General features: G+C 32.1%; 2 protein-coding genes across 7 annotated transcripts; both read right to left on the bottom strand.

The window, feature by feature from the left end:
• Positions 1 to 1,529: 1,529 nt before the first annotated feature.
• LOC132738679 (uncharacterized) lies at positions 1,530 to 13,793 on the bottom strand. 6 transcript variants are annotated; one of them, XM_060726255.1, is made up of 11 exons: positions 13,594 to 13,793; positions 12,707 to 12,782; positions 10,737 to 10,868; positions 9,051 to 9,149; positions 8,023 to 8,121; positions 7,124 to 7,231; positions 5,382 to 5,489; positions 4,563 to 4,653; positions 3,469 to 3,743; positions 2,954 to 3,200; positions 1,530 to 2,160 (listed from the first exon to the last, which is right to left on the bottom strand). In XM_060726255.1, exons 1-11 carry the CDS (start codon positions 13,776 to 13,778, stop codon positions 1,883 to 1,885), a joined length of 1,698 nt encoding a protein of 565 aa, XP_060582238.1. In that variant the 5' UTR covers positions 13,779 to 13,793; the 3' UTR covers positions 1,530 to 1,882. The 6 variants fall into 6 exon arrangements, with proteins under 6 accessions (XP_060582238.1, XP_060582237.1, XP_060582243.1 ...); XM_060726254.1 differs by having other exon boundaries at positions 4,563 to 4,656; XM_060726260.1 differs by lacking the exon at positions 7,124 to 7,231.
• Positions 13,794 to 25,888: 12,095 nt separating this feature from the next.
• Positions 25,889 to 49,793, bottom strand: LOC132738680 (alpha-1,6-mannosyl-glycoprotein 2-beta-N-acetylglucosaminyltransferase-like). The gene is made up of 9 exons (XM_060726261.1): positions 49,372 to 49,793; positions 49,105 to 49,198; positions 46,657 to 46,754; positions 39,292 to 39,391; positions 36,586 to 36,716; positions 35,426 to 35,501; positions 29,639 to 29,728; positions 27,520 to 27,644; positions 25,889 to 26,617 (listed from the first exon to the last, which is right to left on the bottom strand). Exons 1-9 carry the CDS (start codon positions 49,656 to 49,658, stop codon positions 26,395 to 26,397), a joined length of 1,224 nt encoding a protein of 407 aa, XP_060582244.1. The 5' UTR covers positions 49,659 to 49,793; the 3' UTR covers positions 25,889 to 26,394.
• Between the last annotated feature and the right edge of the window lie 22,296 nt (positions 49,794 to 72,089).

Below are 72,089 nucleotides of genomic sequence, written 5' to 3' on the forward strand. Positions count from 1 at the left end.
TTCTGTTTATTATGTACATTTTTCTCTTTTTTACGATAAAATTTGAAAAACTTTCCCTTAAATTTTGTGTACTGGTAGAATTTAAAAGAAAGTAGTCCGGCAAGACACCAGTGAAAATACGGAAAATATGTTTCACTGCAGTGAAAAATAAATTTTTACAGTGAAAATACGGAAAATGAAAATACGCATTTTATTTCATCAATATTTCTCAATATTTCATTTATAAGTATATAATAAATGGTTATATTTATAAATAAAAATTTACTTGAAGATTATTTTAACTCTAGCATATTTTTTATCCGAGTGTCAGATTGCAATTGAGGCCAGCTTTAGAACATCACAATGAACGATAGTTGGAAGTCTGGTCAGCCAAAACAACACAAACGGTTTTTGTGGAATTTATCAGTTTTTCCACGAGAGCAAAATTGGAGATGGTTGCTTTCTTTTCAACTTTAGATTACTGTTAGTAGTATTATCGTGTTACCGACTGCTTATGTTACTTTTTACCTATTTTTTATTTTTATTACATGCTTTTCGGGACCGCCTCCGTGGTCGAGGGGTTAGAGTCGATGACTTCTAATCCAGTTACCTCTCTGGCGTGGGTTCGATCCCCGGGAGATGCTTTGGTAGTTTAGCGCGGAGGAAGGTAGTCTAGTACTGGTGTAACTCTCCAGGAACGATGGTTAGGAAACTACCCGCCTATATGACTGAAATACTGTTGAAAAAGGCGTAAAAATGAAGCAAACAAACAAACAAACAAAACATGCTTTTCGGTGGTTTATAGAAATATGTTTGAAACAGTGAAATTACCACTTTGATAATTTCACTGTTTTGAATTTAAGCCCCTTACGTTGTTTCAGTGAAATACCAGCGTGCACAGTACTGGGTACCAACTTAATGACATGCCGTCGTAAATGACGTCACGTTGTATTATTATTTTGCACGCTTTTCATTCAGTATTAGGTTTAATGTCTTTTTAAAACGTTTATTTGCATAAAATAAAAAGAAAATTTGTTTAGTTTAGTGTAAAATCGAAATATATTTCACCTTGTGAACACCAAAAGTTCATATTTCACTCATGGCTTCGCCACTCGTGAAATATACCTTTTGGTGCTCACTCGGTGAAATATATTCCGATCTTACACTGAACTAAACAAATATCCTCTATATATATAGTAACGCAATTTAGGGCAATTCAATGACATTACGGCAAGATCAAGGTCATTATGCAATTTTGGCAGCCTTGCTACTTGGCATTATTGTTCGGGCCTGCATCCCTCAGGTCATAATGTGCATCTTCGGGCCATTGTCGCGTAATGGCGAGCAGCAACCAAAGATTTACTTCTAATTCATAACTAGATTCCTTAATTACAATTTTAATCCGAATGATTACCAGTGTAGCTTTAAATTCAATTTTGGATGCGAACCAAATTTTCTCCCAGGATCACTTTTACGCTTTATTTTTGTAAGAATTTGTTTGGCAAATGACACGTTGCAATATTGGTCAGTTAAAATATAAATGAAGCAAGAATAGTTGTGTATTTAATGTTGCACAATAGTACAAAAAATGTATAAAACATGTTTTTGGGTGTCAAAAATGTAAATTGTGTATATACTAAGAAATTTAAAGCAATGTAAATAAATACGTAAATTTTCAATATAAATGTTTACCTGAACAAATGGTAGACATCTTTACAACATGTCTTTAAGTATTATAAATGGCATACATATCAAAAATAGTACATGCTAGCGATATCAAAATGATGTATAAACAATAAAAAAGACGTTATCAAAAATCACAATCACATCCGGGCTTTTGCTTATTGCATTTATCGCAAATGTCAATCTAAAGAATGTCCACGAGATCCGAACTTGACCCCGGCTAATTTGCGGTGGTATTTACAGACATTGGTTTGCTTAATACCGGATAGGAACTTAAATTAGGCTTTGGGATAGCTCCGGTCGTGACAGGTCTGGGTATTTTTTCCAGTGTTGGTTTCTTTTGCATTGCCGAAAACGATCTGCGAGTCCGTGATCTTTTTAGACGAGGGTCTTGGAAAGTCTCTGTGTAAGTGGTTATCAGCGTCATATCAGTTTGAGTATCTAGTTCACGGTGTTGTGATATTAGACGGCATGGTTTCATTTTGTCTACTTTCTCTCCTAAAGAATTGATAAATGAAGAAGTAGACAAACTTCATAAAAAACTAGCATAGACAGTTTCGGTAGGCTTCATTTAAATAACAATTAATATAGGGACGCACCGTACGTCTGCTTCAAAGTGAATGGCGCCAAAAAGTCTTATCACATTTACAAATTGTCAGTTTCCGTAATCATGCTGATTTTTCTCAGACGTTGAACAATAATCAAGTGTACAACTGAATGATTAAAGCTAGTTGAACACAAAGTATATCAGACAGGAGTTCCAACTGCATACCCATGTACTAGAAAACCCCGTCCTATGTAAGACAAGTTGCGTGCTTTATTGGCGTCACTTCTGCGCGCATTTTATGAAAGACTTACGTGCTCAAACGTTTTAACAAGAAAACGTGCGAATATGAAATATTGTTGTTGTTTCTTGTTGTTATTTTTTTTTTAAAAACTTCTTTCCAAAACATGATCTGTATGTAATATGCAAAAATAGGAATGATAGACGAAAATATCCAGCTTTCGGTTAACAATTGTAGGTTTTCAACCAATATAACATTATATTCTTAGAATGGGAAAATGGCCAATGTCCATGAGGTTGCCAAATTTTTCAAATCAAATATTCCCGACCATATGCGGCATGTCACGCTAAAGAAGTGATTGAAGTCCTTTGAGAAATGTTGTAGGAGTTACGCACAAGAGAAATGTTTAGGCCAAGTCCCCAGCCCGCTGATATTCACCAAAGTAATCATTAGAGTCTTCAGCTGAAAAAAAAAAAACTAACAAAATCTGATAAAGCTTAATGTACCTTTGAAGTCAGCTCTATGGTTGGTTTCCAACATCATCTTCTCTTTAGGGGGCTGGTAAAATTCTATCAGCCGATATGTCTCGCGAGGTATCACATCTGCCCACTTCTGAAAGTCCTGTTTGTATGTACTTAATGACTCACACTTTACTGTATCGATGTCTTTCAGGATGACAACATTTCTTTTTCGTTTCACGCGTGGATGTGCAGGGGATGGGGGCCTAACTACATTTGGAGACTGGAATTCATGCTGAAAATAAAATGTGAGATTAACTAAAAAATTGAGTTTTAACATACAAATTGTATCATAAACGTTTCCTGGTCTGTAGCAAGCATGACTTTGTTCATTTATACAAAACCAAAGCGTAAAAAAACATAAACAGGTGAACTATTTATAGATGGTCCATTTTAAAATTAATTTTTTTATCGTTACAATCAGTCATGTCTGATTTTGTGAAGTTAAACCGAAACATATTGCAATTTATGCAAAATGCATATCCCACAATTATGCCACTTACCATGTAAAGAGTATTCATGCACATGCCTCCTTCAGGCTGTTTGTATTTTGGTTTCTTAGCCCAGATCGGAAGTTCGTAAGGCTTAACCGGAAATGGTTTATACGCCATACTAGATATTGTTTCGTCATCAAACTTTTCAGTACTATAGCGACTTTGGACAGGTGGCTTATATGATACTGGTCTTTCAAAGCCTTCTGGTTTAGTAAAATCAGCCATAACAGTTGAAACTGCGTCAAACGTCATGCTCTGGGGGCTCTTTTCTAATTTCTGTGTGTCTACATTTGATGGGGAAAAATCAAATTTCAATACCAGTTCAAAACGATCAACCAATCTATTTCAGAAGGCCACATTGGAAATAAGATATATATGATTGTTATTGTATGTTCTTAATGTGTAACCTTCTTTAAATAAAGATATTATTATTATTATTATTATTATTATTACTACATAAAATTCACGCATGGTAGGCAAAGGCTTGATGGACCTTTTTTGTGCATTTAAGTATTGGCCCGAACTTCATTTATCTTATATCTCTGCAGTTGTTTGCAACTGGGTAAAAACGGAATGACATGAGCGTGCTGTCATATTCTACATGACGTCACATGCGTTTCACGACATAGCGTAATCCCACGCTGCTCTTAGTGGCCTTTAATATTATTATATATATTCTTAATATTACATAAGTCATTCTATTGAACGAGTTAAATAAAACAATGTCAGTTCTACATTCCAGCTTTACAGAATTTGTCAGAATACCTGAATGTCTTATTGCACGCCAAATATGCTTTGCTATTTATTGCGTGTTAAACGTCATAACTTTTGTGTGCACGGGATAACTTTGGCATCAACAAAAAAATTTGTTATCAAAATTGTACATTTCCTAATGATGAGCAGTTCGTTTAGAAAATGTTAGAAGCATGCTTTATATGAGCACCATGTCCATTCTGTTTTAGATAGAAAAAGATCTATACATTTTATCGTTTTGTTTATGCAATTTGAATAATGTTCAAGTTTTGTTTGCTTTGATTTGGTAATTACCTTAATACCGGTACTATAAATGCCCTGCATTATAATTTATTTCTTAGCATACGTACACATAGACTTGAATCCCTTTTCAAACTCCTCCTGCTCTTCCACAGTGTATAACCTGACTGACTTTTTAACGGGCATAAGTTGCTCCACCTCCTGCTAATGTACAAGATGTTTTATAGACTGATACTCTTCAAAACTACTGCTCGACGATTGGTCGAGTGGTTAACGTTATTGACTTTAAACCTCTTGCCCCCTCACTCACTCTGGGTTCAAATCCCGCAACGGACATAAATTAAATTATTTTAACAGCTAGCTTACAAAGCGTCGTTGGTTCTACTCAGCTGCCCATTCCTGACATAAATAATGCACAGAGGGGCATGCTGAGGTCTTCATATCAGTTTAGCTGGAAAGCCAATATATAACCTGAGAGTTTGTGCGGCCCAGATAAAAACAAAACATTTGACTCACATGGAAAGCTGCATTTTGCATTTCAATATTTAAATGTTTCATAGCTTATGGTTCTTTGAATTTTAATTGCAGAACTATACAGTATGCATATAGAAAATGTCAATGTTAACGCCTAATAAGATACAACCGTTTTAACCAGGTGATGTTCTAATAGAAATCATTATCGGATCGTTTAAAAGGCCAAAGTCCACAACACCCATATCGAACGCATATCGCAATCCATATAGCCGCGTTTTAATTGCCAGGGTCCAAAATATCTATATCAGATGCATAGCACACCACTTACAGCCTCGTTTTCATTTTCAGAGTTCACAACATGTTTATCAAATGCAAATCATACTCCATAATTATCGCCTCAATCAAAATTTATAACTTCATTTTTTTGTGTGTACAGATTAAAGCAAATTATTTACCTCTACGGGTGGATTTTGTTTGGTCGAAATTTCTATGTTATCTTTTCCTTTTATAGGAGATTGCTTTCTTTCAGTCATCGTAGCAATGTCATAGGAAGGATATGCATTCTGAAATGACAATTGTTTAAACGTTAGGAATTAGACTAAAAAAGTGTTTGGAGCACCGCATTAAATTCCGCATTCCGCATTAAATTCCGCATTCCGCTACAAGGCACTTGAATGATTAAATGCTAAAATCTCGTCTTTTCACCCGACGAAATGCACTTTAAGACATCTGATTTATCTTTTCACACCGATTTATATACGAAAGTAAATGAAAACTGTAAGAATCGGCGAAAAATGCAATATGTTTTACTTTTATGATCATGATTTCTGCAAGCGTCTAGAGGGACTGTTCCTACACTGTAGTGAGTTAAATCAAAAAGTAAGGTTTTCTGCTTATTTACTGCTAAGTTTGGTGCCTGTTTAGAACACAAACGTGTACATGTAAGCTTGAAAGTTGCTTTAACATTTGACCCACTTATTTGTTCAATTTCTTAGCCTAAATTTGAAAAAAAAAATCGGATTTTTGTGTTTCTTTCAAATAATTTGTGTTCATCAGCGTTTATTTTACCATTTAACTATTTGAACATCACATCTATTTTTATATTTCTATGATTTATTTTTTGTTTTGTTTATTTCAGCGACTATTTGTTACTTTTATTTCATGCTTTGCAGTAGAAAGTAAAATTATATTTGATAATTTTCACAGTTAAATTATATTTGCAAATTTTCACTGTTACAGTAGGCGGACTATATTTAAATGTGGATGAAATTATATTTCATAACTAAATGGAATTATCAACAGGAATAAATTCCGTCGTATGTAAACTTTGCGCAAGATCCAGAATCTCTCTCAAGAATTAACAACTTATTGTCGCACTCTGTAACATTTCAATTAGATCTAAAGATGTCAATGAACGGCATTGCCACGCAATTCTCTCCCAGACAAAAACAAAACTATTGACTCACTTGGAAAGCTGCATTTTGCATTTCAATATTTAAATGTTTCATAGCTTATAGTTCTTTGAATTTTAATTGCAGAACTATACAGTATGCATATAGAAAATGTGCACGTTAACGCCTATTCTAACACGACCCGCATTTTTCACTAATATTGAATATAGAAGAACCGAAAGTGTGTGTTATTATGCATTCTAACACTATCGGAAATTTTTCTATATAAACAAAGAAGGCCCGAAGCGTGCATTATTCTACAACAATGCAATCGCCGTTCTTATTATCTCCCTGTCTATTTTCACATTGTGGGCGCCATTTTGTTTGAAAAATCAGATAAATAAGAACAATTTTTTGGTTATGGTTCTTTGAAGTTTAATTGCAGAACTATACAGTATGCATATAGAAAATGTGCATGTTAACGCCTAATAAGATATAACCGTTTTAACCAGGTGATGTTCTAATAGAAATCATTATCGGATCGTTTAAAAGGCCAAAGTCCACAACACCCATATCGAACGCATATCGCAATCCATATAGCCGCGTTTTAATTGCAGCCAGGGTCCAAAATATCTATATCAGATGCATAGCACACCACTTACAGCCTCGTTTTCATTTTTAGAGTTCACAACATGTATATCAAATGCAAATCTTACTCCATATCGCCTGATTTCCATTTTCAGGGTCAAAAATTTATACATGGTATAACCTCATTTTGTGTGTACAGATTAAAGCTAATTATTTACCTCTACGGGTGGTTTATGATTGGTCGAAATTTCTATGTTATCTTTTCCTTTTATAGGAGATTGCTTTCTTTCAGTCATCGTAGCAACGTCGTAGGAAGGATATGCATTCTGAAATGACAATGGCTAAATCGAAGCACCACATTAAATTTCGTATTCCGGTATATACCGGACAAGGAGCTTGCATAAATAATGCTAAAATCTCGACGAAATGTTATTCATCTTTTCACGCCGATTTATGTACGGAAGCGAATATAAAACTGTCGGAATTGTAAAACTATAAGAATTGTCTATTGCATAAATCTGTGTTCAACAGCGTTTATTTTACCGTTTAGTCATTTGAACGTCACATCTATTTTTTCTATTTGGAAAACTGTGCGGCATTGTTAACGTAGGGCAATGATTTCAGAAGCCAGGTGGACGCTATTATGAAAAACATCAAGGTGGACGTTAAATATAATCATCAAACGCTTTAAACAGATTCATTCGCATCCCTCTTAGCTGTTTAAAGCATTTTATTTTTTGTTTTGTTTATTTCAGCAGCGCCTAATTGTTACTTTTATTACATGCTATGCAGTAGAAAGTAAAACTATATTTGATAATTTTCACTGTAGGCGGACTATATTTAAATAAAAAAAAAGGAATAAGTTACGTATAAATATTGCACCTTGTGTCCACTCAGTAAATATTTTTCGATCTGACATGCAAAACAAACAAATATCCTCTATTTATTTTTAGTTTTGTTTGTTTCAACTGCAACAACAAAGAAATAGCCTCTATTTATTTTTAGTTTTGTTTGTTTCAACTGCAAAAACAAACAAATATCCTCTACTTATTTTTAGTTTTGTTTGTTTCAACTGCAACAACACTTTAAGCTTGATTTAACAAATAAAGATATTTACATTATAGATGGTGTCAGACTGGAAAGGCGGGCTATCTGAAGGGTGTGTAACTTTGGCGAATTCAACTTTTTCACCGCATAAACTGCTGATCAATGATTTCTGTAAAAAAAAAACAACATTTTTCATTACATGACATATGCAAGTTGACCTTTCAGTTCATCTCTGGCTACAGTAGCTTGTATAATAGTTTTTTGTATTGTGAGTCAATAGTCAACGTTATTTTGTTCAGGTGCTTACTTAACAATAGAATGTAAAATATACGTTTAAGAATACAATAACATGCACACAAATGGCTTAACCCAATACCCGATATACACGCCTTTTAACGCCTTTTTTCACGCCCCCCCCCTTTATTGTTGTCTCAAATGGTGAAAAAAATGCCTTATTTAGGCCCCCAACACTTGTTTTTGTTTGAGAAATGTTGTTTAAAAAAGTGATACATCAAAGGGTTGCCATAAGGGGGATGTGCCCCTGTCTGTTTGGGGGGTTTGAAGGGGGCGGTAGTCCCCCTCATCGCCAAGAAATTTTTTGACTTGTGAGAGGCTAAAAATGACCCTAGATTGATCATAATGTAACGTGTAACCAACGCTGAAAAGCAGTTGACTCTATCTCAATCCATTGAGAAGTTGCAGCACTTTGAAATCAATTTTGATGGAAAAAAATCAAGGCAAAATAGTGATTTTGGCAATTTTGAGATGTTCCCTCGTTGCTATGGTAACAGGAAATTTAAGTCTGGGCATGTTGTTACAAAGGCAATGGTTCAGTCTACATTTGTGCCAAGTTTGATTAGTATTGAGGCAGTTTTTATAGTTTAATAACAATTTGAACTTGTAACGGGAGACTTTTCAATGAAAACAGCCATTTTTCACAAAATGCTCATGAAGTAATGGGTTAATGAATAAAAAGTGAACTTATTAACCGCACGGTGCACGATATATTTACTTATATTTGCTGCGCGTTTGTAAAAAAGAGGGTTGCCTTATAAATTCGTTGTGACATGTTGTATGGCCTTTATGTATACATCTTACCTTCGGGTAATATTCTTGGTAGTCGGTGTTCATTTCAAATTGAGCCAGATGCTTGCTTCTTTTCGTCCTGTAATTCTTTGGGGTTATTTTCTTCGGCAACTTATTTTGAAAGGAATGGAGAAACAAAATGTTGACCGTTATTCTATTTACACATTGTCGGTTTAGGAGTAAATTAATAAAAGCCAAAGAAAAGAAAAGAAAAAAAAAGATGACATAAAACATATTGTGTATAGGTCAATTAATTGTAACCCGGCAACGCATCTGGGGAAGAATAGGGGAAATAAGCCAAGATGGTCATTGCTTACAGTTTCTAAATAAAAATAATGTTTCTCTGAGAAAATCACTTAGTTCGATGAGTACTATTGTTGTTAAAGGCCTTATTATGCCTCAGAAATGCTTCTATTCTTATTCCCCAAAATATTTTTAGTTTTGGTGTTCGTTTATAGTTTCCAAAAAGTTACTTATTTTTTTGTACAGTAATAGTGATTTAGTATTGTGTGTGGAAGTCAAAAAACCTTTTTGTTAACTGTTTGCTACGTTGATGACAAATTATTTTACATAAATCTCTAATTTCTTCAGGTTAAAATCATCTTACATGCTCTAAATGTTATAAATTCATATTGCACGTTCTAAAGAAGATTACTGGTCATCTTATTTTTTCTTGTAATTTTTGGATTAATACGCAATTTATTATTACACACATATGAGCTACGTCATGACAAAACCAACATATTGCGTTTGCGACCAGCATGGATCCAGACCAGCCTGCGCATCCGCGCAGTCTGATCAGGATTCATGCTGTTCGCTTACAAACCATATAACAAGTAGAGATAGCGAACAGCATGGATCCTGATCAGACTGTGCGGATGCGCAGGCTGGACTGGATCCATGCTGGTCGCAAGCCCATTATGTTGGTTTTGTCATGGCGCGGCTCATATTATGGTTAACGAACTTATTTTCTTTAAGCCAACATATATGATTCTCTGTTTTCGGAACAACCCCCCCCCCCCCCCCCCCAAAAAAAAAAAATGTTTTAAAAATTGAGCCAAAATGAATAAAATCTGGCCATGATATAACAACATTTTAAAGTTTAAATAGTCATGTATGATGCAGTAAAACATTAACATATCGGAATCAAATTTCAGGCAGACATATATGTAAAAAAACATAGTATTATATAAAAATACCAAATAGCGGTGCTTTTTAAAAACAAATCAAATAAAGGTATAATGAAAGGACCATAATTGGATAGAGAAGTCATTTACTTTTATGGAGAAAAAAAGTTTTGTCACATTTTTTCTGAACTAGTTTTTTGAAAACTTTACACGAGTCAAGTACGATTTGTCAAACTTGCAACAATTAATCAGACCTCTTTACGTATTGTCATACGCAAGAAAAAGTATCTGCACAAAAGTTAGGGCAGACGATTTCGTTTTTTGTTTTCTAAACCTTTATAAAGAAAAATTTATTTATAAAAATATAACCAGTGAGTTTATACAATAATTCTATTTTTACATAATAATTATTGATTTTGAAGGCAAAATCGAGGGATTTTGAAGGCAAAATCGAGGCTTTTTAAGTTTTTTTGGTGAGATTTATTTTTACAAACAAACTAAAAACACTGTGGTTTAGAGATGTAAATAACAATATTTGCGGCTGGAAGGAAACGAATGAATATACACTTACCTGGTGTTGAACAAAATCTGTACCGTAGATTGTTTTCTTCTGTGTCTGAGATCTGTTTTTGTCATTGGATATTCTTCTCGCTGGAGGTTTCATACTTTGAGTTCTGGGTTGCCACAGATATTCTTTAAAAACCTTAATGTTAATTAAGACAATTATTTAAGCCGTGTCACGACAAACCAAGATAATGGGTTTGCGACCAGCATGGATCCTGATCAGACTGCGCGGATGCGCAGGCTGGTCTGGATCCATGCTGGTCGCAACCCCATTATGTTGGTTTTGTCATGACACGGCTCATTTATACTTGTAAATGTAATATTTTGAACTATTACTGAAATAAAATGCGTATTTTCATTTTCCATATTGTAACTGTAAAAATTTATTTTTCATTGTAGAGAAGCATAATTTACACATTTTCACTGGTGTCTTGTCGGACTACTCTCTTTGAAATTCAGCCAATACACAAAATTTAAACTTTCGAATCATAAGGTTAAAAAGGGAAAAGGTTTTAAAAAAAAACCCCAGAAAATTCAAGTTTTTTTCTTTAAAATAGGTTTTATTTTCACCTTGTGGTTAAAAATAATTATATTTTACTCGTGGCTATTGCCACTAGTGAAATATTTATTTTCATACCACTCCATGAAAATAAATCTTGCATTTATAGAAAATAACGTGGCTTGAATATCCTCTATTTATTTATTTGTTTGCTCGTTTATTTTTGCTTCCGCTCGATCGTTTATTCGTTTATTTATTTGTTTGTTTTTTGTTTAATCGCTCGTTCATCCATTCATTGTTTATCTCTTTTACAATAACCATTCATTGTTTATCTCTTTTACAATGACCGTTCATTGTTTATCTCTTTTACAATAACCATTCATTGTTTATCTCTTTTACAATAACCATTCATTGTTTATCTCTTTTACAATGACCATTCATTGTTTATCTCTTTTACAATGACCATTCATTGTTTATCTCTTTTACAATAACCATTCATTGTTTATCTCTTTTACAATAACCATTCATTGTTTATCTCTTTTACAATAACCATTCATTGTTTATCTCTTTTACAATAACCATTCATTGTTTATCTCTTTTACAATAACCATTCATTGTTTATCTCTTTTACAATGACCATTCATTGTTTATCTCTTTTACAATGACAAGATATTGCACATAAAAACATACGTAAAACAAGAGCAAAATGTAAAAATCCCAGCAAACGCAGAACAAGACCGTTTCTTTGTTCTTCCTTCATTTAAAGTACGATCTGGGCCTTCGTGTTTGATAGTAATTTTAGTTTACACCAAGGTTCAGAAGTTTCAGAAATATCATTATCAATTATAATGTTGATCGTCATTTTATTATTAAATACTTTTTCTTGTTAATTACGTAACATGTGTGGCATATCAGTAAAATGCTGAGTCTAATATAATACATGTTAATCTTCTTTAATATACTGGTAAATATTCAGAAGAAAAATATTTATTATATACTTACAAATGAATTGTTTAGGAATATTGATAGAATAAAATGTATGTTTTGTTTTCATTTTCCGTATTTTCACTGTAAAAATGTATTTTCACTGCGGTGAAATTTTTTTCCACTTGTCTTTCGCCTGACTACATATAGCCAACATACAGAAAAATGATAAGTCTTTCCAGTTGTAGGGTCGAAAAAGAGAAAAAAGTATATAATTTACCCCCAAAAAATCAAGTTTTTTTCTATACATACAAGATTTATTTTTTGGTATGGATTTTTCACATTTTATATCATTTGAAGAAAATAAACCCCGTATCTATAGAAAAAAAACTTGAATATCCTCTATATATTTATAAGGAAGGACATAATTTTTCTACAAATACTGAATACAATGTTCAAAATGTTCACTATTCTGTAGCGAGAAAATTGATACATGATTCTTCACCTTCCAGTTACATATGAATGTTTTCATTGATTATGTTTTAGATATTTACCATTTGATACTCTGTCTTTCTTTTCGCCATAAGCTGGGTCTTTTCCTGCTTGTAGGCCTTCTGACTTTCCCCATAACTACAAATTGTATAAACTCTTCATTTTTTTAAATTAGTTTCCATAAATATTCACAAAAATGTTCATAAATGTGTAAAAAAGTGAGAATGTGGCATCAATTGTGGAAAAAATAATTTTCAAATCCTTCTACGAAACTATACGCCGGAAGTGTCATTTACGGCATAAAGGAATAAAATGTACTATAGCCTAAGGAGAGGGGGGGGGGGGGGGCACAGCCACTAACCAATATTGTTTATCTTCCGGGGTCCGCTAAACTAGATGTGCTCTCCGAAGTGCTGGTATAATTGTTAAGGGATGTAAAAATTGCAATTGATTTAACTGTATTACCATGTACATATTTTCATATGAATGGAGAAAAATGAATCATATATTTTCTTAACTCTTGAACTCATATAATTATGTTTGGTAGAAATCACCACTTATAAACAGTAAAATATAAAAGGTGGCGCGATAGCTCAGTTGGTTAGACCACTGGCTGTCACTCCTGAGGTCCCGGGTTCGATCCCTTGGGCTTTTTTCAGAGACACTTCAGTATTTCCCACCTACCTAGAGGTGTAATGGTAAGAAATCCAGGTAATCGTCGCATGTATCAGTGTTATACACTGGGCATGTAAAAGAACCAATGGGTCTATTCAATAAGAGCAGAGCTAAGGACTGGTTCCTGGATTCCCTTGTATCTCATAGCTTTCTCTGTAGTGACTAATCTAAAGTCATGTCTACGCCCCCGCGAGGGGTTTAACATTAATAGATATACTTTAAATAATAGAACATACTTGTAAACAAATTGATTTGTGCATAGATGTTCACTTACCATCGTTTGCACCTCCCTACAATTTCCAACGCCGTTTCCTTCATGAGGAGGCGAAGAAAATGACAACAGATAAAAGGACCGGAGTTATAACGGCGCCATCTTTTTGTTTGTACGTTGCTACTGACGCCCAACTGTTGGTTAGTGACGTCAACAATAAAATGGCGTCTTACTAAGTGTGACGGCATCTAAAAATAGACACCAATTAATGACGTTCGAATGTTTTTGTGAATAATAATCTTGAATGCATCTGCGGTTGTTTCTAAATTCAAAAGTTTAAGCCGATGCTAGGGGGCGTGGACGATAACTTGCACTTTCCAGTACAGTACCGTCCATGAACAAGGTCAATCAAACCGAGCCTGCAACATTTTCATTTTGGTCGTTTTTTAGTGATTCCGTTTTTTCTCTATTTTAGTCGGGTTGGAGCTGTGAATCAAATTATTTAACAATTTGTTTCTTTAAATAGCCTCTACTTCTCTCGACAACAATAAGACATTCTTAAAGGAACTCCTCTAAGGTCCAAATGCCTATAAAGTTAAAATTTGAATATCTTACCTAGATGAATTGGAACACTTAAATGGGAAACACTTGCAAAAGATAATAAAAAATTAAACTGAAAATCATATCTGTGTGCGATTCTCAAGCCGGTTTGCTTTAAAAGTCTTTTATTTAATTTAAGGTCATTTTTCACAATTAGAATAACTATTCTGAAAAAGCGTAGTGAGCGAATGCTCTGAAATTTTGCACGCAAGTTTTTGGTCCATGCAGATCTTCATCACATGTTATATAAATCCCGATTTATCCACTCCCTTTATGTCAAACATCTTTATGTCGGTTGATTCCCTGTTTTGTTGTTGTTTTTTTCTTCTTTTTGCTTTGTATTTTTTTTTGTTTTTTTGTGTGTGGCTTGAAGAAAGTTTTTATGTACCTTAGAGCGAAGATTATATCTATCATAACGAGAAAAAAACTAGTAGTTCATATATTTTTGTTGGTGTCAGATAACATTCACTAAAAAAAACATACGATGAGCACATGTGGTACCGGTATATGGTAATTGCATCTGTTTTCAAAAGTAAGAAGATCTAGGCTTTTGAATACTCTTTTTATTACATGCTGTTTCATTATTACTCGAAGTGCCATCTTTTGTATGTTATATATTTTTCGGTATCCGATTTGCAGGGTTGTCCGCATATAGAATTGTAGAAGTCAGTTGTTGACACAATATACATGTATATACATGTACATTGCATAACATTTTCATATCAGAACAAAACAGCCTTTATAGGAACAGTAATTTGGACAACAGAAAAAAAGTGCATAACATTCTTGACACTTAGTCAGTCGCTTGGCAATGCATGTTCGGTAAACATTTTTTGATGTCTAAAATCTTATTGTTACACTTGTAAACCGGCATAAAATAGTGAAACCAGCTTTCATCAGCTGGCATATTAGAAAAACGGCGACTGTTTTATTTACGAAACAATTTTTATGATTTTTAACTCGCTCCTTCTTCTGGTCAGATGTTAGTAAATGGGCTATCCATCAGGCATCGTCTAATTTTCAAGTGATTTTTCAGAATCGTTTGAGTTTACCCTTTTGAAATCCCTGATAGGGCTGTCTTGGTAAGTGAAAGTATGGCAGCTTTGTTAATGATAAGCTTGACTTTAAAAATCTTTTTATCAATACTATGGCGCGTTTTCTACCAGACTTACATATTTAATTGACTCGTGTGCCATTTTTTTTTATAAAAAATTATGCATCCACCTCCAACATGTACTTCATTGCTGCCATAAATATTACAAATTCATTTTAAATATTTATAGCATATTTTCCTAGTATTGCTCGAGCTTTTAGCACTTTTTGATGAGAATTTACCAGCTATATTTTACATGAAGTTACTCATGTAGGGTATTTTAAATGTGAAGAAAAATCTAAATCGGTTAATGATGGTATCATTTAAAAGCAGATGCTTTAAAGCAAAGCATAGTTTACACAAAAACAAGAATAACCAGCTAAATTAGAAAATATACTTAACATTACATTACATATTGACCCACCCTCGTACATTGTATTTGACCTGCTTACAATTTGGACCTGGGGGACGCAGTAGTAAAGTGCTCACACTGACTGTAAATCCAAGAATCAAGAGTTCGATACCAACAACTTCAACCAAAATGACTAATAACTGTCGGTTTAGGCCGAGGTTCTGTATAAAGTACCATGTAAATCCAAAATTCAAATTTGTCTACTTTTCTCAAACGCTATGTATTTTTTTTTAGTGTTTAGATATCTACCTGTGGGAGGGGTGCATATATGGTAATTGAAGGTCAATAATTCCTTTGTTAATTGAACCTGTGTCACTGTTACCACCCTTCTGTCATACAACAGTGTCATGCATTTAGAAAATGTGCTGTACATACCATGTCAGCGTATGTGCACGGGGTGATGAATACGCTTTCAATTCCTTACTCTTGGCAGGATATTTCATTGACAAAAAATTCTATTTGAAAGACCCTACTCTAGGTCAGTGACTATGTAAATCTAGTAAAAGAAAAGGAACACAACAGATTTTCAACATTTAATTATTTTCGTATAATTTTCTCAATTGTATAATAATAAGTCTACACAAGTATGACGGACATAACTAAATCAGCTGACTATATATCGAATCACCTTATGTGATTCTATGTACATACCAATGGTTTAGTCAGCAAAAAAAATCATTATATAATTATCACTATACAAATACTCATCAATATTTAAACTTTCTTAAGTCTAAAATTCAGAAATGCGCTTTAAATATTCTATTTACATTTCTTCTTTGTTAATAAATATGATGAAACTTTGCAGAAATATACATCAATCAATTACAAGTATCTCGTAAGTAATTCATTCACAAAGTCAAGAAATAAAGGCAAAACAAGCATTAAGCATTCATTAGTCGAAGTGTCAACATTATTTGTAAGAAATGTCTGAAATTTAAACATGAACATCTGGTACAATGTATTAATTTCAGGTGTTAAAATAGTGATAATTATTGACTATGACCTTGAACATTAAATCATTCATGGTCATTAATTAATACTTCATTTCTTTTCAGTCAAATACTAGTAATAATAATGAGACCTTATAAAACTTAGAAATATGAATATTATGCTAAACTTAAAGCATTTAAAGAGGGGAGGTCAGTAGGACAGTGTGCTCGAGTATTCTCAGTGCTTTATAGTAAAACAAGTGCCTGGATAATGTGGAACTTTGTAAGTTCAAAAAGGGCAATAATTCTGTCAAAATCTGCAAGAGTTATAGACCTTGGTTAGTGACCTTTCTTATTATACTCTCAAATAACTGTGTGCTGTTTATTCAGTAGTTTTGGAGATACAAACTTGCACGCAAAAACTTGACTAAGTGTGACGGCTTTGCCAATGCCTGGGTGAGTACAAAAGTTCTCCCTGTTCTTCCAAAAGTCAAGCTAAAAACAACCAACACTAGAATAAAACATTGTTTAATGTAACACTGATCAACTGCATCTGCAAATGTTAGTAGAAATAAATGATTGAATCAATGCACACAACAGAAGATGTCCGAGTATCAATACTGTCCCTTGTATGTACAGGACAAGAAACTATACATAGACATGATTAATGTACATTTAAAAAAACAAACAAAACAAGACTGTCATGACGGCCCAACATCGCTCACACATGAAGTACATATGAAATGAAATGCTTTTTTAGAAAAATGCTGCTAATGGAAAAAAGGGTAAATCTTTATTTATTTCATCAGGCTTAAGTCTGTTCCAAAACAAAAGTTAACATATAATACATTTGAGCCGCGTCACGACAAAACCAACATAATGGGTTTGCGACCAGCATGGGTCCAGATCAGCCTGCGCATCCAGGATCCATGCAGTTCGCTATCAGTTTCTTTACTTGTTTTAGGGTCTGTAAGCAAACAGCATGGATCCTGATCAGACTGCGCGGATGCGCAGGCTGGTCTGGATCCATGCTGGTCGCAAACCCACTATGTTGGTTTTGTCATGACACGGCTCATTTATTAACTCAGACAACCTGATATCATGAATTACATCCTTCAGACTTTATTATTGATAAAAAAAACTGCAATATTTTTGTCAGGCCAAACTATTCTACCATACCAAGAGAACATCATCAACAGAAAAAAAAGAAGGAAAATACCATTCTAGTCACATTTTACAATAATTTTGTTCTATTTCACATAAAAAGAAAACCCATTCAAAAAAATGTTTGCAAAAAAAAAGTAAAATATATATACACATGTACATGTATAGTATTACTTATCCCTAATTTTAAAGACACAGGTACTGTAAAAACGAGGATCAGTTACATGTACACAGCAGAGTGATCTCTATAGTAGAGTTAAACATGTACATCAAATAAAAATCAATAAATCATCTGCTTTTTAAGAAATAGAAATAAACATTTTTGACTCTTTGTGCCTAATGTTTTAGCCATACAAGATGTTTCAAACAGCCACCAATAAGTTCTTACAGTTACCACAACCATATAACTCACTTTACTTCACTTATTGCTGTTCACAAAGTCTTATTTGTCTAAAATCTTTTGTGAATTTAAATTAGTTCCGCCCATTGTTTTCTTATTTAGAGCAAACAAATTCCTTTACTCAGGGACCATATGGCACTTTTCAAGGAATGGCATGAATGTGTCAAACTGAAGGTTCAAAGAAAAAAAACCCACTGTATGAATACATCTGCAGATGATTCTAAACTTAAAATTATGCCATTTAGTGTCTAAAAGTTGAATATTACTTAAGCCGGTCCAAGGAGTTGTGGACGGTAGCATGTAATCAACTACTGTCCAAACTGAGCCTGCAACATTTATAATTTTGCCATTTTAGTGCTCTTTAGCAATTCAGTTTTTCTCCATTCAAGTATAATTTTAGTAAAGCTGTGAAGGATAAAGCTATAAATATATCTTCAATTTATAAAATAAATACATATCGCTTTGCATACTAGGCCATATAAAGGTTACTTTACTCTGATTAAAAATAAAATCAATACATATATTAGTGTAATAATTAACATCCTACAATAACAAAATAATTATGCTGAAAAAACATAATAAATTATTCTAACAGCTTCACTCTATTCCCCTATCAAACAGGTAGAGTAATTCAGTGCATAATTTAAGAAATAATATATCCCAAACAGTGATTTTATCGCTCAATAACATCACTGTTTGGAGTTCGGATGCAATGAATTATATCACGAGGGTGTAGCCCAAGTGATATAATGATGCGCATCTGAATGACAAACAGTGATGTTATCCAGCGATAAAATCACTAATTTGGATATATTATTTCGATTCTAACACGACATCAACAAATAAATGCTGCCGTACCTCATATTTTAAGCATAATAGCGCCTGATTTGTTTCCCTACTTATTTTCAGCGCGTCACATTTTTAGTGGTTACGTCACGTGTATAATGATTACGTCACATGTCTAAATATAGAACGTCAAACAGTAACTTTATAGCATAATAACACACACTTTCGGTTCTTCTATGTTCAATAGGGAAAAATGCGGGTCGTGTTAGAATACAAGGTATATGCACAGCATTAGAAGAGATGGTTACAGGTCCATATAACGTCAGATATGGCGTCGTCTTTTTTATTAGCATTTAAGAAAGGAAAAAGCTTAATAGTAAAATTATGCATGGTGTATTGTGCAAATGCTTTGTACATATTCACTCAGGCCTATTCGCTTCCGTGATTTTATTCCTGTGTATTTGAATTCGAACCTTGCATTATTCTATAACAATGCACTCAAAATTAATATCAATTTTCTAAATGACACACTGAATTGATATCTAACATACACTAACAGTCTATAGTTTGAAGAATCCTATTTTGTTCCCTAACAAAAAAATATAAGAAATGAAATAAACAAAATTTATAACAACCAATTCTGTACACATGAAATCCTTACAGCAGAATGAAAATAGATAGAAGAACAATTATGATAATCAGAGATCTCTCTGTAGAGATGAAAACAAAATTAAAAATAATTCTGAAAATGGGATAGGAGTTCCCACGATATCAATAAGAACAGAATTAAGAACAATTCTGAAAATGGGAGATCCCTCGATATCAATGAAAACAAAATATGGAACAATTCTGAAAATATGGGAACCCTCAATATCAATGAAAACAGAATTAAGAACAATTTTGAAAATAGGAGAACCCTCGATATCAATGAAAACAGAATTAAGAACAATTCTGAAAATATGAGAACCCTCGATATCAATGAAAACAGAATTAAGAACAATTCTGAAAATAAGGGAACCCTCAATATCAATGAAAACAGAATTAAGAACAATTCTGAAAATAGGAGATCCCTCGAATTCAATGAAAACAGAATGAAGAACAGACAAGTTCCCACAAGAAAAATAAAATACAAGCACAAATAAGTGAAGATCACAGACTTGGTTGAACACTGTTCAAAATCATGTAAAAGATTTCCCTTTTCCCGTTCCGAATTCATCTTTCTTGAATATCACAAAATATTTTAAAAGAATTTAATCTGAATTTTAAGAAAAAACTTTATAGCAACCAAACCAAAAATATTAACCTAACAAAGTAATACATAAAACCAGCTTAATAGCATATGACCCGCAAAATAAATTATATACAGTAAATATAAACCAAGAAAATATATTTTCTAAATCACACTATGATCTTAATTATTATCATATTTACTCGCCTATTAGATTTTTTTTTACTAAACCACAAACTTAAAGTCGGTGAAATACGGTAATCATTAAATCATATTAATAAAGCTTTTTAAAATCATCCATGCGAATATTTCAAGACTTTTTGAGCCAAATAATTAATAAAGAAAAAACATACATGACAACAACATAAAACTGTTTAACATTGGTCCTTAAGACGGTTTTGTTTCACTTTGAAATGGAAGGCCATTTTGTATGAGATTAAAGTCATGGAAGAAGTTTTTTTCTGATTTTACATGAACTTAAGGTCACAGAAGAAGTTTTTTTGACTTTACATGAAATTCAGTTTGTAGAAAAAGTATTTTCTGATTTACATGAAATAAAGGTCATAGATATGACTTGAAGACTTTTTGATTTGTAAATGAAACTAAAATATCATAAAAGCCAACAAATATACAAGCCAACAAAGTATGATTAATATTTTTTGATTTTACATGAAATTAAGGTTAAAGAACATTGTCTTATTTTACATCAAATTAAGGTTAAAGAACATTTTCAGATTTTACATGAGATTAAGGTCCAAGACATGGAAAGACTTTTAAGATTTGTTTTGATTTTACAAGAAATTAATACATGTATAAAAGACATGGTATAATATTCAAAATTTCTGAATTTACATTATCATCAGTAACTGTTTATATTCTATCCAAAACAAAGAATATGAGTTTCATGAATGAAAATTTAATATTAAATAGGATTACATATTACTCCTTGACTATATGTAGTTTTAATGCAAAGAAACTATTTGAAGCAACCTTTTTATAAATTAGTGACCATGTTTAAGTTAAATACTCTAATAAGAATTGAAAACATCACTTAAATATCCGTTTTCTAATCTCTTAAAATTTCAGACAGGAATTTATCAAAATATAATTATGTAATTACTATTTGTTATAGGTCTACATGCATTTTCACATACAATTTAAAACCTATTATCTTAATAAGAGCAAACTGCTTAAGAAAAGCATATTAAAAGATATTTATTATATCATTATTGTTTTAGATTTTTTTTGGTTTGATTTACGTCACAACAATACACTATAGGTCATATGGTGGATTTTAGCTTTACTGGTGGAGGAAAATCTCAAGTGCCCCTCTGTGCATTATTTCAGGCAATTACTGGTACCTGAGTAGAAAAACTGACATTCATTAAGGTAGCTTGATAGCTTTCTTGTATGGTAGAGTCGAAAGACACTTGTGCTGATCGTAACCTACAGAGGTGAAAGACAAGTGGTTTGAAGTCAACAAACTTAACCATTCGACCACAGGTGCCCCCCAAACCCTGTTAAAAGATACAGCCAAAATTAGCATTCATGTAGTAAAAAATATACTCAAATAATATACTCAAAGAAAGTAGCTAAAAGCAAACAAATCTGGCAAGACTAAAAACCAATATTCAGACTGGCCTGCATGTGTATAAGGCTTATACTATAAGAAGCTGTTTTCTAAATTATCATCTCCGTTTATACAATTTTAAAATGAGATTTAATCTGGGACTAAAAATGTGTATCTTTCTGTCCCAGATTAAATCAAGTATTTTTTGACATAAATAACTGTTATTTTCACAAAACTGTGTTATTTTTTTATCTTTTTATCCTAACTATTAAAAGATAACATTCAAGGAATTTAAAATATCATTTTAATCATAGCAGAAATAACCTATTACATTGTATATTTTTGTACTAAATACATATCCACTCTTTGATAAAAAAAATTTTAAAGGCCCATTAAGCCTCAGAAATATTTTATTTTTCAAGTTTTTTTTTGTTTTGTTTTTTTGTGTCCGGCTAAATATTAGGGATTTAGTATTTTGAATTAGAGTCAAAATACTACTTTGTTTACATTTTGCTATTTTTAATGAAGAATACTTTCATATTCAGCACTACTTTCTTCAGGTGATAGGCATCTAACATGCTCTTAAACCATAAACTAAATGTTATTAAACTCATATTTGCCCTTTTCACAGAAGAAAATATGTATTTGTTTGTGATGCACAACATGCCTTTAAAAAACTAGCATTAGTATAATATGAAAAGTTTGATAGATAAAACAACATTACATACATCTTATTCTTTTAATTTACGGCACAATGGTTTTCATAAATGCTGCTAAGGTATTGCACACTGCACTAGAATCACACTTTTTTCTGCTATATCTATACATATTCATGTTTTAACTAAATATTTCAATACAAAATCATATCAACATAGCATTACAATTATCTTAATTAAGATCAAATTTATGCATTCAATAGTGATAGGCAAGTGCAAATAAAACACATACAAATATTTAAAAATCATAACCAATGATTATGCTTTTCCAAATCCATGCTTTCCACATACAAGAAGAATAACTTTTCTGTTGTAGAAATTCAAATTGTTCTTAGTTTAACATTAAATTACCTCCCCTGTGAAGTATTTGTAACAAAATCATTTTTAAGCTATAAACCTTATTTCCTACTATTTAGTTATAAAATTAAGTATCCAATAAACCACATTGGCCAGAATCGATACAGTGACAATTTCTGCTTAAACCCTAGCCTGCAAGAACCACCAGTACACAGCCAGGCCAGCATGCATAAGAGTGCAGATTGACCAGGCTTGATACTGTTGACTGATCACTTTCATCTTCATATCACCAAAAATTGAGAATGGATCGGTTCTAAAAATGGGAACTGGATGAGTCTATTTTAGAAATGTGGCAGATTCTGGGTTGAAGAACCGGCTATCAGGTGCCAAACTAACTGTACATTAAATTTCTCACGTCCTTAACTGTAATTAATCAGACTGTCATTTCAAATACTACCATGAAAAGTGTTTATTGTGTCCTTAATTAAGCAGTTCATTACAAAACAAATTATAGATTGAAAAGGTGGTCTACACATATAATACTGTCAACCGTACATGTAAAATGCATCAAAGTGCATTTACAAACATAAAAAAGACATAACATTTATGTCTACATTCTCTTTCATACAAACAAATTTTGCTCTTGTTTATAATGATATAAAGCTATATTAACAATAACAATGAGAAATAATATAAAACTATATTAATATAATATATATGACTTAGATTTTATCACTTAACTCAGTACAATCATTTTATTTATACAGTGGTTTCCAGTAACTTTAAAGCCCAATATCTACACAGTAGCATCCATGTAAATCTTCCTGGTTTTGATTAATTTTCAAATGACATAAATGACTGGTGAAAACAAAAATATTGGTGCTGTTTAAGGATGATTCCTGATGTTGATGCAGAAAGGAAAACATGACCTTACCACGAGGAAGAGTTATTTATAGCCAGAGTGACCTTGACCGTGACCCAATCCACATACAACTGTCTGCCCAAAAAGCAGAGGTCCATTAAAGGTGCCAAAAAAAATCGAACGTCTAAGACATCAATAAAGATGCTAGGAAAACAGGCAGCTAAGTGTGACACACAGACAGACAGACATGAGGATGGAAGGAAAACTGGTAACTATATGCTTCACATTTCTGTGAGCATATAAAAACGTAATTCATAGAAACAATACAGTGTTTTTATCTATGCTAAATACTTTTCTTTAGCCATTCATTTTTCAAAATAAAACTGAATTTCCTTTTTTTTTTGTAACATAAATGCAGTTTATATATACATGTTATATTGATCTCCTATCATTAATATTCAACATGCATAGTGATCTCATTAATATTCAACATGTATAGTGATCTCATTAATATTTAACATGTAAAGTGATCTCATCAATATTCAACATGTAAAGTGATCTCAATAATATTCAACATGTAAAGTGATATCATTAATATTCAACAGGTAAAGTGATCTCATCAATATTCAACATGTAATAGTGACCTTATAAATATTCAATATGTATAGTGATCTCATTAATATTCATGAAGAAGATGTTCATTTTTACTCATTATTTTTGTTATAACCTAAATCTATGTAATTCAAATCCATATAAAATACACAAAATACTTGCTTGTACATTTTAACATTAAAAACAATTCAGATTAACAATAATGAAGAAATCTGTTTCTTCTTAAAGGCCCATCATGCCCCAAAATTGCTATCATTTCTAATTCTCAAATGAAAAAATAAGTTTCTTTTTGGTGTTCTGTGACAAATTTTAGAACAGTACTCCTTGGCTGAAAGAACCTTTGGGGTTTTTGTTGTTGTTTTCTTTGGTTATTAATATTAAAATTATAGTCAAAATACAACCTATTTACATTTTGCTTCTTAAGTGACAACTTATTTATATGTGGAAAGCATCCAACATGTTCTAAAGTAGTTACGTAAAAATATAAAAGCATGGCTTTAATATCTTTCCTGGGGCTTAGTGTGCCTTTAAACACCTTAAAAATGCCCACTCCTTAAAACTTTAAGGTTAAAGCTAAATAAAAAAACCAATATAAATTTTCCCAAAAAAAGAACTTCAATAATGAAATAATGCTATAAAAAAATGTTTCCATAAAAAAAAACGTGATAGCATATTTTTATTTAGATGTTTAAGTGATTGTCTATGAAAACATATTGTCAAAACTCTAAACTTTAATTAAATAGAAATTACTCTAAGTTAGCAATAAATGCAAAAAATTTCTGCTTTCTGCAATCTTCTGTGTGACCAGCATCACAGAAATTATATCTAACTCGACTACTAAAAACTCAAAAAATAGCCCTCGACCTGAACCCATAACCTAATGGAACCTTCAATGATAAGCCTTTGCTGCTAGTATAGAGCCAGTCCAGCCTGCACATCCATATACTCTGACCAGGCTCTATACTGTTGGCTCACTAACTTCAAATTTTATACCATTAAAGGGAGACCACTGAGATTTTTTGACTTAACAGGACTGGAAATATTTTTTTTCAATATTTGTGTACCATTTATTGTCTAGACCAATAACTTTTGTGCAAACTTTCAGATCATTCCCTCTCCCTGTTTTTCAACAATCAAATTTATTGTGAAAAATATCCCGAAAATGAAAAGCGTTGCAATGATTTTGACTCAAATCAGGCTAAGAATCGCTCAAAATTTGATTTTCCATTTAATTCTGAGCACATTTCTCTATTATCCTTTACAAATTTTTCCATTTCAGTGTTTCAATTGATTTATGTAAGTATTTAAATTTTAGGTTTTAGCATTTTGACCTCAGTGGAGTTCCTTTAAAATTGATAATGAGCAGACTGGAAAAGTTCAATTAGGAAATTGTGCAGGTTCAGGATAAACAGGGTGTACACTGTATTTGTTTATAAAGCACCTTATACATAAACCTTGGTCAATAACATTAAAAACTGTTTAAAAAAAAAAAAGTTCATATAAAATATAGGTTAACATAAAGCATATACCATTATCAAATGGTCTTGTTATATCATAATATAATAATAGGTAAACATAAAAGTAAGTTGTAGAGTCTAAACACAAGATCATTTCAACTGTAAAGTCCCCCCTGACAGTTGACAACCTGTGTTCTACTCCCTTAGTGTAAAGTGATACCGCTGGTTGGTGTTTTTGCTTTTTGATATTTTAACTTAAGCTGCGCTGTTTTCACCCGTTTAACTGATTGACAAAAGTCATCGACTTTGATGTCAGAGCTTCAAAACTTCTGTTCCACTTTTGTCATCAATTTGCGCTGTTTTTGTCATAGTTAAAAATATCGTATGTCTCAGTTTGATTATTTCCCGAACTCAAGTATTCAAAAGAATCCAAGTCTTTCTCTAGGGCTAACTACACATTTTCTTTGCCTTCTCACAGATCCACTGTCTTCACCTGTATGACATAATATATTCCTCTCTCTTTAGTTCTCTTATAACTCTAGCGACATTATCGAAGGCTTTTGTTGTTTTCTTTCCTTTCCGAAGAACACATAGAAATTGACTACAACACTGTAAAGCTTTCAAAACACCATTTGCACTGGTTTGATTGGTTTTACGTTCTTTTTTAAACTTCTTAATATCAAAACGAAAAATGAAAAATAATAAAATAATCAAGATTACATTAATGAAAAGTCTTCATCAATGGAGGCTAGAATTATCTTTCATAAAGCTCAAACAAAGTTGTCTATCCCTGAGATCGCCCCACCCACCATTGGGTTTTGGGTCCCGAAGCTTAAGGCCCGAGTACCCGCCTATAGTTACTGTGTTGGGGAATAAATGCTGTTTATTGGCGTCAATTAATTTCTGTGTCGTCTCTTTCTTCTCAGCTGGTTTACAGTTCTTCCCTTTATGATGAACTCCACTGCAAATATAACGAAAGAAAAATGTACAAAATACGTGTTTTCACAATAAACAGCTATAAAGAAAATTCACTAAGCTCAAACTCAGATCTCAGGTATTTGATTGGTCAGAAACATCTACAGAATGTTCACTGACCAATGAAACTCCTGAAATTTGAGACAGAGCTCAAAATTTTTTTTTATCACCTTTAGGCAGGCCTGTTTTATGTCGCTTAATTGTTAACAGATATCCAATGGATTCATTTTTTAAATAACCGCATGATATTGTAAGATCAAAGAGATAAGTAAAAGCAATCAAGTGATGTGTAAATGATTGTTTAAATTACATTTTTCAGATATTATGTCATACAGTATTTTAATACTGAACTCAATTTACAATTTATATGTAAACTTTCTAAGGAAACATAAATCGTTAACACATGACAGGATATATATGTTAATAATATGCAAACATTTACAGGGGGAGCAATGTTGTACAATTACTGGAAGTTTTATATGCAAAAACGATAACGAATGTGCAAAAACCAGTAATTCCAGACAGCTTATATCAATTTCTTTAATATTTTTACTCTTTATTTTTGACAAATGATACCGTTATTATGTTTGTAAAAACAAGCAATATGCACACATAGTAACCCTTGTGGATAAGGGGTCGACTTTAAGGGTTGAGGCATCAGTGACGGAAAGAGGCCACTAAATAGGTTTGAATTACTGGAGTCTATACATCACTCAACTCTAGCGGGTTAGGTGGTTTTGATCCAGGTGTTGCTTTAAATTTGTAACACCTGAGGTTAGCCAAAATCAATCTTCTGCACAAAACAACTTAAATTTTGTTGATTAGCCGTAATGCTAACCAACCAACCAACCAAACAAACAAACAAACAAGCACGCTTAAGCGTCATACCATTCGCCCATATGGAACACACGGGTTGCCTTCATCTTGAGCACTTTCATTGGAGCAGAAAAACATTTACTGCTAAGATGCTGCAATGTCCAGTCCCAATTATAGTCATCAAAATTACAAAACTCCTGCAATAAACAAACCCAAAAATACATTCATAATTATACAATCATTATGAGCAAAAAGTCACAAATACAGCAATATGAATTAATATACCCTATAAAATCTATTTTTAGCTCCTGTTACTCAGATATGTTACAGACCATAACAATTTATACACATCAGTTAAAGAAAAATGCTTATCAGCTAATGTTTCTTAAAATTTGTAATCCAACTTAAAATAAAGTTTCTTGTATCTCGTAGATTCATTTAAGGCCCATCCAAAGCAAGTTTCATTAAATTTGGTGAAAAATGTCTTGGAAAATACTTTTGGTTAAAATGTCTCAGAAGAGATATTTGAAGTAAATGTTATGACAGACAGACAGACAGGTGGACAGACAGACGGCTGCAGGAGACAGAAGATGACAGTCATCAAACCTAAGCTCAAGTTAGCTTGAAAAAAAAAAACCTTTTTATTAGCAATATCTACCATATACATGAAAGTATATACATCTGTCAAGTGTTTCTACAATTATTTTCCTTCCATCTTAATTACTAGTTGATATTATTGAAATATATCTCTCCAGTATTAATGATTAATCAATATTTTTTTTTTTTCAATTAAAAAAATAACAGCAGCTGTTGTGAACAGTGTTGGGGACAAAATGTTTAACGTCTAAAGAATTTAAACATGGTGTACATTTGTACTACTTGTTTAAATGCCTTGTTGACCTTCCTTCTCATGTATCATATACTAATGGCTCATTCCAATTTATATGTTCACAAATTGTCCTTAATGACAGTATTTCATAGCAAGTTTTAAATAAAGCCTGGAGGTAATATCATTTCTTATAGCTAAACGGTGTCATCATCCACAGTTTTGTACAGTGGTTCACAGTTTGTTTTGACGAATTGTCAGATTTTAGGTTATACTGATACAGTTAAGGTCATACGTTGACCTTACATGCCTCTTTGTCCCTTGTGCATTATTTCAAGTCAAAGAAGGTACCTGAATATAACCGCAACATTCCATAAGCTAGCTGGATAGCTACCTCACATGAAAGAATCCACACACAGAATCGGACCAGCAATGGTTGGATTCTCATATGGGAAGAAGCTATCCAGCAAAATTATGGAAGGTCAGAGGCTTTGTGGACTGAAAAGGCATAAAAACTAGAACTGTGTCCAAAGGACACGGATGCCCCCACTGACAACATATATATGGTATATAGTTAAAAAATCAACAAAGGGCCATAATTCTGTTAAATTTGGTCGCAGCAAAAATTCCTTCCTTTACTACCATCTACACATTAAGGTTGTTCATCTCTGGAAGTTTAAGCAAAATCTGCCATCCGGTTTAAGAGGAGTTGCGTTCACAAAATTTCTATATGGTATATAGTGAAAAAATCAACAAAGGGCCATAATTCTGTTAAATTTGGTAGCAGCAAAAATTCCTTCCTTTACTACCATCTACACATTAGGGTTGTTCATCCCTGGAAGTTTAAGCAAAATCTGCCATCCGGTTTAAGAGGAGTTGCGTTAACAAAATTTCTATATGGTATATAGTGAAAAAATCAACAAAGGGCCAGAATTCTGTTAAATTTGGTCACAGTAAAAATTCCTTCCTTTACTACCATCTACACATTAGGGTTGTTCATCCCTGGAAGTTTAAGCAAAATCTGCCATCCGGTTTAAGAGGAGTTGCGTTCACAAAATTTTTACATGGTATATAGAGAAAAAATCAACAAAGGGCCATAATTCTGTTAAATTTGGTCGCAGCAAAAATTCCTTCCTTCACTACCATCTACACATTAAGGTTGTTCATCCCTGGAAGTTTAAGCAAAATCTGCCATCCGGTTTAAGAGGAGTTGCGTTCACAAGATTTCGGGACGTACGGAAGGACGGACGGACGGACAGACGGACGGACAAGTGCAACGCTATATGCTCCCACTCTGTGGGGGCATAAAAAGCCTACATTATTACAACTAGAAATCTTGTCCTCACAAAGTCATGTGACACTTACCGTTCCACATTTTTTAATCTCTTTGAAGAGGTTGATATTAAATGCCATTCCCATATTATGTCTAGAGGAGATCCAGTTAGCAACCTCAACCTAAAAAAGTAAAATACAAAATTCTGAAACTGTATCCAAAAAACTGTTGTCATGTCAGTGAATTTGTATAGCTTTAAGGTAAGTTTAAGAGTGCAGCGCCAAAGTTAGTTAAACCACAAGTCATGCTCAGAACAAATGCTTCTCAATTAAGAAATGCACATTCAAATTAAAGCAGATGTATTTACAAGGATGTAACAAAATAAGAGTGGATGTTTTTAAATAAGAGTGGATGTGTTCAAATTAAGAGTTGATGTGCTCAAATAAAAATGGATATATTCAAATTAGAATACTAGATGTGTTTAAATTAATGTGAATGATTCAAAACTAAAATAAATACATATATCTTCAATAAGAAATAACTAGAACTCCGCGAGTCGGATGTGTCGCCTTGTGAACAATGTAGTTTAGGGGAAATGGCCAGGACAAAAATGAAATATGAAAAATAACAAAGGGCAATAACTAAAAAAATAATAAGTGCAGAGCAGCAGTTTCTGTACACTGCACTTCTTATCAATAAGATCTATCATTCTATGATGTTTCAAGTCCATAGCTTTCATACTTGAGGAGAAATGACCAGGACAAAAATAAAGTACGAAAATCAACAAAGGGCAATAAATCAAAAATAAGAAATGCAGAGTATCAGTTCTTATGCATGATGAGATTTCAAGTCCATAACTTTTATACTTTTGGAGGAATGGCCTGGACAAAAATTAAGTATGAAAATTAACAAAGGGCCATAACTCAAAAATTAAGAAATGCAGAGTACCGATTCTTGTGCACCGCACTTCTTAATAATGAGATCTATCATCCTATGAAGTTTCAAGTCCATAGCTTTTATACTTAAGGAGAAATGGCCCATACAAAATTAAAGTATGAAAATAAACAAAGGGCAATAACTCAAAAAATAAGAAATGCAGAGTACCAGTTTTTGTGCACTGCACTTCTTCTTAATGAGACCTATCATCCTATGAAGTTTCAAGTCCATGGCTTTTATACATTAGGAGAAATGGCCCGGACAAAAATAAAGTATGAAAATTAACAAAGGGCAATAACTCAAAAATTAGGAAGTGCAGAGTACTGGTTCTTGTGCACTGCATTTCTTCTTAATGAGATCTATCATCCTATGAAGTTTCAAGTCCATAGCTTTTTTAGTTGAAGAGTAATGGCCCAGGCAAAATTATAGTATGAAAATTAACAAAGGGCAATAAACTCAAAAAAATAAGAACTGCAGAGTACCGGTCCTTGTGCACTGCACTTCGGGTTATTGAAAGAAGCATGCATACCAAGTTTGAAGTCAATCAGACTTAAAGTGACTGAGTTATGCTCTGGACAAGCTTTAGGGGATGCTGGCCGATGACACCGCCGACGACATATTCACCTTTTCAGGCGACAAAAAAATGGATGTATTTGACTTAAGTACTAGTATAGTTTTTCAAATAAGTAAGTAACTTAATTCTATATGTCACACACTGATTTTTGTATATTAAAATGAATGTACTCATGAAGGCACATTATTCCTCACAAATGAAAGGCAAACATAATTTTCATAATGTTTCAAGAATGGTTCGGCATTTGCTTATCACTTGAAAAAAGAAGTGTCAAATATGTATTAATCCTTAATAAACATAGCAAAATGTTAACAAAGTAGTATTTTTTACTTCTAAGTTACTGTAACTTTACCTATTGCCAAAAACCAGCCAAGAACAAAATATGGTTTAGGTCAGGGGCCAATGAGTAAAACTTCATTGAAAGTAAAACTGTTCACCAAAAAAATACAGAGGTTTCGAGAAATAAAGTAAAAGCATTTCTGGGGAATACTAAGCCTTTAAGTCAAAGTAGTTAATATTGATTTGAGCCGCGTCAGGACAAAACCAACATAATGGGTTTGCGACCAGCATGGATCCAGACCAGCCTGCGCATCCGTGCAGTCTGATCAGGATCCATGCTGTTCGCTACCAGTTTCTCTAATGGTAATAGAGTTGGTAATCGAACAGCATGGATCCTGATCAGACTGCTCGGATGCGCAGGCTGGTCTGGATCCATGCTGGTCGCAAACCCATTATGTTGGGTTTGTCCTGACGCGGCTCATTTCTTGTTTCTTTTCCTACATTTAATTTGAAACATTTTGATAATGTCCTGGAGGTAATTTATCTGATCAGAGTTTTACATTTCTAGCTTGAAACTTCTCTTACCATCAATTGATATAAATTATAAACTAAAATCAACTTTAAATAAATTGTAACAGCTTAAACACAAAACATGCATAAAATAAAAAAATGAAATGTTCATCAACAAAATTTAATAATGAAACAAACAAGAGGGCATTCAAACAGATGGCAATGTATACTGAAGCAATTCTGACAGTTTCTTTTATGTCAATTTTAAAAAATATCTGTCAATAGTAAAAGTAACGTAAGTATATGCCAATAGTAAATGTAACGTATGTATTTGTCAAAAGTAAAAGTAACATAAGTATAATTATGTCAATTGTAAAAGTAATTTAAGTATCTGTCAATAGCAAAGTAACATAAGTATATGCCAATTGTAAAAGTAACTTAAGTATATGTCAATAATAAAAGTAATGTATGCATAATTATGTCAATAGTAAAAGGAATTTAAGTATATGCAAGTAGTAAAAGTAACGTAAGTTTATGCCATAAGTAAAAGTAACACAAGTATATGCCAATAGTAAAAGTAATGTAAGTATAATTATATTAATAAACAAGAGCTGTCCGTAAGACAGCGCGCTCGACTTTTTTATTGCTTGCCAATAAAAAAAGTTTTTGCAGTAAAAGGCAATACAAGAATCTCTGTATTTTTAAAGTGAACAATGGCCATGAGCATTAAGATATTTAGTGACAGTTAAGGGCCATAATTCAAATAAAATCTTTGACAGAATTACCTTCTCCTGGACATGTTTGGGAATCATGATTGTAAACAAGTATTCCAACTTTCAAATTAATATCTCAAACAGTTCAGTCAAAAAGTGGACTGGTACTAAAAACTTAACCAAGATTCTAAGTCGATAAAAGGCCTTAATTTTTAAAACAAATCCTTGACAGAGTTACCTTCTCTTGCATACAGATGGGGGTAATGATGTGAAATAGCATTAAAAGTTTCAAAGCAATATCTCAAAGGGTTAAGGCAATAAGTGGATTTTACCCATATTCAATGTATTTTCTAAGTCAAAAAGGGGCATAATTCCGTCAAAAACCTTGACAGAGTTTTGAAATAAAGTGAGGTGGTACAAAAAACTTAACCAAGCTCAATACACTTTCTAAGTCAAAAAAGGGCCATAATTCTGTCAAAAACCTTGACAGAGTTATGTACTCTTGTCTGTAGATGGAGGTTATGATGGTGAACAAGTATGGTAAGTTTCAAAGCCATACTTGTAATACTTCTGAAATAAAGTAGGGTGGTACGAAAAACTTAACCAAGGTGTGACGCCGACGCCGGGGCGAGTAGGATAGCTCCCCTTTTCATAGAAAAGTCGAGCTAAAAAAGTAACATAAATATCTGTCAAAAATAAAAGTAACATAATGTATCTGTCAATAGTAAAATTAACTGTCAACTGTTTGTCACTACTAAAACGTATCTGTCAATACCAAAATCTCATTCTGATCCTTTAAATTCTGACATTTTTTCCCCTCCACAATACCTCTAAATCATCAGATTACAAACTAAAAAAAGTTGAACTTTGAAACATTAACTTTTTCAAATCTACCTGTCTTACAACCTTCATATTTTAAATCCCTAGAGACATCAGCTGTAATCTAGAAATATATAATTTTTCAAATTTGTTAAATATATCTCACTCCTTATATTTTAATTATTTCATATCAAACTGAACTTTCTAGAGTTTACACTAGTTATGGAAAATTTTATACTACCAAAGTGTTCAAAAAGGTTTTTACGCTTTAAATGACCATTTTCCATTGCATGTTTGTTTATTTTGTTGGGTTTCATGTCATTCTGACATTTTAAAGATCATATGGTGGCTTTCCAGCTTTCATGGCGGAGGAAGACCTCAGGTTCTCATTGTTTAAGACCTGTGTAGAACCACCAACTTTCTATAAGCTAGCTGGACACTGTCATACCATGAAAGAATCCTTAAGCCCTACCCGGATTCAAACCCACAGCAGTGACATGCATATTGGCCTGAGTCCGTACCCCTAACCGCTTCGCCACAGATGTCATTATGAATGAAAGGATGACATTCTATCATAATGTATTGTATCATAAATTCATATGAAACTACAAAGACTTAGTACTAAATACAAATATAAATTGTTGCTATCTAACTATATGTAATATGTATGTATTATTCAAGGGAGAAAGTTAAGACATTGGCAGCTATACAGACAAAAATATCCGACTCTCTGGAAGCTGATTTGCAGAAATTAAGCAGAGCTTTATTTCTACATTGTACAGTTTACCTCGAGTCTGACATTTTGCACTGTATATGTAGCCAGTCTAAATTTCTACTGCTTAAAATGGTTTCATTTTTATGAAAAATAATGGCTATAAATCTTGAGTGCTTAAATCTTATTCTTGCTCTTGAATAAAAAATTGAAAAAAAAATAAAGAGTATAAATGCAATATCAGGATAAACTAGTACAACAACAACACAATTCATTGTTATCTTGTTCAATTCTTTCCTAAATCAGATAAAGTTAAACATCTATCAAACAACAATAAATTGGCTTGAAAAAAAAACATATCTACAACATCTGTCATTAATCAACTGTTTTACAGATGTCACAAAAGTTAATTAAACAAAAGCTGTAACTATGGCAATAAAAGCTTGATGACATTTGCTTGATTCAAAATAAGTTAGCATATAAATGGAGATGATCAATTTATTGTTAAAAAACTTACTTGGAGAAATTTATATGCACTTAAGCAAGGTGTGCATTGTATATATGTAAATATGATTTTTATTATATTTACCTATATGAGCAAAGCTTTGCTTACACATCTTATATAATTCTGTATTGAATAGCATATGTACTTTTTATCAGTTTTTATTTTTTATTTCCTAGATAGGATTTTTGACTAACGTTTAATTATGCCCCCCCCCCTGATTTTGTAAAATATACTTATTGTGAGTATGAAATAGTTCTTTGTTATCTATTATAGTTTGTTTGTTTTGTTTATAATGCCATTTATTAAGATAAAAAACTAAAATGAATCAATGAAAGTAGTGTTTCTTCAAAATAAATTAAACATTCAGCTGACCAATATGCCCAGTGTAAATGCATTATGGCGAATTTTGATTAATAATGAAAATTTGCACATTTAATTACAAAGAATGATGGATTTTATGTGTTACCTACTGCATAACTTCTGAGGAAAGACAGACCATTTAAAAGCAGAAAATTGAACATTTTGATTTCTTTGATCATTATTATGCTACATTTGTTAAACAAACCTTTTTTCACTTTGAATTTAGATCTGTCCATTATCAGTATAGGAAATTTGACATGAAAAGGTGAAATGTATATCGATTGAGACTGACCTGGCTCTATACTAAAGGCATAGACAAAGCATTACTGCCATTAGTATATACAAAAGGTCAAAGTTCATGTCAGTCCAAAAAGTTGCCTGTTACCACTGATTACTCAATAGGGGAATTATATTTTTCTTATTATGGTTTTTACCAAAGATTCTGGTAATATATACAGTAATTTGGCATACCTTTCCCGCATTTGCACCATAGTTTTGTGTTTTGTCATAGTTTCCAGCTGCTAAAATCTTACATTCCGTACATTCCCTGAAAATGAACATGACAAATTTATTACAATAAAAATAATTGTTTCATATAAACTAAATAGATTCGTCTTTTTTAAATTTAAGATTAATTCATGTTAAATTTAAAAGATGTTATAATGATAATATGTACATAATAGGTTCTTTTTTTTTTTTGGTTGGATTTTAACATCGCACCAACACAGTATAAGTCATATGGTGGCTCTCCAGCTTTACTGGTGGAGGAAGACCTCAGGTGCTCTACTGTGCATCATTTCAGGCACAAACAGGCATTTGAGTAGAAACCACCGACTTTCCATAAGCTAGCTGGATAGCTTCCTTACATGATACTATCCAAAGTCCTGTTGGGATTCAAACCAACGGCAGTGAGGGGCAAGTGTTTTGAAGTCAACGACCTTAACCATTCGGCCATGAATGCTTCTTTTATCACAGGTAGGCTGATAGGTAGCATGGAACAAAAATCTGGCCTTGACTTTACATGTATACTGGTGTCAACATTATTGTCTAATATATTAACTGCTAAATTTATCATTTTTATGAATAGATTCATATATTATAGAAATCTAATATCGGAACATATTTGCAAGGAAATTACAATAGAATTCAACAGTGAAACATGTAAATATCTATTCACAGTAACCATGACTTGCATTTCCTCTCTTTAACCCATGGGAGTCTGCATCATTTTCTATTATAGCAATGTAAAATGAAACATAAGCGAAAAGAAGCATTCTCCATTGTCAATGACAGCGGTTTTTGTCACACCTTGCAATTCCTCAAAGTATATTATTAATTTTTCCAAAAAGGAATATGTTTGCAGCTTTATGACTTGCTTATTTGGTTTGCAGTTAATTTTGTACTTTGTGTTGAAGACTTATTAAAATACGGCTTAACCCGGTGCTTAGGGCCATGAGGGATGTTGCACATTTCCGGTATCCCTCATGAACAGACTCCATCGAACGGAGTCTGCAATTTTCATGTAATTTTGTTGTTTTCATTGCTGCCAAAGGATCACTCTTTTTCTAGATTTTTTTTGACAATTGAAAAATGCAGTCATCATGTATTAAAGCACTAAGTCTAGAACATACTTGTTACGAAGGTTTTGCATCATCTGAAGGACAGACAAGATATCTGGTGTCACATAGTAATCCTCTTCCAACAACAACACTAAACCTTCATAATTCTTCATCACAGTCACTGTTTCAAATATATGGTTTAACTGAAAAACAAATCAACAAGTAAGTTTAGGGTATGACTGTTTTTCTGATTAACATATACTGTGAGTGAGTCAACTATCGTTATCTCGACATCGCTTTTCTCGATATTTCGTTATCTCGATGAAATTTTGAAAGTCCCGATTTTCTTCCTTCTTTATCTTTATTGGAAATATTTGTTTATCTCGATATTTATATTTCGATATTTTCAGTATCTCGATGTAAAATTTCAGCCCGAACAGTTATTTTCAAACTACAGTGGAACCTGTCTAATCCGAACTCGTCCGGACCAGAAGAAAAGTTCGGATTAGAAAGGTTTCCGGATTAGAAAGGTTTCCGAATTAGAAGGTTTTTTTACATGTTTTTTCATGTTATTTGCAAAATAGTTTAAGGAAAGAAAACGGGAATGCATTTGAAATTGCAATTTAAATATTTTATTTTTGCAATCTCTTATCGTTCATTTTAATACATGTGAATACAAAAATAAAGAAATAAAAATAAATAAATAAGCAAAAATATTATGTCCTCAAAGGTAACTTAACCTACGATATTTAACAGGAGGCTGAGACATGATTAAATATTCGTACCAGCATTTATTAATTGTTGTTTACTCTTATCCGATTCAGCGATTATCCGAATTCACTGACAGTTTCCATTAATTTTCATTACTTAATCACGTATCATTGAATCCATTACAAAGGATTAAAAGATATTTCTATTGCATTATATCAAAATACTTATTGAAGGTGACGAAAAACAATCAATTAAGCAATTATAGAAGATATCAAGGCAAGCTAAGTGTAATTTTCATACCTTCGCAGATCAGACGTTTCACCCATTAATCAAGCGAAATAACACTAAGTCTTATCAGTTTGGTGTATGTTTACATCTGCAAGATGTGCGATTATTTGTTATTTTGAATGAAGGTGTGACATTTAGCAAAATCTGTTCGGATCCGAGAGGTAAATTTTAGAGTAAAAAAAGAAAAAAAATTGAAAAAATCGTCCGGAATTCGGAGTAGACAGGTTCCGGATCCGAAAGGTTTTTTACTATTGAAAATAGAACGAATAAAATCGGGACCGGACACTTCGTTCGGATAAGAAAGGGTTCCGGGTTAGAAGGGTTCGGATTAGCAAGGCTCCACTGTATTATTCTTTGTTTATCTCGACTAATATTTTCTTTCGTCTGTTCCATTCAAACGTGTGAAAAACACAAACTAGACGATAATTGCTCAATAGCGCATGTCATAATGTTGATTATGTTTGTAACAAGTTTAGCTGTTTTTATAAAAGTTAATCTATTTAGCGATTGACTTATGTCCAAAATGAGTAAATTTTACGTTCTTTATAAATATTCGAACACTGTATCAATTCATTATGACTTTAAATGTAAATGAAATAGTGAAAGTATAGAAACGCTATCGTTTGACAACATCACCACCAAATCAATCAGCAGTCGAACAATCTCGAGAAAGACCCGATAACTAACCCGGGAGGATATCCGGATTAACCACCCTGAAAACAATGTTTTCACTATATTGGTGTATTACTGAGTAAACCTCACTATGTGTTTTTATCAAAGACACCCGTATTTCCGCTGGTAAACATCCGCTAATGTTACTTTGTTAAATATTGACTAGGCCAATGAAAACTAGACATGGGGATATCATAGTTTACTTGACATAAAGTATGCACATGTCTTTTGTAAAAATCAGTTTCTGCCTTATTCAAACCCTAATAATTATGTTTATCTCGACATTTCGTTATCTCGATATTTTTGGACGGTCCCGATGACTTCGAGATAACGATAGTCGACTGTCAGTTAATGGTATAATTGTTCTTCTTATGTTTCTAACCTGGCTTTCTTTCCTGATTCAAATTTAAGTAAGAGACCATGACATATAAATTATCATGTGATACTTGTATGTTTTTCATTAAACCAATTTTTTTTAAAGTTAATAAGAAATTATGATGTCAAATAAATGACATCATAGGAAAGAACAATATCAAGTCAAAGGGACACCACTGGACTGGAGATAATTTTTCAAGAATTTTATTTCACTTGATGCAGGCTGGTTCATACCAATTACATGTTTGCAAAATTTCAGAACTCAGTGAAGTTCCTTTAAAAATAGGTACTTTAGTATAATTCAAATTCATTTCTACAACGAAAATATCAGAGTTTAAGTCAACAAGCTAGATTTTGGTTATCCAGCATGTACCTGAAAATTGAGTTATTTCAATACACCATGAGATAAAGAATAACCAAAGATTTTCCATGAGCTAGCTGAATACCTATCTCAAATGAAAGAATCCAAAGTCTCTAAAGGGATTCCAATCCACAGCTGTGACAGGTAAGTGATTAATAGTCAGTGACTTTAATTACCTGAAAGTAGAGGCCACACAACGCCTTACACCAACCCACATATATAAAATATAAAAATCACTCACATCAAAGTCACCCTCCTTTCTCATGTTAAATTACTGCAGTCTTAAAACACTTCTGTTAACAAAACCCATTTTTCTGCTCTACTGACGGGCCATGTTGTACAGGTTTTAATGTATTATAGTAATAATTTACCTTCCAGAACCAATGATGTTTGGTCTGACAATACTTGGCTTCCCTGTAATGTCCATATTTGTCTGGATATTCAAAATTCTGACACTTCACCTTTGCAGCCCTGAAATATACACATAACATTTTACCATTCCTTCACTACTAAATGTTAATTTGTACAAATACAATTTTAGCATCAAGGTCACAGATCAAGGTCACGGATCAAGGTCACTGTGACCCTGAAAATTGAAATAGTGAGCTTCTCTTGCCGATTCTCCTGCTGATTTTCCGTATAAGGAGTAGCACTTGTGTGTAACTGTTCTTTTGAGAAGAAACAAATTTAAATATCACAGACATAATAACCTTGACCTTTGACCTTATTAAATTTAAAGGTCTCGGTCTTGGCAACTGTACATTTATTTTTTTCCTTCACATATCAAGCACAGTCAAAATGGTCTATCTACCAACTAAGTAACATAACATAACATAAAAGACAACTAAATATGAGAAGAACATCATTATTTATTGATCCAGCTTTAAGTGAGGTCATAATGGTACTGAATCGTTTTCATTATGATTTACAGTATGATTTACGGGTAATTCAAACCATTATACAAGGTTCCACAATGATGTTGAGTCATTTTCAAATTTCATCCTAATTTAGAAATTTCTACCATTCCAAACAATTCAACATTGAGATTATTGTGCTGTTTTTTGTACGGGCAATATTTCCCTTGTAAAAAAAGGGCCCAGAACAAAAATATCTGAGAATCTAGCTTTTGCAAGTAACATTATTTTGATTACTGTTCTAAAACAGCATCTGTATATGATTTTGTATCCTAACCAATCAAAATGATTCAAACATAATGCCCTGTCAAATTATATTTCTGAGTATTTTCACACTGTTTATGCTTACTTACATATTTACCAAATCAATAGTTATAGAACAATATTCTCTACAGAGTAAAGATTTTAAACTTACAACAAATTTCTCAAGATAATTTAAAAGTCAATAAGCTCGCAATTGTTTAAAGTCTGATTTCATCTCTTTTACTTACTTTGTACTTTGTTCTTTAAATGCGTATGTCTATAAATTGTGATCATCAATCTTTTAACGTAATGTAAGTAAAGTAATGATGTTACAGTGAACTTTCCTATTCCTTTATAAATATGCATTTAAAGTTTCAGGATAGTAAAAGACAATGTTTATAATGTGAAGGGTTTTATATCAACAGCTTGTATTGTAACCTAAATGCAAAGAGAATGTTTAATACATGAAAAAAAAACAGTATTTAACAATTCCTGAAGAATTGACCTGCACATTTAGCCTTTAACCTGCTCCTGAAGCATTTAAACCTAAGGTTTTATGATTAAGTTTGTAAAACTGTCCTTGTCTTTAAACCTGCCCATTAAATCTTTAAACCTGCCACTGAAGTCTTTAAACCTGCCTCTTAAATCTTGAAACCTGCCCCTGAAGTCTTTCAATACCTGCTTTTAAATCTTTAAACCTGCCCCTGAAGTCTTTCAATACCTGCTTTTAAATCTTGAAACCTGCCCCTGAAGTCTTTCAATACCTGCTTTTAAATCTTGAAACCTGCCCCTGAAGTCTTTCAATACCTGCTTTTAAATCTTTAAACCTGCCCCTGAATTCTTCAAACCATCATCAGATACCCATGGCCGACCATTACCATTAATATCACACCCGTGGGATTTTTCGCCAATATCCAATCGATAAGAGGTGTGTCAAAGACAGATAATTCATTGGATGCCACATGATTTCATGAGGCGACTACAACCAATCAAAACGCTCATTTGGTGAAACGTTAATTCTAGAAAAAATACTACTATTGTGCTCTCTGCTTGTGAAATAATTTAATTTGGGAATCATTTTTCCTTTTATATTCCTGTACGAAAAATCAGCATGGATTTTATGAGGACCGATTCAGGCCTGTTTTGAACCAGAATTGGCAAAATCAGGGTGAAATAGACATGGACCCTGAATTTTCAATAAATCTCACATGGGAATTCAAGTATTTTCTACCCTGACACCGTCTTCATTTTGGTAAAAGTCAGGGTGGAGGCAGGAATATTTGCACTTTGAAAATATTTTGACACAGATTTTATTGACTTGGAGAAATGTAAGCAAAATCTACCCAGATATTTCAAAGTTAGAAAATGTTGAAGAACCAGTTTTAATACATTCTTTAAAGTTCTTCATTTCCAGCCTGATTTTTCTGACTTAGAGTTATTAGAAATGAATATTGCAATACACTAATAATACAGTTCAGACAAAATTGAATTTTAAATTCAGAAGAAAAACGTTTTATAAATTTGTCTATTTCTAGAAACTATCACTTGATTTATGGTAAACTCCATTTTACAAAAATTAGTTTCATTTACTGAATTATTTTTTATTATTTTTTTTTTTGAAATTTAATAAATTTTTATGTGGATTATTTAGATCAAAATGATTTATTGTTATCAATGAAATTGATAATTGTTACTAGTAATTGATTGTATCTATATTTAACTTATGACAAACAATTTTTTATTTTATGCATAAAGTGGTCAGCTGAATAAGTAATGTACAAGATTTTTAGTTTTTATCCACCATCTCACAATCTGCACAGAATCTCATAATGTCTAAGGTCAGCTTTCAGTTTATATAAACAAATAACCTTCAAGTGGAACTTTATACAGTATTTCAAAATACTTTATGTTAAACTGGGCTATCTGGCAGATGAAAATAGAGAAGTTAGCACAGATTGACTGACAGCAGTTTAAAATCCAGAGCAAATATCACACCCTGAAAATTGTTTCCAGCATGGTCATTTTCTTTAGAAAGATTTGAGGCTTAAGTTGTGATTTTGATTCAAATAAATCATCTTACACTTATATATTAATATATAAATGAGTTTTGATAATTATATAGATAATGAGATTTAAGAATTCAACTACCCTAGCTATACAGAACTTTCTTGGAAAATTTATTGTGAAACTTTAACATATATAATAATTATAACATGGAGCATAATAGTGTTAAACTTCGTTACTCATTTTGAAAAAAATGGAGGGAAATTAGCAGCCAATCGTGACAGATAAATGGTAAGTTATAATTAAATTACAGTTCTTAATATTTTTAATTTTTCATATAATAATGAATTTTGTAAGCCCAGTATTCTGAAAAGAAATTAAATAAATTTCCAGGAAACCTGTTTAAAAATATGGAGGGAAAATAGAAATCATCCTTAATTTTTCTAAATAAACTATACATTTTGATCATTCCATTCTAGAAAAAACCCCACTGAAGTCTTAAAATGAAAAAAAAATTATAACATGATTGCATATTTGTTTTTTTTTTCTACATCCAAAATTTAGGTTGAAGCCAAATATTTCAGTAACATGTGACAATTAAGAGGATGAAGAAGAAGAAAATGGTGTAGTTGCGGAACAAAAGAATACAATGGAAGAAATATTACTGGTAATTTTTATTTTCTTCATTTAATTCTATCAAAATTAGTTTTAGTTTTAAATTTAATTATCGAAAGTATTCATCCCTGCAAATTTAATAGAATTAATAACTTCATAAAGTCAGTACATATATGTCTATAATGCTGTAGCTTCTTTAAAATAATTTCATCAATCATTTTGTTCTTTTGTTTTGATTGCAATTAATGCAATATACCTTTTAAACATCATTGTATGGACATATTTCTCTATATTAAGGTGTAACATTTTCTTTTAGATTAATATATAAATTGAAAGTTGACTATAGCATATTCCTACACTGCTTTCATATGTTTACAGATTGTGTAGCCCAGATACTAAAGAGTGGAATTATGTAATACAGCTGGCAGATATCTTAAGTGGAAATATCAAACAAGAATGACTTTTGAAATGTATTTAATTGTATGAAAATCAAATACAGATAAGTGAAACAAAATTCTGAATTAATTATTATTTTGTCAAATATCATGGATGAAAATTTGTAAGCAAATAGCCACCACTGAATTGTGAAGATGATCAATTCAGCATTATGTTCATTGTTTGTTATGAGCTACTTTTTATCACCTATTATTCTAAAATACATAATGCTCAGAATATGATGGAATTTATTTAAGAATATTTTCTTGGGCTGGTTCTAAAAAGATCAGGAATCTAGGTTGACTTTTATTTTAATTTCAGGGTGGGATTTGCAAAATTTTCGGGGCGGGATAATAACAGGAGGGAAAAAGTCTGGCCTGACTTTTTAAACAGAAATCAGGGTGAATTATGGCTCATTTAAATATTTCAAATTTATCCCACCCTGAAATTGCTTTCAATTTAACTAAATCTATTTTTAGAAATCTGTGTGAGTGAAAATTCTGCCCTGGATTTCCATTTCAGGGTGGTGTTTTTTCTGGCTCATTTAAATATTTCGTTGAATCCACCCTGAAAACACTATATATTGTATACTAAAAAATCTAAAAATAGATTCTGTCTTCTCTATAGTCAACTGAATAGCTTAAAAAACCTGGCTGGGAGTCTGGGAATAAATGTCTTATCCCATGTCAAATCAGGGTGTAGTCAGGGTAGGCATTTTCGTACAGGTTGACAAGACAAGTGAGACAGGTTTACACTGTGGGCATTGCTATTTTGTTTCTTATAGTTGTTTACCTTTACTGTCGAAGAATATAAATTTAGCAAAATTCAATTTCATCGGTCGATATTTTACCCACCTGTTGCTGTATATGGATGCAATTTGATTAATTTTACCCATGATTGATTACATGTTATGTTACATGTTAATCAACCACGGGTATCTTACAATGTCTTCAAACCTGCCCCTTCAATCTGCCCCTGAAGTCTTTGAACCTGCCCATTGATATGTCCCTGAAGTCATGTCCCTGAGATTTTAATCTGCACCAAAAGTACTTAAACCTGTCTCTGAATTTTTGTCTTTAAAACTGCCCCATAAATCTTTAAACCTGCCACTAAGCTATATATTTTAATCTTTCATGTTTCACTACTGCATAGTTACTGATCCACATGGATTTCTTAATGTTAAACAAGGCTGAATGGGTCAGGAGACTTTTTTTTCATATTGAAAATAATGTTTAGATTTCACAAAAACAACACAAGTCTTATCAATATATGGAACCTCCATACTTCTCTTAACACATTGCTAAATCAAATGCAAAGGTAAGTGTTTTATATTACCCACTATCTCAAAAACTTAAGTGATTAGTGATTTTAAACTCTATTTTAAGTTTCAACATTTTTTTCAGATTAACAATACGAATTTGCTTTTATGGCCAAATGGTTAAGGTTAAGGATTTCAAACCAATTATCCCTCACAGCTGTTACCCTGCGGGTTCGTATCCTGCCACAGACTTTGTATTTTTTTCCCTCAAGAAAGTATTTTTTTCCCTCAAGAAAGCTATCTCAGACTTAAACTTTCTTAAAGATTATAGACAGTAGTTCTACTCAGGCGCCCAAAATAATGCACAGAGTGGCACCTGAAGTCTTCCACCACCACTAAAGCTGGAACATCGACATATGACCTAGATAGTGTCAGGCCACCCAAAATTTTAACAAAATAGTTTTTGCTTTTTAGCAAACAATATAAAGCATTGCTCTGTACATATATCTTGATTCTTGTAATATAATTATGAAAATTTAGACGCGCCGGAACAAAACCAACATAGTGCGTTTGCAACCAGCATGGATCTAGACCAGCCTGCGCATCCATGCAGTCTGATCAGGATTCATGCTGTTCGCTGACAAACCGTATAACACATAGAGAAACTGATAGCAAACAGCATGGATCCTGATCAGACTGCGCAGATGAGCAGGCTGGTCTGGATCCATGCTGGTCGCAAATGCATTACGTTGGTTATGTCATGAGGCGGCTCAATTATTATCACCTAGTTTTAATTCAAACTGAAATGTCCCGACTAATGAGATTATAAACATATTTATCGTTCATAAAGCTTAGGCAGGAATGAATATAAAATCCTTCCATTTAATAGAATAATCCTACAACATGATTACAATGTTGAAACAAGGTGGTACATACATCGTGGGTGAGCCTCAATAACAGTCTGGGCTTCCATAACGGTTAACCTATAAATTGTGACTTTCGATGACAGACAATTTTTAGTTTTGGACATCCAAATTTTGAAACTTAATGGAAGCCCTGAATAACATTTTGAAAATTTGGATAACTTAATTTATGTCTCTGGTGTATTTAAAGTGACATTATGCCCATCCAAGAGTAAATGGGGACCAGGTAAAAAGTCAGAATAACTCTTATAATAACTTTTAGCTAGGGTGGTTTTCAATTTTATATTATACTTCACATGTAAAATCTGAATAACCAATATTATTGTGAGACAGAAAAAAAATATAAATACTTTTGTGATGTTCAGGCCAATTAAATTTCTAAAAATAGTGTGGAAGCCTTTTTATATTTTGGCATTTTCTATATTTCACCTTGAACATTTTTTATTATTAAAGGCCCAATTTATGTCCCAGAAATGTTTTTATTCTTATTTCTCAAAAGCTTTTTAATTTTGGCGTATTTTTATAGTTAAAATATATCCATTGTCCAATTGCCTGAATCATCTTTGTTTTCTGTTACTTTCTGGTAATAAGTAAAGTTCTAGTTATTTAGTATTTTGTATGGAAGTCAAAATACTAATTTGTTAACATTTTACTTCTTTTAGGACATTTGATTTCACATTTAGGGTAACAAGCAATTCATATACTCTAAACTATTATTTACATAATTCATTTAGTTATAAAATACATGTTTTACCTTTTAAAGGTAATCAATCTTTTGAAATATATTTTGTTAATTCTGCTAAACTTGACAACAAAATTTTTCTACATTATGTCACTTTAATATATACAATGTACATGAAATGATTTATTATTTAATGCATAATATTAATAAAATACAAGTTAAAAAAAAAAAAATCCAGAATTTTTTTTTTTAAATATACATGTAATCACTATGGATAATCATTGAACTAAAATTAAAGGTAAATAACGAAAGCCTCTAAAATTGAATACATTTTTGTTACTTAGAAAGGGCAAACATGTGCTTTATAATGTAGTTATAATGGGTTTAGAACTTGTTTGATGTTCATAACCTGAAGAAAATAGTGCTTAACATGATATAATTTGAAAACAGGCGACAAGTTGTAAACAAAGTGGTAGCTTAATTGACTTCCATACAAAATACTAAATAAATATACCAATACTAATCCAAAAAACTCAAAAGATGGGTAGATCTTTGAAGTAACTTACAGGACACCAAAGATAAAAAGCTTTTGAGAAATCAAAATAAAAGCATTATTGAGAATCAATTGGCCTTTAATTAAAAATCTTAAGAAATCATCTTACTCCTCCTTTTTCATGTTTCGTGGACAATCTTTAGGATCTTCTCCAGGAAATGACTTGGGATGTAACTGTAACGTATTTGGGAAGAATAGCTGCAATACCTGGAAAAGAAAACACAGTTAACAATTTACATAACAATAACTCAAGTTTTTCAGGGTTTTTTCCTGACTCAGGTTGAAATCTTAACGGTCATATTGTCAATAACATAAAATGGCAAATTTCCTTTTTCACAAATGATAAAAGACTTCTGGTGCTTCTGGCAATATCTGCCTCATGAGCTCAGTAACTTTCCCAAACTTACTGGGTAACTTGAAATTTGATTTTACAATAATTTGGCAACTTTTTAGCTTAACTGGTGGAATAAGACCTCACTGAGGTGCCCCTCTCTTGCATTATTTTAAGTTTTATGCTCAAACAGGCACCTTAATAGAATCATCAATAATTTACAAGCTGGCTGATAAGCTTCCTAACATGAATGAATCCATAGTCCTTTGAGAGATTCAAACCCACAATGGTGAAGCCGAAGTGGTTCGATGTCAACAACCTTCAGGCACGGATACCCCTTTAGCACTGAATTCTTACACATTCATATGTAACAATAAAAAATTGCATGGTGTGCTAACCCGATACTGATTTTAAGTGTCTTGAACAAATTGTTCTGGATTATTTACACTTGTTAAACAAACGAATTTCAAACTTTGAAGTAAATTATTGATCTTTACATACTCAGGTGTAGTACTGTTAATTGGCTTCCATTAGAGAAATTTCTTTGTAGTCATTGATAGTAGATATACCTATTTATATATAAAGCGGTTTTACGACACAATTAATGTTATGTATCTTTGTTGTGTTTCACTTTTGAAATTATTATACCAGTATAAAATATTACGGTAATTAAAAACTTGGTGTAAAAACACAACTCTATTTTCTCACTCTTTAATACTAATATTAGTTACAAGATGGACTTACAGTGTTGTTCCTAATGAATAAATGAATATAAAAGAAATTGCAATTTTATAGATATTTAAAATGGTTTTAAAAACCTTGTTGGCACACTGTTTGATCAAAATACTAAGTTATCTGCAATTGCATTGATATAAAGGTAAAAGTTGGCAAGGGAAATAACTTCTGTTGTCATAGATGCTAAAAGTGTTAAAAAGTGGAAAAGGCATTTTATGCATCAAAAATCCCTCAAAAATCAGTAAATTTTTACCTCTTTGGAAAGGGCAAACTTAAGTTCTATAAAGTTTATATTATGATTTTAGAGCATGTTTGATACTTAATTGTTACCTTAAGAAAGTAGTCAGAGATCACACGAGTGACTCTGAAAATATTTTTGATGCCTGATAGTGCTTTAATAAATTGATATGAAATTATTTGTCATTAAATTAGTAAAATGTAAACAAAGTGGTATTCTAACTTACATACAAAATACTATTTTACTATAACTGTACTAATTGTCAGTATACAACAGAAGAAAAACTATAATTAAAGTAAACCAAAAATAAGAAGCTTTTGAAAAATAAAAATTAAAAACATATCTGGGGTATAATAGGCCTTTAATTTTTCATTTCAATATCCTTCAGTTTAGCTGCCAACCAAATAGAACCTGGGTCAGTTTAGGCAAGGGTGTATTATATATATGCCCATATCATTATGCTCTGCCAAGCTTCACAAAAACTTAGCTCTGGCTTCCAAAATACTTTTACATGTAAAATAACCTTGGATTATACTAAGGTACAGACAGTTAAGTTATTATTACGTAGCATAGGTCCATCACCAATGCCATTAACAATGATTAATGGAAAACATTAATTTTACTTTGTATCTCTGAAATATCCTCTTTAAAAAAATCCACTCAAAGCAGTAATGAACTGTAATTCAAATCCTAAGGTATATGGTAGTAATTAATTAATCAGCATTTTTCCCTTGATATGCATATATGATGATACATCATTGAGAAGAAATAACAATAAAAATGTGAATATAAGCAATAAAACTATCATTTTGAACTACACATTCCCCTTAACACACCCATTAAGGTACTCCATCCATCAATTACTTAAACTTTTAAATTGATGAATTTCTTAAATCAGGAAATGCAAAACTGTTCATTTATGAATTAAAGATGAAACTTTAAAGTTAGAACTTAGATATCCAACAGTGTAGAGTCTAGTCAGATTGCATGGATGAGCAAGGTAGCCTGGTGGCTTTATACAGGTGACATTTAGGCTAATCAGTTTCAGATTCAGAAAGGGTAAGGTAGGTTGAACTGGGTTAAATATCATAAACAGTCTAGCAAATTACTTTACTTTCCATATGTAATACAAGATTGAGGGCATTCATGATCAAGTATTTAAGGTTTTTTTTCAGATAGAAACATTAAAATAAATGTGTATAATTCATTTAGAATCATTATAAACAATAAAAGATAATAAAGAAGTTACTTACTGGGCAAAAGTCGATATCTTTGACTAGTTTATTCAATGATTCCGAGTAGACATCGTGACTTATAATGAGCAATGTTTCCTCAAACTTCTTGCTCCTTGTGAATCAAGTAAATTTGAGGTTCAAATCTTCATAAATGACAACTATCACAAACTTTCATGTTTTTAGTTTTTAAACCGTAGCGATGAATATTTTTTATTTGTTGTTTGAATTTAACCTTATTATTTCTATTCAATCTGCTTTTAAAATTCCGAATCAAATCATTTGAACTTTTCATCGCTCGGTTTTAAAAAATCCCGGGGGCTATTATAAACTGAATTATTTTTTCCCTCTGAATCATGTAACATCCTTTTCCCAGAATTCCCTCTTTGTACATGTGGCTGTTCCCGTTTTAAGTGGTTCTCAAAATCGCTGAAATGATATCCGTCTTCGCTGTCCGCAGGTCCCGGTTGAAAATTAACGAGAATGTGTAAGTTGAGCAAAACAAAAAGACATAACACGATCATAAACATCCATCGTAGTAGTCTTCGCACCCTTGGTATCCTCATTGCTCGCATATGCCCGCCTTGCTTATCACAGAATTGAAAATACCCCAACAGTCAGAGTGCACATATCACCGATTAAAGTAAATATCCCCTCCTCTCGACTCTGCTTTTCCTTTAAAAACTGCAATGAAAAGAAATAATACCAATTTTTAGTACGGAATTGAATGCATAATCTATCATTTATTATCATCCATGAAAAAAATAACACATGCAATTGCAAAATGAGTATAATTTTTTTTTTATCAATTCGGTTAATTTTGTTTCATTTAAAATTAGCACTACCATAAATAAATTTCCCAACTAAATACTTACGGAATAAATTATTTAGTTTCCCGTATATATTTTTCTTCTAAACATCTATAATTATTAATATATTATCATCAAAATTGAATACGTGGATAGATAAATTACTATCTAGAAATGCTATTCTTCACTTTCATTATTGATTTATGAATATATGTATTAAAACTACAGTATCGAATGAGATAAACTTTCCAATTACTGTAAACACTTTCAGCCAAATATCCAATATATATATACCGGTATATATATATATCATACAACAATTTTATTCATTATATAAATGAAAACCTCTTTCATGTTTTGTTAACCTCTTAAGTCTGGATTAAATAATCCTTTACAATATAACCCAATTTCCTTTCTTCATAAAAGTCCAATTGTTATTCGGACAAGTTTTTGACACATTTAAAGGTAAAAACTATCCCAATCCACCTGTAATCCTCTACACAAATCCTTGTGAAAGCAACCTTTTTACTACCCATTAATTATATATGTTTAGACTTGTTCTCATTTGGAACTTAATTAATTGTATGTCATTATTAAAAAAAAATCTGAAAAAAAAGTGTGACCACTAAAATTAATCTAGGCAAAGTGCATTGTTGACAGTGCAGGCTGGACATTGGATGGTTCGATACATTACAAGTACCAAAAGTGCATTGTTATTTTTGCAATCTGTCGAAGTGTTAACACGCTTAATTCCTTACCGTTTTAAAACTTATTTTTACTTAATTTATGGCATTTTTTTGGGTCAAATTTTCCAACAAGTTTACCATTTGTAAAGTTATTTAAAGTCAAAATTAAACGTAAATATCGCAATTTCGTTTCTTTAGTTTTTCTCACGGCCAGTCTCTTCAAAAAGTAGCCTTTTAACCTGCTGGATTTCTAAAATAGACTTCAAATTGTAGCTTCCAATTTTCTAACTGTCCATTGAAGTATAAATTTTCTAAGGATTATCCAAATAAAAATACATGTTACTCGGTCAACTGTTACACTGTGGTCACACTAAACCAAAAATTAATACAAACTGGCCGGTTGGCTCTATAACGGTTGACTCAGAAACTTGTTGGCAAGGGTTTACACTTTTTAAGGTTTTTCAAAGGGGAAAGGGGGGTTTTTGATAACCGGGAAAATTCTTTTTTTTATAAAAAGTTTTATTTTTTTGGAGCCCCGGTTTATACTTAAAAAAATCTACCATGGGGGCCCTTAAACTTTAATATTTTACTCCGTGAATTTTTTTGGGTTGGGGACTTCCAATTTTAAACATAATGCTTTTCCTTCTTAAAATTATATAATAAGAATTCCAAGGGCAGGGCATTTTAAATTAGGTTTTCTGGGCTTCCAAAAAAAAATTTTTAAAATTAATGGAACCCTTGGGATGATCACAAAAAATTTCCCCCCCCTCCGCCCCCCCGGGCCAAACCCAAACCCCAACACAAAAAATATAAAAAAAAAAAAATCTGCTACCTTTAAACGCTCTTTTTCCTCGGGTTTTCATTTTCAGTCTGTTTATCAGTAACTTAAGAACATAACTTTACAAATAATAATATTTTCAGACAATTATGCATTCATTTTATTCTTGTGTCTGAGCAAAAATCAATAACTAATGCAATTAAACTGTACTTTTCGTCATTGCCAATTTCTAAGAAATATATTTTGAGCTTGTATTTTCTATAAAAGTTTAAAAGACTTCTCCATGAAAATGTGTAGCTCACAGTGTTTCAATTATCTAAGGAGTTAGGATCTCAATTGTAAATATTTCATTAATTTCATATCCTCGCAGAATTCAATTTAAATCAGCCAAATTTATTGTTATGATAACATTACTGTAAGACAAAATTTGCAAGTCTATTATTACACAAAAATAAGCGCCAGTCTAGCTATTTTGATACAATAATAATATATACCAGTCTATCATTACACAAAAATGAGCACCAGTATAGCTATTTAAATTCATACAATAATAATGTAAACCATTCTATTTTTACACAACAATGAGCACCTGTCTAGCTATTTTGATACAATAATAATGTTTAATGTATACCAGTCTATTATTACAGAACAATGAGCACCAGTCTAGCTATTTTGGTATACCAGACTATTATTACACAACAATGAGCACCATTCTAGCTATTTTGATACAATAATAATGTATACCAGTCTATTATTACACAACAATGAGCACCATTCTAGCTATTTTGATACAATAATAATGTATACCAGTCTATTATTACACAACAATGAGCACCAGTCTAGCTATTTTGATACAATAATAATGTATACCAGTCTATTATTACACAACAATGAGCACCTGTCTAGCTATTTTGATACAATTATAATGTAAACCGTTCTATTTTTTACACAAAATGAGGATCAGTCTATTCTGACAAAGTGTATAGTGTATAGTAATCTCACTCAGAATTTCTCCTGTATGTGAAAAATTGCAGGAACTGTGTAATTAATTTAGGGGTGTAACAATACCGCAAAAACCGTATTGCAATATATTGCCATTTTGCTGAAGTGTATTGAAATATATTGCAATACATATTGTGGTGTATATGTTTTGATGTAAAGTCATGGAGTAACATTATATATCATTATTATTATATGTATATATTCTTAGGCAGCACACCACACTAAATGAAGCCGCAGCTTCGAATGGCCAGGGAGGATTTCCTGGATATAGTGACTATTGTGGATTTAAATGACTGGTTGTCTTTAAAATGCATTTTCAGCATGAAATTGTTTTTGTGACAGCCCTTTTTTTTTTCCATGAAATTTGTTTTGGGGGGGGGGGCAGGGGTTTCCCCCTTTTTTTTTTTTGGGGGAAAAAAAGGGGGGGGGGCCCCCGGGGGTTTTTTGGTTTTTTTTAAAAAATTTTTTTTCCTTGGGGGTTTTTTTTAAAGGGTTTTTTTTTTTTTGGTTTTAAAAAAATTTTTTTTTTTTTTTTTTTTGGGGGGGTTTTTTTAAAAATTTTTTTTAAAAAATTTTCCCAAAACCTTTAAAAGGGGGTTTTTGGGGGGGCTTTAAAAAAGGGAAAAAAAAAATTTTTTTTAAAAAAAAAAAAACCCAAAAAAAAGGGGGGGGAAAAAACAAATTTTTTTTCCCCCCGGGGGTTTTTAAAAAATTTCCCAAAAAAAAATTTTTTTAAAAAAAAAAGGGAAAATTTTTTTTGGGGGGCAAATTTTTAAAAAAGGGGTTTTTTAAAAATCCCTTTTTTTTAAAAAAAAAAAAAATTTTTCCTTTTTTCCCTTTTTTTTTTTTAATTTAAAAATTTTTTAAAATTTTTTTTCCCGGAAATTTTTTTTAAAACCCTTTTTAAAATTAAAAAACATTTTTTTTTAAATTTTTTGGGGAAAAAAAAAAAAAAGGGAAAAAAAAAAGGGGGGGGGAAATTTTGGAAAAAAAAAAAAAAATTAACCCAAAAATTTTTTTTTTTTCCCAAATTTTTAAAACCAATTTTTAAAAAAAATTTTTGTTTTTAAAATTTAAACCCAAAAAATTTTCCTTTTTTTAAAGGAAAACCCCCCCAAAAAGGCGGTTTAAAAAAAATTTTTTTTGGGGCCCCTTTTTTAAAATTTTTTTTTAAAAAAATTTTTTTTTCCCCCCGAAAAAAAAGGGTTTTTTTTTTAAAAAAAAAAAAATTTTTTAACAAAACCCAAAAATTTTTTTTTTTCCCTTTTTAAAGGGAAAAAAATTTTTTTTAATTTTTAAAAAAATTTTTTTTTAAAAAAAAAAAAAAGGGGGAAAAAAAAGGGAAAAATTGGGAAAAAAGGGGAAAAAAAGGGAAAAAAAAAAAAAAAATTAAAAAAACCCAAAAAATTTTTAAAAAATTTTAAAAAAATTTTTTGGGGTTTTTAAAAAACAAAATTTTTTTAAAAAAAAACCTTTTTATTTGGGGGTTTTTTAAAAAAAAAAAAAAAAAAAATTTTTGGAAAAATTTTTTTTTAAAAAAGGGGTTTTTTAAAATTTTAAATTTTTCCCCCCCTTTTTTTAAAAAATTTTTTTTTCCCTTTTTGAAAAATTTTTTAAAATTTTTTTTTAAAAAAAAATTTTTTTTTTAAAAAAATTTTTTAAAAAAAAAAAAACCAAGGGAAAATTTTTTTTTGGAAAAAAATTTTTAAAAAATTTTAACCCTTAAAAAATTTTTTTTTTAAAATTTTTTTTTTGGCTGGGGGGGAAAAAAAAAATTTTTTTCCCCCCAAAAAAATTTTTTTTTTTTTTTTGGGGGTTTTTTTTAAAAAAATTTTTTTTTTTAAAAAATTTTTTATTTAAAAAAAAAAAACTTTTTTTTTAAAAATTTTTAAATTTTTTTTTTTTTTTTTTTTTTTGAAAAGGGGGGTTTTTTTTTTTTTAAAAAAAAAGGGGGGGTTTTAATTTTTAATTTTTTTTTTTAAAAAAAAAAAAAAAAATTTTTCCCCCAAAAAAAAAAATTTTTTTAAAATTTTAATTTTTTTAAAATTTGGAAATTTTTAAAAAAAAAAAAAATTTTTTTTTAAATTGGGTTTTAAAAAAAATTTTTTTTTTTTTAAATTTTTTTAAAAAAAAAAAAGGCCAAAAAAAATTTTTTTTTTTTTAAAAAAAAAAATTTTTAAAAAATATAACCCTTTAAAATACTTAAGTTTGGTAAACTTTTTGTGATATTACGAACAGTACAATCCAAGTGTACACACATGAACAACAAAGTATATATATCATCAATCACAGATAATAAAGCAATTTACAGCTTATAACCGGCATGTAACACTTGTTTTAAATATATATGCTATAAACATAAAAGCATAAATCATGAAACTCTTCAAATTTTTGTAAGTCCACTGGTATACAATATTAGTATTTGTAAAAGTGTGAATAATTTCTCTAATTTCTAGCAATTATGTGGTCGCTTTAACTTTTCATAATTTATACAGTGTGCAATCCAAAGTCAATTTAGCTCGCTTTTTATATCTGGCCTTCAATGAAATATTACAATAGCAAGTTACATGTACTTCATATATACTTGAACCATACATTCAGCAATGACTTAAAAAAATAAACTATAATCGAAATTAGATCTTTCAAATTATGTGTGTAACATGTAAGATTTTATTCTGTTATAATTGCTGTGAATGTATGTATGTAATACTATGTAATGTCTAATAAATTGTTCTGTTCTGTTCAATTATACAGGAAAGATACATAATAATAAACATGAACACTTTTCATTGTTTCAATAGCATGCCTATTTAAAGACACAATTAGTAATCAAATACGTTAACCATGGACAAAAAATCTAAGTTGATGGGGGGATTGATATTAACATGGCATAAAATAACTTCTAGAATGGATTTGTAAGTCCATTATTGACCTAAGAGATGGAAACAAATGCATGGAAAGGGAGCATTATAAACTATGAAGTCCTTTTATGAAAATTAACATGTATAGCATTTTCAAAGTGAACAGTTTTTATGGTTTCTGAGAAAATTTACCTTAATGAAAATGTTAAGCAATTTTCTAAGAAAATTTACCTTAATGAAAAGGTTAAGCAAAGTCAATAACAACAAGACTCATGACAACAGCTCCACGTTTTTTCTCCGGAAATTATGAGGAGCTAATAAAATCAATACTGAATAAATCTCAATAATTAAGTAATTTAATAAACTTCCATTAACCAGTGTCACTGTCATATTTAAATACATGTAAATCAATTTATACCAACCCATGCATAAAATGTTACACATAACAAATTTCATTGGTGTTAACAAAAAACAAAGTATACACTAACTTAGACCGGAGCCGTAATTCAAGCTGATGCAAATTTAAGATTACAAATACGTGAAAGAAATAAGACATCGACTCACCATAATAATCGATGTGTTGACAACTCACAGTAACAATACCAAACCAGTAGGAGAATCTTGTCACTGCTGATCACATTTTGCCTGCGACTATGTTCTCTGTCTGTAAAGATAGCAATATCAGTAAATCTTTTATTCTCGGCCGAGTCAGAAAATCTGAAAATTAAGCTCTCAATCTAATCGCTTGCCACCTGTAAGTTTCCATTAACAAAAATAAATAGAATGAGATTTTCAATTAGAGAATCTGAAAACTATAATTATGTGCATTGGGGAAAAAAAATGACAAATTTAAAACTTTCCATGCTGAATCTACTATACATGTAATAATGTACTAAAAATGTATGTTTATAATTATAATGCTTGGTCACATCTGGAACAGCAGAAAAGAACCTTATTGAGATTTCAGTATCAATATAACAAGGGCCCCCATGGACAATTGGTTTGGGACGTTTACTTCAACAAATCCCTTCTCTCATGATCAGCTGTGGGTTTGAATCCTGCCATGGCCTTTGGATACTTTCATGTGAGGATTAGCTATACAACAAGCTTACAGAATGTCAGTGGTTCTAACTTGGGTACTTGTTTGTGGCTGAAATAATGCATGGCTGGGCACCTGAGGTCTTCTTCCACCAGAAAAGCTGGTAAGTGGCTAACCTTTACAGTGTTGGTATGCTGTAACCTGCCCCCACCCCCTGTCCCACCTCTAAAAAATATAAAGTACTAAAATTCTGTACCTCTAACTACACAGTTGATATTTGACAAGTCAAAAACAACATTAAGGCCTACAACATTTTCAAAGACATAATAATAAACATTCAATACTTTATCTTTTAAACATGTCGCCTATCGGCATGGCTGTAGGGAATTGCACAGATGGTTTGTTCAAAAAAGTAATTAATTTAACTTATCATATATTAATATCATTATCTCCAATGTTTGTTATCATTGATAATTTACATAACAGCTTTGAAAATCAAGGCTCTTTATTAAACAGTGTAAAAACTTCGTCTTTTTTTTATTTCAAATTGTCATTACTGATAATTCCATTGAGCCCTAGTATGATTTCCCTTTATAACACATATATTCCAAGGCTAACCTTTATATAAACACAAAGTCGTTCTAGTCCAATTCTGTTCTCAGTAGCAATATTATGTACATTTAATATAACTAACGTCACTTCCTGGTTTAATTAATATTTCATAATTTCTTTGTCACAAAATGAAAACATTTTCCATTTCACCCATTACGTTATATATAAATGACTTTTTCCAGTTTGCACAGATCTATACAAGTGTTCTGCTAGCAGTGTAAGATATCAGGTGTTACAAACATGGAATTATACATTATTAGGACAATTAGACAATGATGGATAACAATTCTGTCTGATGAGGTACTCCAGGGATATAGGTGTTTTAGACTTTACAACCTTTGTGACAAGACTAGGAAAATATCATAACATTGAATGACAAAAAATCGCTATAGGCAACAATGAGGCACCAGTGTGATCTTCAGCTTCATGCTAAAACACAGTATTTAACCATACTTTAGATACATTGAAACTATTAGTTTCTTTAAATACTGCCTAAATTTGTGTAATGGATTTTGCCCTCCTTTGAATTAGAGATACCAGTTAATTGAAAGTTGAATCAATGTAAATATTCTTTGTTAAAAAGGGACATTACTCCTAAAAATATTAAAAGCTTTCATGTCCCTTGTTTTACACCTGTGCGTTATAACGAAAAACAACCTCAATGGAGTGCCTTACAACTAAATCATCTTTAAAATTACATACCGTAGGCTTCCCCTAGCGAAAATTTCATGATTGAAACATGTCTAAACATGTTTTAAACACGTTCTTACATGTTATTTCGAAATGTCTGAACATGTTTTGAACATGTTTTAAACATGTTTAAACATGCACGTGAAATGGCACCATGATCTAACAGGATCAGTCAACAATCGTGATAAGTCATGTTTGATGATCAAAAAAAGAGTATCATGGTCAATCACATATTGACATGTTTTTGTTCTATCCAGCTATCATGTTTTGGACATGTTTGAAAACGTTCACAGAACATGTTTTAATATGGTTGATCATGTAACTACTACTTTACTGTCAAACACATCTAAACATGATTAAAAATGTTCCCAAAACATGATGGAACATGTTTAAACATTCACATTAAATGGCACCACGATCCAAACACATCTAAACATGTTTAAACATATACAAATAAAGATTCCATAACATGGTTGAACATGTTAATATATCCAAATCAAGGGGTCATTTGACATTTTCAAACATGTTCAAACATTTTCAAAAGAACAAAGCTGACATTGTTTTACATCAGCACAGGTCAACAGACAAAGGCAATCACAAAAGTTCATCTCGAGTACGCTCAGATGAGGTAAAACTTAAATTACAACTTTTGAGATCAGAACCCTTGACACAATTCTTTTTTATTTCTTTTCTTTCTTTTTTTTCAGCACAAAAGTAATTTTCATTATGTCAATACTTGATTTACATTGTCACTTGGAATACTAACTGCTTCACATTTTGTGTCTTAATGACCACTTCCTGATATCAAAATGTTTCTGAACGAGCTTGCTGATTAAGTTAAATTTGGCAGGATCAAACTTGGTCTTTGTTGGCCTTTTTACCAGTTGCACTATGGTTTTGAATTTCTTCGATGGTGAAGAACATACCTCTCCAGGATATCCTCCAGATGATCAAATGTTGCAAACCTGCCAAAGGAAACACTGACTTTGAATAAGCAAAATAAATCATTTTATTTTTTTTCTTATCCGGACTTCGTGTTATCCGAAAAAATGTTAATAAATGACAAAAAAACTTAATAATTTAACAGTTAAAATCTCTTTTTTAAGTTCAGTTTCATTATTTATAAGTGGAAATTTTGTGGCTATGAGAATTTAAATAATTTCCTCCAAAATTTCTAGATATATGATCGATTGTTCCTTAAAAACCATTTCGGCCAAGATGCCAAATTTTCGGTTGGCCGTCCGGACCGATAACTTTCCAGAAGACTGGCATTTTGCTAGGTATTTTGGATGACCTTATGAATTTTAATTGAAAGCAAGAGCAATCTTATTTTAATTATCAAGACTGTCCTTGTGCTCGGAAGCATGCGTGCAGATGAAGAACTTACATGCGATGGGTATAGCAGGATACCATTTCTCCTGGTACTTGGAAAATGTTCTTGTCCCAGGCATTGACCCTCCGCGATCAGCGGCAGTGCTGACAAACGACCAGTTGTTCGCCAAAGTCCAATAAACAAGCACTTTCATTTTTCAGCCATTTTGATTTTTCCCTCGTTTAAAACTAACCGCACATGTATTCGTGTAATCTATTGGTTGCTAAATATAAACTTTGGGTTAGGTGGCGCTGAAGGTAACGTGATTGTCTAAACCGGACGTATAGAAAGATAACACTTGAAGAAACTGTAAACATGCGATTTTGGTGGATTTCGAGGTTTTCAGAAGCTGAAGAAGGTAAATGTCATTATATATAACAATATGTTTTGTTCTGACACCACGGTAAGTGCTACAACCCGTTTGCTAGCTGTATATTTATTATTAGAATAACATCCGGAAAAGTCCGTAAGTTCCGTATTTTAGCCAGCCTCCAGGATCATTTTTGTGAATCACGTAAATCCGTTTAGATTTCTGAGGGTATTGGTTGCCTCTTATCTCGAGTGAGAACTGAAAGAACTCTATTGCCCATTTGATTTTATAAACAGGTGATGTTTTTGTCCGTTTCGTTAAATTCAAAAAAAATTTTTGTGCATTATGAGCGATTGTGTGCATTACGCACCTTGGTATGAATCAACGCTTCTGATTGGTCGAACAAGTTGTGATTGTCGAATCAGATTTTAGAAAACAAGTGACGGCTAGTTTGTACTTCCGTAAACAACAACAACAAAAAAATTCTCATCATGAAGTTTCTGCCCGCGAGGCAAAATACCAAAGACCTAGAGAAACAAAGCAATGTTGCAAATATTTGGCGATTGCCGTCCTTGAATGAAATTAATTCCGAGGGGTTATTATGGGGATATTTGGCTACGGAAACATGGGAAATCGGCGGCACAAATCGACCCGCACGAAGTACCCAGACTATACCCAGAATAGATACACCCAAATAAAAGACAAATATAGTAATATTCATCTTTGTTTGCCTTAAATATATATTTTTGTAATGAGAAAAAATGTACGGGCCCGTACAGCTAGCCACTTCCTTTTAAGAAAATTAACTTGTGACATTTGATTTGCTGATCTAGATTCATTATTTAATTAGAGTCACCGTACCAGTGCTCAACCAGTTTTTCACAAAATCACATAAAAACTCTTTCAAAACAAAAGGTTTGCTTGAAAACTTATTTTTGTAACAAAGCTGGCCCTTTCAAACTCACAATAAGCTAAAGCTTTTTAATAACACAGATCAGGATACAATTTTCCACGGAGTTGTATATAGGGTATAAAACCACTATATTTTTCAGGCAACCAAACCAGTGCTCGACCAGGTGGTTTATCTATATCAGAACTTTTATTTTATAAAAACAGATATGACTTTTTATGTTCAAACAATTCTATTTCAAAATTATTTTGAAAAATTTATGTTTTAGTGTCTATAGATGTAGATATGAGAGTAAATATGATACGAAGAAATGCTATACATTGACAAATAAAGTGTTTATAAGAGTTTTGGAATTTACATATACCGGGGTGTTTTAGATTACTTATTCTCATATTTTTTTACTAAAATCACTCTGTAAACATATTTAAGTGTGATACTTAGTGTAATATACAAATGATCTACGCTTTTAGTGGTGTGTTCCTGATTTGTTTCCGTACAGCTGCCATATTTGTTTACATGTTTATGGCCCCTGCCTTTTATGGAAAGCAGGGTTTTGACAATTTTTGAGCACTTTTGTCTTTTCCTATGGAAAATCAATTGGAATCATAAGAGTAAAGGCAATTTAACAAAGTATTGTCCACATTTGCCCTAAATTACCATTATTTCAGTGCTTTAAATAGTTTTTACTGCTACTTTTATTATAGAAATGTATTTTGTACTGTTAAATATTGTCTGCAAAATGGCCAATCTTCTACCAAAGTTGGAGTACTTGTACATGGTTTAGAGGTTACAGGTCAGGTACAAGTAGCACACACAGACTCCAAGGGTTTTTCCACTTTAATGCATAAATTATACACAAATAGAAGTATTGGTCGAGCACTGGGCTGGTCGAGCACAGGTACTGTGACTCTACAATTTAAGATAAAGATATGATAATATTTGTTGTCTACATTTAAACTTTGAGGGTATAATTTTTTTGTTATTTCATACAAGTGTCCATCATATTTTTTTTTTTTTAATTTAATTTTATAAGGACAACTTTTAGCAGTAGCAAAAAATCTACAAGGTTGAGCACCTGTTACTTTGTGATATTTTGCATGTTTAGAGAGTAGCTAAAGCAGAGACGGTATTCCTTTAGCCTGTATATTTGATTTTTGCCAGAGGGACGAAATGTGTTGTTTTTGGGTCTCCGTCCACTGTAAATTTTGGGCTTCAACAGAATGAATTGCATTTTTTTTACTGCCTGCCTAATGCAGATGGGATAATTTCTTTGTAGATTTGCAATCTTATGTCATATACGTTCTCAACAAAATGTGTTTTCTTTTTTCCAGGTTGTGTAGTTTGGTATCAGAATAGATTGACGTATTGCTTGTAGGACATTGACGGCTGAGGAACTTGAAATTAACTGTAGAGTGCTACCTTTAACATGTATGAGTGTGACAATTTCTATGACCATGAAAATACAAGGAAGAGTAATTCGGACAAGTTAACAGATCTGTATATCTGAACTAAAAGTACTGAAATGATTGCTGATGCAAACCCTGTTGGTTAGATTTTTCTATCAAGAGTTTGTCCAAATAATACTGGTTAACTTATGTCAGGTGATGAAAAACCCTCTGGCACTGAATATTCAAAAGGAAATTTTGCATCTAAAGAAGAACAATGCTATGTTCTTGCTAAGATTGGTTTTGAACAATGTAAAAGATTATAGAATAACACATAGAATATTAAGACAAAGGAAAATTTCTTTATTCCGAAAAGTACAAACAAATGAAAAAAACTGTTACACTGTTTTGTGCCTGGATAGTGTGATATTAGCTATATCATATTTCCATAGAAAATATTGTGGATGCAGAAGTTGTTTGCTGTTGGACATATATGTACAATAACAGAACAAGTACATCCTTTTTGTGATGTTGGATGCCATCTCATGATCTGTTAAGAATGAAAACTGAAGAGGATGTTCATGTTGTTCTTGTAGATAAGATAATTGAAGAAGTGTTTGTTATTCAAACTGAAAATACAATTTTTAAAGTTAGTTGTGTTTCCATATTTGTTCAAGTGACTGGCGTATTTTAGATTGCATCATTTGAATCGCAGTTTAAGACATTAAAATTAACTAATATTACCAAAAAAAACTTTAATTAAAAAAGGTTTTTAAATATTTTTAAAAAATTTTCGGGGCACTTTTTCAAATCTGCTTTTATAATAGAACCCAAAATGAAAAGTTTTTAAATAAAAAATTTTTGATTTTGGATCCCAAAAAATTCAGAAATTTTTGAATAGGTGTTTAAATTTTATGAAAAATTTTTTTATTCCCCCAAAGGGTTTTTTTTTTGTTTTTTTAAAAATTTTTAATTTAAGTATTTTGCAGTAAAATCTTGTCGCCATAAAGGGGAAACAGTTTTCTTGGGTTTTCAACCCTAACCTTTAAGGAAAAAAGGAATTTTTAAAATATTTTTTTTTTTTGCCGAACTGAAGTTTCCCCCCTGTAGGAAATTTTAATTTTTCCTGTTTTATATTTGTAACTGGGAGGAACATAAGTGATTTTTGTACCCAAACTTAGCTTTTAAACTACAGTTAAAGGGGAATATACCCCCTAAAACAAATTTTGGGCCCCAATTTTTTGTGGTACATAAACCCCCCTTCTGAAATTAAGATCCCCCCTTAAAATTTTCCAAATTTAAAATTTAAATTTTTCTACATTTACTTTTTCCCCGTGCCCTTTTATGCTTTAAAATTAACATCAAAAAGGTTTTCCAACCAATATTTCAAAAAGAAAAAAAAAATTTTGTACCAAAAGGTACGGTATTGGAAAACCGGGAATTTTTTAAACTCATAAAATTTTAAAAAAAAAATTTCTTCTTTAATTTTTTAAAATTTAAAATAAAATTTTTTAATTGGGGAATTTTTTTTGGCCCAACGAAATAAAAGACCGACAACATACACTTAAAATTTAATAACGGGCCCCAAAAAATTTACATAACGGGCCCAGATTAAAGGGCACACGCACAGTTTGTTATCAAATTTGGGGGACCCCTTTTAAATTTTTATTTATTTCCACATTTTTATTTAATTTTTACTAAAATAAAATACATAAACATTTATATTTTAAAAATAAATATTGAATGTTCTAAAAATTTTAAAATGTAGTAAACATCGTACAAAGATAACTTGGGGCTTGGGCCTTAAAGTATAATGCTTGTTTTTCGCATGCTTTTCCCTATTTTTTATAAAACAAAATCACTGTTTTAAAGGGTTTGCAGAAAAAAATTTATATCTTTTGCTAAAAACCCCCGTGTTTTTTAAAACTTTTATTTACAAACGCCATTTTTTAATTTTTATTTTAAATTAAAAGTTCATAATAAACGAACATTACAACATGGTGTCAGAAGTAAAAACGTTTAATAAAATAACCTGGACATACGATAAAAAAAAATTTGGGAATAATTTATCTAAAAAAATAAAAGTTACCACCAATTAAATTAATTTTTGAAAACAAAATGGAATTATCTGGATTGTCAGTGCCCCAAATGGACGGGAATCCGAATTTAACCTGAAGCCCTTAAAAAAAATTCGAAACGTCACGCAAAAACTAAGTTTTAACGGACCTTTTAAGAAAAACTGAAGAAGCAACAGGTTTCTTACTTTCTATTATGGAATTGGTGATATAAGTGGGCGGGATATCCACCTGCAAAGTGGGAAAGATAGTGTTCCTGAAGACGAAGCCAAAAAGATGTGCGACAGCCGTTTCTACAAAAATTCAGAACTTATGTGCAACCTAAGCTCAATCCAATATTTGCTAGGTATAAATTCTACAACCAAACACAGGGAGAAGAAACCATCGATTCGTTCTTGACAAAATTACAAATCTGTGCACGAGACTGCAGTTTTGCAAACACAGACGAAATGATACGGGACCCTATTGTATTTGGCACAAATTCTTCTAAGGTTCGAGAAAAGCTAATCAACGAAGGTGCAGAATTGACCTTAGATAAAGCTGTACAAATCGCTCAAAATATGGAATATTCCAAACAGCAATTGAGTTCAATGGCATCTGCGGCGGACAAGGACGTTCACCACGTGGCGAGACCTAGAAAACGTTTTAATCCGAAGGCGGGAAAAGCCACAAGACAGAGGGACGAGAAAATGACCTGTTCTAGATGCGGACAACACATCAAGAGGACAAAACGTGTTCCAGCAAAAGGGGAAAACGTGCAGGAAATGTGGCAAACATGAATCATTTCCAGAAAATGTGTAAATCACGTAATACTGTGAACAATATAAATTGTGAGTCGGACTTATCGAGTGACGATCAGGATTTCTATGTATGCACGGTAAATGATTTCAATACTTCTCGACCTGATTGCGCAATGGTTAAACTTAAAATTGGCCGAAAGTCCGCCCCTGTAAATTTCAAAATAGATACAGGTTCTCAATGTAACTTAATACCTCAGGAAATGCTCAAGAAACTAAATTTCAAAGGCCCCTTGCTACCCTCTGATGATAGGTTATCTTCCTACACAAAAGACCCTATCCCAGTTTATGGAAAGGTCAACTTACCCTGTAAGTTCAAGGATAAAGAATCATTGCATGTTTTTCATGTGGTAGGCAATAAATCTCCAGCATTATTTAAGCTTTACAGAACTTCAAATTAGAATCTGAGATTTGATAAAACTGACCTAATGCTATAGAAAAACAACCGGTCACGTTAATAAAAAAAATCTTGACTGATTAAATACGTATTTTAAAGGCATTTGGTTTTTTCCCAAAGGTACATGCATGTTTAAACATTTAAAACCTAAAAGCTATACCTGTAATTTCCACCCAGGCCTGTTACCCTGTAGGTTTACAGGAACCGTTTAAAAAATGAGTTGAAGTCCTATGGAGGATAAAGGAATAGTCCAAAAGGTTACTAGACCGACTGACTGGGTTCAAATTTCATTAGTCTGGTTGTGGAAAAAACCCAGCAAGAAAGCTGAAGGGGTGCTTAAATCCCAAAGCACAAAACAATATCATGAGAAACCCCACACCCATGAAAGGCATAAAACGGGCAAAACCCAAATTTACAGGTTCTAAGTAATTTAGTGTATTGACGCAAACGAAAAGGGTTTTTGGTCGTAAAATTTAACGGGAAATCCTCATATTTGACGAAAATTTAATAGTCCCCAGGGTAATATCGATATTTCGGCTTCCTAGGGGAAAAAAATTTCCAAAACATATTTTGCAAAAAGACGAAAATTTTTAACTGAAAGGGGGTACTCCCAAAGTAACGCTTTTTTGTACGGGCGGGCTACGAAGAGGGACGATGCAAACCCACACGGGGTTTTTTGGGCCGAGCAAAGTGAAAAGGGGATTTAAAGGGTTTTTCCCAGACAAAAAGGTAATCGCTTCAGGAAGTTAAAAACTTTGGGGCACGTACTGAAAAGCTGACGGTCTTTTAAGCCCGAATCCGAAAAAAATCAGGGGCAATTGGTAGAAATGGAAAAAAAGCCCCAGAAAATAATCCGAGTTAAAACCATTCTTTTTGGCAATGATCACGGTAATCTGTCAAAATTTTGATTCAAAATTGGCAGAAATGGTAACCCTATGGCGTGACTATTGTTTAAAAAAGACTTGAGTTTATATGGGACAGTGCGCAAATTTGGAACGCCTTTTGAAAAAGGTTAAAGTCGCAATGACAAGGGCCCAATTCTTGGCATAATAAACCCGAAAAAGCCGTCACCATTGCAAGTCACGCCGAAGTGCACGTGGTTTAGTTGGGCACATCTTACAGGACGGCAAACCCATGGCATTTGCAATCTCAAAGCATTGACCCCTACAGAGAGAGGTTATGCTCAAATATAAAAAAGAACATTAGCTATACTTCATGGTCTTCGACGTTTCAAGCAATACTGTTACGCAAGACATACTAAAGTTGAATCTGATTGCAAACCTGTAGTTTCAGTTATGAAAAAAGAAATATGTCGGGCGACCCCCAGACTACAACGTCTCTTATTACAGATTCAACAGTTCGACATAGAAGTCGTACATGTTAGCGGGAAAAGCATTCCCGTAGCGGATACATTATCCCGTCATTTTTGTCAAGGACACGTATCCAGAATTGTCTGACGGACTTGACGTGCACGTGCACACGGTTATTAATAGTTTACCGGTTAGCGACGGAAAATTACAAGATCTCAGACTTTCCACACAGCAAGACATTCAGTTTCAGACACTGAAAACAAACAATTATTGACGGCTGGCCTGAATCTAGGCATGAGTGCCCGAATTCCATATTAGAATTTTGGAATCATCGGGATGAACTCTCGACTGTAAATGACATAATTTTCCGTGGTCAAACATTGGTCATTCCAAGTTCATTGCGAACTGAAATGATTAACGCTGTTCATGTAGGTCATATGGGAGTGACTAAAACGCTGAACAGGGCCAAGGATATTATGTTCTGGCCAGGCATGGTCAAACAGGTCACAGACCACGTGTTAGCATGCCCTTTATGCCTAACACACAGAGCATCAAATGTGAAGGAACCATTAAATCCCCACATTGTGCCCCAAAGACCCTGGCAACATATTGCCGCGGACTTATTTACGCTTGACGGACGTGATTACCTTATAACTGCGGACGTCTACAGTAATTACTTTGAAGTCGATGCATTGCCAGAAACAAAAAGTAAAACTGTTATTAGAAAATTAACAATGCATATGGCTCGCTATGGTCAAGTAGAATCATTGAAAAGCGATAACGGGCCACAGTTTAGCTCAGAAGAATTTCAAAAATTTGCTTCTGACTGGAATTTTTAAACATGTAACATCTTCACCTGGATATAGCCAATCCAATGGTTTCATAGAAAAAATGGTCTCAATAGCCAAAAAATCAATGAAAAAAATGCCACGAGACCAAAACAGACCCATATTTAGCATTTCTGGAATATCGTAACACGCCTTTAAACTGCGGATATTCTCCCGCACAACTGTTAATGGGCAGACGGTTAAAATCCATTTTGCCTACAACTAATGAGCAATTGAAACCATCTTTCATTAACCACAAATCTGTAAGAAAATCTCTGCAAGAAAACAAGGTTACGCAAAAGAACTATTATGATAAGAGTTCGAGGTCACTTCCCCGCTAAACAAAGATGACTCTTGCAGGGTGCAATTTGGGAAAACTTGGAAACCAGCCATAGTTCTAAAAAAAGAAGGGGAGAGATCATACAAAGTGCAAACTGAAGATGGCGCTATTTACCGCCGTAATCGCCGCTTCATAAACAAAACGCGGGAAAAGTTCCCTATCAATACAGAGTCCTTCCCTAATATCCTCCACCAAGGTCAAGACCCTCATGATATAATCTCAAACACAGCACCTTTAAATGATACAGGTATTTCCCAGAATATTCAAAATCCTATTAGCCATGAAACAAGGTCAGGCACAGGTTATCAGACGCGCAGTGGTCGAGTAGTAAAACCTAATAAACGGTATAATACCGATGAATGGAGCACTGTTAATTAATCATCCGGAATTGATTGACATTATGATCTAAAGAAAAAAAAGAGAGAGAGAGAACAGAAATAAAATAATAGTAAAAAAAAATTGTGACTTTATAAGACTATTTAAATTGTTCTCTTCAGTATGTATATGCATTTTTAATCATCATAATTGTTTATTATCATATACAATTTTATTAACATGTGTTGCTTATTTTTTCTTTTAAAAACAGGGAGATGTAGTATCGTACATACATGATGAACTTGAGCTGACCTATGTATAATGCTTTTGTTGGCCGCAAAAGCTCCGTATTTCTAGTAAATATAAGATTTCACAATGATTAAGGGTTCGCAGAAATAAATTGATATCTTGTGCTGACACACTCGTCTGTTTAAAATACTCATTGTACCAACGCACTGGTTTAATTTCTATTTAAAATGTTCAAATAAACGAACCATTAACAACATTTACATAAAACATAAACACACAAAACTATTTCAAATACAAGCAAAATGCAAAAATATATTGCAATATGTATTGTTACACCCCTAATGCTTATCGTTATATTTCCGATAAATGCTGTAAAACTGTGTGAAAATGGGGACGAATATGTTTAACCTACATTTATGGCCTAGCATATGTGATTTCTAGGTAGTATTAACCAAGGAGATGCTGAATCATGCTCTGAGCTGTCTGAAAATTTTGTTATATTCAAAATTCAGTCATGTTTAAACATGTTTGCTTTCCTATAAAAAAATTGTAAACAAAACAACTGAAACTATTCTTTTTATCAGTGTTTTCACAGAAAGTAAAATCCTGTTGTAAGATGTAATTTAAAAAATGCTTATTTGTTAAAAAATATCAACTTGGAATTTATCATGTTCAGCCATGTTTGATCATGTATGACTATGTTATTCTCTTAGTAGTAAATGGGTCAATGTGTCAGTAATTATTAAAGCGTTTAAGGCTATTTTTACACAAAGTTGAAATGTATGGATACTTTTTTATCCAAAAGAATAACTTATTTGATGAAAGTAACAAGAAAAAAAAGAGATTTGTTTGATTTTTTTCTATATAAATTTATCATGTTTATTCATGATTGAATATGTTGATTTCTTGTAAGATTGTTTGCAGAAAAAAACAATCTTTATGATTTTTACCTCTCCCTGAAAGTCATTATAATATTACTTGAAATAAATACAGATGTTTTATTGAACAAATTGTAATTTTCATCCACAATCATGTTTGATGGTCAAACATGTTTATAAGACATGATTGACCAACATGGTCAATGAGGAAAAGAACATGTTTGTACACATCTTATCATGTTTAATCATATAACATGATTTCTTTTTCGCTAGGGTCCCTTTTGATGCCAGTTTTTAATATTTCAGTTATTTTTTTATTAATTTAATTTCGGACTTTATTATATAAAAATTAGTCATCTTATTAAAACTACTTCTGTAGTATTTGTTGAATACATGTAAGTTGTTTTCTTTGTACTTTAATACAGTGAAACCCCTCATTAGGGCCACCTATAAATTCAAACTACCTTGATAATTAAGACCTCTTATTCAATGTCCCATTTAATTGTTTTGCATTTTCCCCTACCCAAATTGGCAATATAAAGACAACCCTAATATTCAGGCCACTAAATATTCCCTGGGTCCGAAAAGTGGTCTAAATAGCGTGATATCACTGTATATCATATAGACAGGCAGACCAAATGCTTACATCCACATCAACATAGCTAACTGATTAAACAATGACAGCTAACAAAGTAATTATCGTTTAGTGAGAACAATGAAGAATTTTTCTACCATGAAATAACAATGGTAATTGTTATTTTGACATCACGTTACATTATTATATCGGCTATCGTATCAAATTAAATGCCCTACAGTTGTTATTTGTCTAATAATGACCGGGTCAGCAGTCCAGTATAAACACACCTGAAATAAAGCAAACCACATGTGCACTTACCATACTATAAGTAATATATGAATTATTGTTTGGGATCAAATTTTTTCTATATATTTGTGTCCCTGTAAATGTAGAAAAAAAACTACGTAACAGTCACGTTCTTTTTGTGGTTATATAGTTTACAATGTAAATGTAATACAATTTACTCATGTCTTAACGTGAGAGTATTTTTTCCGATCTGAATACAACAGAACAGGATTTCTATTTAGCATACAGATCACTGATGTAACTTTATAATGATGTAAATTAAATTACATTTTCTTTTATGAATAACTTGCATAATTTATTGCGTCAGGATTTAACAAAAGGTTACAACAAGGTGTGTCTTAGCTTATAACCGGCACTTTCACAGAATAATATTGAATATCAAGCAGTTTATAACAAATTAATTAGACAAGATAAAGCATTTCATTTCCTTTTCTTTTTTGCAATGGGCACCTATAAGTAGAACCACTGACGTTGGTAAACTAGCTGGATAGCTATCTCACATGAAGAATCCGAAGATGCTGGCGCAGTTTGAACCTACAGACATAAGAGGCAAGTGGCTGAAAGTTAAGGACCTTAACCACGATGCCAAAGATGTCTCTAATAGCAATTTTTCTCATGATTGAAAAGACAAGTTTTTTTTTCTCATATTGAAGTACAATATAGTGAATATACATAATTATATATCTATACAAGTGACATTTTACACCCTTCAACCCCTAACAGTAATACATGTATAATTTTAATTCAAAGGTATAAGTAAACTGTCTCAGTTTCAAAGAAGATACCATATTCACATGTATACTTCAGTTATTTAACAATAAATATCCTATTTCTAGACTACCATTTTTACTTTCATTCTTTTATGATCCATAAAATAATATCGTATTTCGAACTATACATGTTTTTATTAAAGGCATCAAAGGACGTATTATATAACATTAACAATCTATTTGTAATTATTTAATTATGCAATAAAAAAATTAGTACCAGAGCAAAAAAAAAATCTCAAGTTCCTTAAAAATAAATCTACCATAATCTTGAATAAAAATTAAAATTTTGTTTACATGATATAATCATATAAATCTTGTTTCATCAACTCATTTTCACTTTGTTTCATTTATTAAATAAAATGTAACAATGAACAAGAGCTGTCACTTGATTTTTCAATTAAAACAAGAGGGCCATGATGGCCCTGAGGTCGCTCACCTGTATATAGGCCCCTGGAGCGGGGCCAGTTAAAACCCCAGTGCTTTTATTTGAACAAACTTGGAAGACACCGATTAGAAGATGTTTCATGATGTTAAGTTTTTACTACACACATATAATGACAAGAGGGCCATGATGGCCCTGAGGTCGCTCAGAACAGACTTGGTAGACACCCATAAGAAGATGTTTCATGCTAAACATCTAAGTCCTAGCTCATTGGGTTTTTTTAAAAGAAGATTTTTTAAGTTTTTACTATACACATATAGTTAAAAACAATAACACCCCTGGGGCAGGGCCAGTTTTGACCCCCGGGCTTTTATTTGAACAAACTTTGTAGATATTTACTTAAAGATGTTTCAGTTATAATATCTAAACTCAAGCTATTTGGGTTTTTTCAAAGAAGATTTTTAAGTTTTTGCTATACACATATAAGGAAAATCAATGACCCCCGGGGCAGGGCCAGTTTTGACCCCAGGGCTTTTATTTGAACATACTTGGTAGACACCCATTAGAACATGTTTCATGCTAAATATCTTAGCTCTAGCTCTTACGGTTCTTTAAAAGAAGATATTTAAAGATTTTTCTTTCGGTTGCCATGGCAACCAGAGTTCTGCATGAAATGGAATTCTTTGAACAATCTTGATAGAGCTTCATACAAAGAGTATTCCTGCCAAGTTTCATTAACATTGGCCTTGCGGTATCATAGAAGATGTCCTTAGAATATTTAAAATGTGGACGGACGACAGACGACGGACGCCATTTGGTTGGCCATCCTAAAAGCTCACCTGCACTTTGTGCAAGGTGAGCTAAAAATAGGAAAAACTCTGCAAAAAGCTAACTGGGACCTCTGCCCATCATGTGAAACAAGAAAACAAGTGTAGGTGATAAGCTTTTGCCCCCAGCATAGAGCCATGTTAGACTGCACATCCTGTGCCGTCTCATAGTCTTATTCACATCATTGTTGGTCTCTCATTTAGAATCCATACAAGTCCCTCACAGGCCTAACAGCTCCGCTATTTTTAACTTAAAGAGTAGATTCAGTACAGCCCTCTAATGATATTCATTTCATTCAGTAAGAATTGTACCAGTGATTTCATTGAACTCAATAACCCTGTTTTAAGCTTTTACATCACTATAGCGCCATGCATGCACTCAGGTTCAGTGCAGTCACTTTATCATTGGAAGCTAAACTTTTGTATTAAGATATTAAAGTCCCATAAGCATTATAAGAACGGTTCCGATTTCCAAGCCGGGATCCAGAATTTAGAAAAATAG

This window comes from Ruditapes philippinarum, unplaced genomic scaffold (assembly GCF_026571515.1).
Source record: "Ruditapes philippinarum isolate M1 unplaced genomic scaffold, ASM2657151v2 ctg1762_1_1_1_1, whole genome shotgun sequence".
Lineage (NCBI taxonomy): Eukaryota > Metazoa > Mollusca > Bivalvia > Venerida > Veneridae > Ruditapes > Ruditapes philippinarum.

Excerpts from the sequence above, each read along its gene's own strand:
- LOC132738679 (XM_060726254.1), bottom strand. The coding sequence starts at position 13,778 with ATGCCGTCACACTTAGTAAGACGCCATTTTATTGTTGACGTCACTAAC. Across the intron at positions 12,783-13,593 it reads GTAGGGAGGTGCAAACGATG|TTATGGGGAAAGTCAGAAGG; the intron begins GTAAGTGAACAT and ends TACAATTTGTAG. Across the intron at positions 3,744-4,562 it reads AAAGGGATTCAAGTCTATGT|ACACACAGAAATTAGAAAAG; the intron begins GTACGTATGCTA and ends CATCAAATGTAG.
- LOC132738680 (XM_060726261.1), bottom strand. The coding sequence starts at position 49,658 with ATGCGAGCAATGAGGATACCAAGGGTGCGAAGACTACTACGATGGATG. Across the intron at positions 46,755-49,104 it reads AAGATATCGACTTTTGCCCA|GTATTGCAGCTATTCTTCCC; the intron begins GTAAGTAACTTC and ends TTTCTTTTCCAG. Across the intron at positions 27,645-29,638 it reads AGATTAAAAAATGTGGAACG|GAGTTTTGTAATTTTGATGA; the intron begins GTAAGTGTCACA and ends TGTTTATTGCAG.